This window comes from Cupressus sempervirens, chromosome 3, assembly GCF_028749045.1.
Source record: "Cupressus sempervirens isolate cs-2001-9-10 chromosome 3, ASM2874904v1, whole genome shotgun sequence".
Classification (NCBI taxonomy): domain Eukaryota; kingdom Viridiplantae; phylum Streptophyta; class Pinopsida; order Cupressales; family Cupressaceae; genus Cupressus; species Cupressus sempervirens.
This window is the reverse complement of record NC_143120.1, coordinates 54,458,449-54,530,537: the sequence shown is the minus strand read 5'-3', so window position 1 is coordinate 54,530,537 and position 72,089 is coordinate 54,458,449.

Genomic DNA, 72,089 nt, shown 5'->3' with positions numbered 1-72,089 from the left:
GTCATAAAATATAGAATGAACTTACTGACTTCTTTTAAAATGGATGTCACCCATTCCTATACCGCATCTGAGAGTAGCTTGCCCCTTTGCATTTGTTTAACCAACTACTAGTTGTCTAAGGAATTAGGATTAAAACACTGTGGGGTCTTGACCAATGGAAGGGCACCTAAATTCATTAATGAATCTATATAATTTTCCATGGTGATAACTAGTGCTTTACTCTTTCTCCTCTTTGCCATCCCTTTCTAATTGAGTCAATATATGGTACGCAAAGAATTTGAAAAAATGATTACCAGTCTCTCTGGTAATGGCTCCTAATCTATAGTGGTTACTTTAAAGCCTTTAGCATCAATTTATCTAGATTCATCCTTCTATTTTCATGTAGCCACTTCTATTGTTACCCTTCCATTCACTAGATCTTTGATTAGGCACACATCACTCTTCATCTATTTACTCTTAGAAACACAAGTTGCATACTTGGTGACAATATCTTTAAAAAGCATAGACACAGGTTGTAGGCTTTATTTCTTGCTGACTGAATTAGAAATACATGATGGAATAGTAGGAGTAGTGTTCATGCCTTGACTTCCCCTAGGAGGAGTCATGAACCTAGACTAATCCAACCTAGGAGCTTCTACTAATTGTACATCACCATCCTGAGTATCTGAGAAGCTGAGTTCTACTCCTAAACCTTGCTCTTGAGTCATCATTTTCTCCTTTTGAATCTCCTAATACATGAGTGCCTCAGATTTAGTCTTTGACCTAGTTCTATGGGCCATGCTTCATTTAGGGGACGGCATTCTTTTCTACGTATTGGGAGCCAAAGTACTAGCTACAACATGAGATGAGATTGGGATGTCAGAGGTCAATGTTTTAGAGAAAAAAATCCATTTTGGAGATTTTCCAAATTTTTTTTAATTTATAGTCTTCATGTTTCTCCTTCTCAACCAGTTATATGTGTGAGTGAGAATAAATCTGGTCCTCAAATTTATATCATCTTCTTCACCCTAACTTCAGTCTACCTCCAATTATTTTAGTTCACTTGCTTCTTCCCATCCCTATTCAACAATATCCAAACCATCCTCAACTAATCCTTCCAACTGAAACATCAATTTGAGAGAGTTAGTTTGTAGGAGTGTTAGTCTTCATATGATCCTTCTTTATCACTTCTTCATTATTACAATCTTTCCATAAATCTTCTAAATGTGGAACCCTGGGTGAGTGACCCTTTAGACCAAGTACTTTAGCTGTGAAACCTTTGCTGTCAAAATTTCTACTTCCTTGGTAGGATCCAAAATTGAAACTAAGAAAATTACTTCCAATGACTGAGGCATTAATCATGTTACTTTAGGTTAGGTGACCAAATTTAACAAGGAAAATAGATTCCTAGGCTTCCTGAGGTAGATTTTCTTTGATCACTAAAAGCAATCATCACTAAATCTCAGCTATGATAAAACTATCAAGGGTATACCAAGGTAGTTTTACTGGCTCTTCTTGAAATCCCCCTACTCTTATGTATGTGAACTTAAGAAATTGAATAAAATAACTCCCATAAGTTTGAATTAGCCTTTGGGCCTCTTGGAAGACCCTTGGTATTGGTGCCTTTCTGAGGTTCAAGTGCACACTTTTTACCAACACATCATGCATTTTCCTAAAATCCTCCAACACTCTATCCCTTTGGAGCAAAGGAAAACGTTGGTAGATAGTTATGTCTTCATTCCAAGTTTGATGAGGAAGAGTAGTAATATTGCTAACACATGTAATGCAATAGGTTAGATAGGAAGACATGTAGAAATCTTCTCTAGACACCTTGGCATGTTTTAGAACTGGCTATCAATTCTGCCCAATCGAACAGTTGTTCTACCTTTAGAATGATTTCTACATTATGGTACATCCTATCCTCAAAGAGAAAAACATCTAAAGAACCCTTAACCCAGTGCAATAATACCACGAGGTCCCTAACATGAGGCTTCATATGATCTTTGGTGATTATTTTGGGTAGTCTTGAACTAACTTTATAATTCTTCTCTGTCCACTTCCTAGACATCATGTTACGGTATTTTTTTGGAGTTTCTTGATACTCAAATAGACATTGGGTAGGGCTAAAAGCAACATAGGTACTCTCAGGTAAGTGCAAGACTGATGAAATAGTTTCCATAGAGATGGATAACATTGGTTCTCCATCGTTGTTCAAAATGCTCTTAGTCCTCAAATTGCAGTGGTCAACACATAACTGGAGTAATTCAAGGCTCAAAAGGGTGGAGAGAAAGTTGTAGCTTCAATCAAATCACTTATTAAGATTTCTAGGCAACCATTAACTTTGTCAGGTTCTTCAAAAAAAATTCCTTGCAACTTCTTAACTTTGACACCCTTGAAATTAGTATCAGAAATGACACACCTCAGACACTCTGATGGGGACACAACCCAAGCATAGAATGGACACAATAGGAAAGAGAAAAATTTATTAATTGTAAAAATATGCTAGTACACTTAGTGCCAAGAAATAGACTCCAAAACATGCCCTATGGGCTTACAATAGCATAAATCTAGAGATAAATTCTTCTCCCAATACCTTCTCTCAAACTCCACTGTGAACTGCCTTTTACAATGCCAGAAATGCTCTTAAATAGACCCTGAAGAGTTAAGGATTAGGAATACATTCTAGAAAGTGCTAGTTGGCATCCACCACCAAAATGGAAGGCTCCGTAAGTTTTATTACAAGTCGGCAAAAAGTTAGAAGAATCTAGAAATGGTAACCAAACTTTCGGGAGGCATAACTTTTGAATCGTAGCTCCGATTGATGAACCCTTTACATTTCTAGAAAGCTCTCAAAGTACTCTATAGCTCTATGGACCAGATTTGCTCATCCCCCATTTTTTGGCCCTATTCAAGGTCATTTAATGCCCCTAACCTAACTTTGAAGCATTCTTTGGAGGTCTCCAAAAACCAAAAAACTGCAATAACTTTCAAACCGTGGGGCCTTTTGTCCTGATTCTTTTTTTGGAATGCTCTAAGTTACAATTACAATCAACTGACCAATTTACACCTTCTAATTCACCAAAATTATGGCTCAATTACATACTCCTATTTTTTAGGCATTTACACATATCCCAAGGTGCTCAAATACTCTATCCTAGAACGCTGATAGTGGAACTATGAGATTTGGAACCTTTATTTTACCCAAATGGGTATCCAAAAATGAAAAAACATGAAATATAAACTAAGTCTAAGTACATTTTTTTTTTGGGTGACATAGAATTGCCCTTATACCCTTGGATACTCCTGCATCACACTCACAAATAGAAATTGATTTTAAGAAAAGGAAATATAAGCCCAACCCTACTTTGTTCTTCAAAACACACAGAGGGAAGAGCAAGAGATTTCTTTTATTCTCACCTATACTCTACTAAGAGAGAATCAAACCTCTTTTCTTCTGTTATCATTGTGTCTTAATTTGCATGCTTGGAATTGTGATAAGACACCTTCATTAAATGATCATCCTTTTGCAAGTGTCCTTGCAATAATTACAAATTTTTGATAAATAATTCAACTCCTAGATGAAATATTTTCCTTTTTGAATCATGATGGCAACAATCTTGCATCCCAAACAAAATTAAATCTGACACAATCTTCAATCATTACTTCTGACATCTCAATTAATTTCTCGAAAAGTGGTCATCATTAGAGGATCATTAATGCTTGCTCAAAATTCTTCACCAATTGAACTACTTTGAACTAATGTTCGAAGAGGTTCAAAGAGGTTCAAACAGACATCTTCATTATGCTCAATAGGTTAAACCATCAAAAAATAATTAGTATCAAATCCTTTAGTTGAACTACTTTGAACTACTTTTAATTGAGGTTCAAGACACAAGAGCTATGATGGAAATCATAGGATTAATCTATTTATGCAAGTATAGGTGATATTTGTAAGATATGAGACCCTAAAGGGCTTGTTCATTGTATGACTTTGGGCTTAAAAGAAAACCAGAGAAATTTTAAAATATAGTCACTCAAATTAAGGCTAACAAGTATCAACATACCATATTTACCATTTTGATATCACGTTTGAGTATTTGGCTACAAAAAATCAAAATATGATATTCACTAAATACTCTTTGAGTAATGGTCTCCATAATTTCGAGATGCAAGATATTCAACAAGTACTATGAGTGATGGTATCTTAAACATCGAGTTGCATGATATTCATCAAGTTCCTCATGCAATGAATTGTCTCTAGAATATTAATTTTCATTATATTCACCATGTACTTGAAATTTTTTTATAAGGTATGTGGACACACATTCTCATAAGGCTTACCATATAAACATTTACCATGTACAGTATAATATATCATGATCAACATAGATATTGTAAGATATCAATCATAACAGAGAATTAAGTTATTGTAATATTTTCACCTTGCTATAAATTTTTCAAATATAGGTGACAACTATTTGGAAGTTGCCACTTCATCATGATATACATAGGGGGTAGGCACATTGAAATCACATAGTCTTGAGAGATATATTTATGAATTAGAGTCCTCTTGACTGTGATAACTTATTGTTTACTAGAGAATTTGTGACAACATGGTTTACTCCCTTTGAATCAATATGATCAAAATCAAAAAAGATTGAATAAATCATATCCTTTATCTACTCCCTCTCTTTCAAGGTTGCTTGAAATATCACTCTTCATCTATGTTAGCCAAAATGCCTTCCCACCAATATAATCCTTTTAGACGGCTGCCTAGAGTTTTCTATGAAATAGTTTAAACATTGGCTATATTTCTTAATTCATCTTTTACTTTAGAAAGTTTCAAGTCGTGACCATATGATTTACATCATCATAGAGTATATTGGCTTAACTAGGGTCGAGATGGCAAAGGTGCACTTTACTTTGGTTCACATGGTTATATTAAAGCACTATGGTTTAAGTCGTGATAGTGTGGAAGGAGCGAATTTGCAATGCTTGAAAGACATTTTTTGCACCGTTAGATCTTTCAAATCTACGGCTAGTGCATGATCATAGTATGTTAAGAATTTACTAAGGTTTGAGTTGTGATCAAGTGTTTCCCCTTGTTTCACTTGGTCACAAGCATTAGAAGGGAACCTCATGTTATGGTGGTGATGGTGCTAATGTGGTGAGATCTTAGCCTTCATAAGGTCATGGGGGTTAATAGAGAATTCTAAGAGCAAGTTGTGAATTAACGATAACCAATGGGTCATATTTTTGCAAGTAGAAAAAAATATTGAAGGTATTGGTGAGGTTGTGATCATGAGTGGTTAAACACAAAGTATAAGTTGAATTGCTAATAGAGTGGTAGAATGGTAGGAAATGTTTGGTCTACATGGCAAGGCTTGATGGTTAATTTTAGTCGACCAAATAACATGGCTAAATTTGGAAAAATGAATGATAGCATAAGTAGTTCCTTGATGAGGAATCTAATCTTTTAGATCTCCTGCAACCACTTTCATTGTTCCCTAGATCTATTAAATGCAAAGAGGTACTCTATCACTATCGGTTGATCCATCCATTCAGTCAGATTAATGACCATCGTTGCTGACATATCAAAGCTTTGTTTGGTGAGGAAGTGATATTCTCATGTATGGATTCATGTTGTGATCAAATCTTTCCATTTTTTGGAGTGATTATTCTTTGTAGATTTGATTTTAGTGGTTGAATATTGTCTTACTATGGAAGTTATTCAAGTTATGCTTGCACTATAAAAGAAAATGTTTTACTCTTTCTTAGGGTCAAATTTTCTCTATTTCTCTTGTATTTCCTTGGCATGCTACTATAAATTCTCTCTTTGCATCTGAGTTATATGACATCCTGTCTTATCTCCTTCAGTTACTCATGTATAGTACAAGCTTTGTCTACCTCTCTTGTTGTACTATGAATATCTATAATCTACATTTTTGTATCCTAGTTGGCCCGTGAATGATAAGAAGTGAATCATTTCTTCCTTTTGTTACCATGTGGTTTTCTAATATCTATGTAGTTGATAAATTAGAGCAAGTTTAAATTTGTATATCTTTAGATTGTCATAATAATGGTACTCTACATGTATATGTAGAGATTGGTTTGAACACCCTATTTTTGTTCATCGCCTCTTTAGAATAGATTAGGTAGTTACTTTCATGTATTCCTTCTCTCTCTTTTCTCTTCAAAATAGCTTAAGTGCATCCTAATAGTAGAGGAATTTGACCTTCTATGGAGGCTCAACCTCATTGTTCAAGTCTCATAGCTTGGAGGTGTTTTCCAAGTTCCACAAGGTTGTTTGTTCTTACATAAAAACTTTGGACAAAGGTGCAAGCTTTTGCGACAATAATCTGAATCTCAATCCCCCTCTTTTTCCTACAAAATCATTCTGAAAGGAAAAGATCAAGGAAAATAGCTCTTATAGTACTTATATAAAATATAAATAAGAGATTAACTACAAAAGTAAATAAATGTAGTTCTCAAGATATAATAATAAGAAAACACTTATCACATTTAATGTCCTTGATGCAAATTGCTGCATTGACGGTCCAACACGTCTCCGTTAGAATCTAAAGAATGGATTACACAAGGATTATGAACATGATACACTATGTTCTGTTGATTGGATGTAAGTAAAAAGATCGAAAGAAGACACATTTTTGAAGCTTCTCCTGACCCAAACCACTAAAAATTTCTCTAGCGAGGGTCTTGTTGCATTGGATTCCTTTAATCCTTGCAAAATATTGAGAGGCCTAGTGAGCATAACTTATTGGCTCTTGTAATTATATTGGATTTATTATTCAATATTTTCCAACATTTTTCCAATGTATCACATAAGCATTATAAAGTATTAATCATGCCCAATTGTTGATATATACAATCTGAGTCTTCCTCGATGTCTACACCCCTTCACATTATTATATATTCAGGATAAATAGAGATTGAAGATGCCAAACCCCTTATTTTCTAATATTTTCAATTGTTGGATCATGAACCGTTTGAAGACTTTTAATACAACTCATATATATATCACTTACATTCTTTTTACACATTCTTTCATTTTTACACACTTCTCTCTATTGTTGGAATACTTAAGAATAACTTGTGGGGGGGGGGGGAAAGTGATTCAGTTATCCAAGGTTCAAATGTACAAATAAAATTTTTTAGTACTCCAACTTATCCTTATGCATGCATTGACCATTCAATACCATAAATATATTCATATGTTGTTCTTTGTCAAAATAACTTTGTAGCAATGTAAACATGCAAAAACATAAAATCAATCACACATTTTGATACAAGGATTTTATATGCAAATCCAATTTGGAAAAAATCACTAGTAACATGGTACCAATTTTTAGTCTTCTGAAGTGAACTCTGATAGGAGCCAACTTTGTTAATGGTTACAATACACAATGTTAAATGTGACCTGGTTAAAGGATTTCAATCACCCTATTAGGAGTGAGCCGTGTTATAGGACTTTAAAGCTTTTCATTATGTCACCTTTTTAAAGAATTTATAAGAGTGTTAGGTCAACTTTAATCCAAAGGATTTATCTAGACTGATACAATTATTAGAGAATAATAGTAGGACTTGATTTGATAACAATAGCAACTCACTTGACGATTACATATCTCACATTCAGTCCTCCATTCTGCTTGGCATTCATCCTCTTCATCTCTGACATCTTGATCACCCTTGAAGAATTCATCCTCTTAAGCCTTCCTTCTTTGTATACCAATTGGAGACACTTTTATTCAGCTACCATATGAAGTAATACCCTAGACTTCTTGTCTTCCTTAGGTTCTTGCATATGACAATAATTTCTTGTCACTTGCTATCTCTATAAATAGAGAATTTAAGTCTTTTACCACTTAAACACAATTGTCCATTCTTGGGTTAGTTAAGATTCAATGAATCTACCCACTTTTCCATTTTAGCCCTTCTAGAAACTTCCTTTACTATCTTCTTTGAATTTACCTCAAAATGGTTTATCTTGAATTTTGTGTCACTAGTTCATCATAATAATCTTCCACATGCTTAACACAATTCAAAAAATCAATTTTTTGGCTTAGATTTATTAAATCCTTGATCTAACACATTTTTCTAGCACTTGACAATAACAATTTGTTTTCTTGGAAAACACTGTGTTCTGATGCTTGACAAACACTGGGTTGCTCGACATCCATTGGTTGTTTATTGGTGGTTAGCACATACTAACTATCTCCACCTGACACAAACTAGATTTCTCTTGCTTAGCTCATAATAACTTTCAGTTAGAAATAATAGTCCACTAAGATAAAAAGGAGTTGGGGGAGGGGAGGGGGGTGAATCAGTTATCCAATAATTAAAACATTCATCTTCTTTAAAAAAACATAACCATTCAACCAAAGAAAACAACAACCATAATAAAATCGTCATAGAAAATTACACCAGATATGTTGACTAGGGAAATGCTTGATTAGAGGGAAAACCTTGGGGGGAATGGTGCCCAAAAGATGATGTATTAATATAAATATTCATTGTTAGATGATGGACCCTTTTAGGAGTCTATTACAACATTTAGTACAATGAGTCCCTATTAGGAGACTTTGAATCCTTGTTTGGAGATTCTAACCCTATTATGAGTTGTGGTACAATGTATGCAAGAAGAGGCCATTGCCCAAACATGCAATTTCAACTATAAGAAGAGCTCACTACTCAAACAAATAATTTATTGTTATCTTCTTCTTTCCTTTGCTCTTTCCTTTGTCCTATCAACCAGTCCAATCACTGTCAAACCTTGTAGGCCAGGTCATGAACATTGGATCTAAATACCAAACTTTGGATCACTTAGAAATTTCTTGGCAATGAAGTTTCCTTCACTTCTGCATTGCTTTGCTCAAATTTGCATTCCACACTCTCTAGTACTTAATATTAATTCATATTTCATACATTTGATCATCATGATAAAGGAAAATATCATTCCTTTATATTGAGTCCATAAAATAATTCTCTAAGTTGGTTGTTAGTCCTTCTCAATTAATTATTATAGGACCACATTAAGAACTTATTACACTTAGCGATAACATTAGTCTTCCATCTTGCAACTTGAATCACTTTTTGTACACACAATATTATGATGAGAAATCTTTGCCACATCATGCCCAATATGTCTTCTTAATGTTCTCAACCTCAATTCTCAAGATCTCAACTTTGCTAAGAGATATAACAAGTTTACCAGAACATACCTTGTAAACTCTATCTCAAAAAAAACATCACCAAAACTTACATAACTTCTTCTAGACTTATACTTTCTTTTTCTGATGTTAACGAAATATACAATATACTCAAAAGTATCTCCCATCATCTCAAGTAGTTATAATGCTCAACTAGTCATCCGTACCAACCTAGTCTTTTTGTTGTTCTTTTGTCAAATACCACATAAAACTACTTTCTTGATATCAATGACAAACTCAGTCATGAATGTAACATATCATCATAGTAGTACTCCCTCATAGGAATATTATCAGTGTTCATTCTTCCAACCAATCTTCCAAATCTTCCAACAATATCCCCCTTGGCATTGTGATGGGGACTCAACCTAAGCACAGAATGGACACAATAGGAAAGGAAAATTTTTATTAACTATGTAAATATGCTAATACATCTGGTACAGAGAAAATAGACTTCAAAACATGCCCTAAGGGCTTATAATAGCATAAATCTGGAGATAATTTCTTCTCCCAGTACCTCCTCTCAAACTCCACTTTGAACTGCCTTTTACAATGCCAAAAATATTCTTAAATAGATCTCGGAGGGTTAAGGATTAGGAATACATTCTAGAAAGTGATAGTTGGCATCCACCAACCAAATAGAAGGCTCTAGAAGTTGCATTAGAAGTCGGTACAAAATTAGAAAAATCCAGAAATGGTAACTGAACTTCCGGGAGGCATAACTTTTGAACCGTAGCTCCAATTGACGAACCATTTACATTTTTCGAAAGCACTCGAAGCGTTCTATAGATCTATGGAAAAGATTTTCTCATCTCCCATTTTTTGGCCCTATTTGAGGTCATTTAATGCCCCTAACCTGACTTTGAAGCATTCTTAGGAGGTCTCCAAAAATTGAAAAACTGAGATAACTTTCAAACCGTGGGGCCTTTTGACATGATTCTTTTTTTGGAATGCTCTAAATTACAATTACAATCATCTGACCAATTTTCAGCTTCTATTTCACCAAAATGATGGCTCAATTACATACTCTTATTTTTTTGGCATTTACACGTATCCCAAGGTGATTAAAAACTCTAACCCAAAACACTAATAGTGGAACTATGAGAGTTGGAACCTTTATTTGACCCAAATGGGTATCCAAAAATGAGAACACATGAAACAGAAACTAAGTCTAAGTACTTTTTTTGGGTGACACAGGATTGCCCTTATACCTCTAGATGCTCTTGCATCACATTGATGGGAATATAGATGAAAAACATCTATTTCCAAGAATACCAACAAAAGATTGTCCATCTTCAAATCCTCTTTATCAATCATTCTCCCCCATTGATATACCTCAATATGCTCTGTACCGACCTGTTATTACACATACTATGCTTATGCTAAACATTTTTATCAAAATAATGTTTTTCATGAAAAACTTCTCCCCCATTGACATGAATGTCAAAGGTAACCAACTCTATTGCATCAAACTCTGCAACAACTGATAGTTACTAGCTCAAGTGTCAAAGGAGACTATTCAAAACAACATCAACAAGAGTCCTAGATGACTCTATCCATCATGGATACTCTCCCATATAGGAAGCATCAATATTTAGTCTAGACAACAATGGTGCTCTATTACGCAAGACTAATGTACTATTGCATCTTGTTACTCTGATGTAGGAAGGGGCATAACCCCAAGCATACCTCACAAATACTCAAAAATCTCTTTGGGAAGAGGCTTAGTGAATATATCTACAATCTGCTCTTTAGTGCTCATATTGTAATGACCCTGCTCAAGCCTGACCTCAAAATGCTAATCGAAGGCTTAAGGAATTCTGTTAAACAATTCACATGCAAAATTCTAACTTGTTGGTCTTAGTTATCAGACTGATTGTATGCTTGATAAATGTTGAAAGGAGACTTCAAATGATCACAATTCAACACTTTAATGTCTTAACTATCATCTAGATGCATATACAACCTCCTTTTTATCATTTACAATGTACTTCAATAATTTCTATATGTAAATTATTCATCTTCAGCCACTTGACATTATGTCTAACAGTTGGCAAACTAGGGATATATGATTGTTAGCTTTGAGATGAATGCTAAATGATCTAACAATGAGCTAAGAATGAAGAGCACTTCCCTTTACAGGAGTTTCTAATGAATCAATGTATACCTATAGCCAAGCACAATTTTACAAACACTTGGCATGCAACCCAATTCTTTAATCAAAATGACCATTATGCTAGACAATAGACTTTCAACTTATCTCCCCATTTATTGACTAAGAATTTGCATCCAATAGTGACATAGATTAGCCAAGACTCTTGGCTTTGCAATGATATCTCATACAATGCCAAGATCTGAAATGAATAATAATCATCTATAGCTGCAATGCTATAAATTTTATGTGCAATATAAAATATGACTTCAATGTTCACCTACAATAGCTGAATAAAATGCACCTATGTAATCATGAAAATGCATGTAAATCACAAAGGAACCTAATATATCAAATCACCATATGCCATTGATGAAGAGACAAGCAATATCACATGAAATGATGATCTCATAAGCCCAAATTGAATTTTTGAAGTAGCCGCCCCTATTCTTGCATAGGCTGATCAACCTCCATGATTGTAGATTATGAAGGTTTGAAAATGCAATTGAATGATGCACCCATTATTGTAGCGAACACCATTCATGGGTACTATAGCAGCCAACACTAAATTTGATTTGCAATTAATAACCTTTAAACCCTTTATTTAGAAAGTACAATAATAAAACAGTTGTTGTACTCAAATATTTTTCTCAATGTAGCACAAATAGAAGACTGAAGTATCTTCCTCCGAGTTGCAATAATTCAAGTGATATTTTACACCCTCAAAATTTCTATCAATAGGAAGTTTTCATTTCCTATGACAAAGAAGTAATCTAAAAAAACCCTAGGCTCTACAAGATGAAACAACAACAACAACAACATCAAATCCGCCTATCGAGAATGAAGCCCAAGATGCCTATTTATTCTTTTTCTCCACTTTCTTGAGAAACTTCTAGAATATTATTTTATTTATTAAGTGCCTTTATAAAATATTTTATAATTCAAGTCACTTTATTAAATTAATTAAATATAAAGTTACTTTTTAATATTTATTTATTTGATAACTTTATAAATAATTAACTTAATACCACTTATTTATTTAATTAAAATAATTAATTAGTCATCCTCATAAAATATTCATTATTTTAGACAACTTAATTAATTAAATTAATTAAATTAAATTACCTCCAAAACGGGGACATTACACACAGTCCAATTTGATTTCCTTTTCTGCAACTTTTTCTCTTAACATATGATACTCAATAGAAATGTGCTTAGTCCTTGAATGCAATATTGGATTCTTAGACATATTTACTATGCTTGTGTTGTCACAATGTATAACAACAGGTTCACTGATTTCTATCCTTATATCTTTTATCATCTATTTCACCCAAATGACTTGATTGCAATTATTTGCTACTGCAAAATACTCTGCTTTTGCTATACTTTGAGTTGTATAATCATGCTTCTTGCTTGATCAAGAAACCAATCTTTATCTTAGAAAGAAGGCTCCTCCATTGGTGCTATTTTTGTTCACCATACTCCCTACCCAATCTGCATCAGTAAAAGCATTTAGAGTGAAATCATTAGATCTGTCATACCACAATCCATACTTTGATGTTCCTTTCAGATATCTAAATATCCTTTTGACTGTTGCATAATGCACTTCTCTGGGATCATCCTAGAATCTTTCAACAATTCCAATTGGATTTTCTATATCCAACCTTGTATTAGTTAGATATTGCAATCCTTCGATCATAGATCTATATTTTTTCTGTTTAACGATAGGTGTCTCTATCTTCATAGATAACTTGTGTCTAGTTACCATAGGTAATCCAATGGATTTTTATGTTTCTAAACCAAATCTTTTCAATAAATCCTTTATGTACTTAGTCTATGAAATAAAGATTCCTTCTTCATTTTGTACAATCTGCATTCCTAGGAAATATTTCATCTCTCCTATCATACTCCTTTCAAATTCTTTCACTATGTCTTCTACAAACTTCTCACTTTCATCATCATTTCCTCCAATTACAATGTCATCAAAAAATATTACCAAAATCATCAAACCATCATCAATTTCTTTCCAATATAGATTACTATGTACCATGCCTTTGTTATATCCAAGCTTTTTCAAATGCTTGTCCAACATTGCATACTAGGTTCTGAGAGCTTGCTTCAATCCACACAATTCTTTCCTAAGTCTACATACTATGTCCTTGTTATCTGTAAGAGGACATCCTTCAGGCTATTCAATTTATGCCTCTTCTTCAAGTTTTCCATTCAAAAATGTTGACTTGGCATCCATCTGATATGCTTTGAATTTCTTCTGTGCTCAATAGGCTCTGAATAATCTTACTGCTTCTATTCTAGTAACTAGAGCATAAGTCTCCTCATAAGCTATTTCTTCTTGCTGTGAGTAAATTTTACATACCAATCTTTCCTTGTTCCTTAGAACTTCTCCTTGCTCATTCATCTTGTTTCTAAATACCCATTTAGTTCCTATCACATTATTATCTTCTAGTCTAGGGACTAATTGCCATGTCTCATTCTTTCCTATCTAATCTAATTCCTCTTTCATAGCTTGCTTCCAATAGTCATCTTTACATGCTTCATCTGCATTATTAGGCTCAATTTTAGATATTAAGCATAGTTCTTCATTTACTCTACTTCTTTTCATCACAACTTTGTTTTTGCTTTCGATGATCTATTTGGATGGGTGATTCTTTATCATGTTCTTTCCTAAAGTAGGAGTTGTTATCTCAACTCTTGGCTATATTGAAGGTTCCAAGCTTTGTTCCTACCTTGACTCCCTTTCATTCTACAAATCATTGTTAGTCTCATGAAATATCTCATCATTCCTTGGCTTAGTTACAATATCATCATCTAAATTGTAATAAACTATTCTCTCTTGTATTCTAAATTTCTCATCAATTCTCACATTTGCACTTTCTATAATAGTCTTAGTTCTCTAATTATAACATCTATAAGACTTTCTTTTCAATGAATAACCAGAAAACATACCTTCATCACTTCTAGCATCAAACTTACCAATGTCATCATCTCTCTTTATGTAACACTTACTTCCAAATATTCTAAAATACTTAACTGTAGGTCAATGACCAAACCACAGTTCATAAGGTGTCTCATTTGTGTCTTCCCTGACTTGCACTCTATTCATAGTATAGATCATTATATTCATAATCCTCTCCAAAATTTCTTTGATTCATCATTCTCTACTAACATAGCTCTTGTAGGTTCAGTAACTGACTTGTTTCTTCTCTCTGCAATGCCATTCTATTCAGGGGTTCTTGAAGGTGATAGCTATCTTTTAATTCTATTTTCTTCACAAAACATGTTAAACTCATTTGAAGTAAATTCTTATATTCTATCTAATCTTAAACAATTAATCTTCATATTAGATTCATTCTCAACTCGATTCTTGAATATCTTGAATTTGTCAAATGCCGTAGATTTCTCTTTAAGAAATGCAACCCGCATCATTCTAGAAAAATCATCAACCAGAATCATAAAATACCTCTCATCACAGAATCCTTTAGTCTTTGTAGGACTGTTGAGATTTGTGTGTAAAATCTCCAACTTTTTTATAGTGGTAAACTTCTTGTTGGGAAAAGAAGTTCTCTTATGCTTTGCCAAAACACACTTCTTGCAAATTGTGTTTGTAGGTTTTACAATCTTCAGAAAATCTCTAACTGTAAACACTCTATTAGTACTCTGAATACTGTCAAAGTTCACATGACAAGATCTTTTATGCCATAACTAATTGTTATCTACCTTCACAACCAAACATGTCATTTCAGTAGGATTCAATTGAAATACATTACCTCTAGATTTGATTCCTATTCCAATTACCTTTCCATTTTTATCTTTGATCATGCATGTCTTTTTTGTGAACTTTAACTAATAACCTTTTTCTATTAGTTGTCCAACACTCAAAAGATTGTGGTTGAAACCATCAACAATGTATAATTCCTTAGTGTTAGTTTTACCATCAATAGTTATGGATCCAATACCTTTAACATAGCATGCTGCATTGTTTCCAACTCTGACAATTCCTCCATCCTGACCTTTAAAGTAAACAAAATTGTTCATATCACCAGTCATATGATGTGAACAACCACTGTCAATTATCCAATTAGATTTCTTCTCAACCTGTGATACTAAAGCTACCTTCTCTGGACTTTCTTTTTTAATTGCTACAAATCCAATTTCATCATCACTAGTAGTTAATGCTTGTTCATTAGAATCAATATCTTCATTTGCAAACAATCACTCTCTTTCTTTTCTAGGCTTATGATTTCCCTTGTATTTTTTCTTTCGTTTAGGACACTTAGATGCATAATAACCATATTCATCACATGTCCAACATTTAAAGATTTTCTTACCTCCATTTTCTCTTCTTCCCAAAAGGGTTACTCCTTTAATCTTTTTGTTTTCCTTAGATCTGCTAGTGCTAGCAAAATCTCCTCTAGTGCTTGTGCTCCCTTAGAAGTTGCATCAAATATTCAAGGCACTAAAAGTTGTCTCTTTCTAGTTAATTTTGTGTATTTTCTAAGTTCATTTTCAACTACTCCAAGTCTTCCAAGCAATGTCTCCTTTGTGAAATCTCTAGTACAAAATATTAACAATTGTATCATCTAAACTATAGATTTAAATGGTGGTGTTAGAGTCTTCAATATCTTCCATATAACCTCATCATCTTCTTTGGTTCCTGCTTGAGCTTTAATACTTGCAATAATTTCTGATATACTACCTATATATGTTCTTACAGATTCATCTTCCATCTTTTTAGCATCTGAAATCAACAAGTCCAACTTTGTAACCTCAACTTCTTAGAATGTGCATAACCTTCAAAACTATTTTCCAATGCTTTCCAAATGCAATGTGATTTTACCTGATTGTACTCAATTTTAGGAAGTGCAGTCAATAGTGTGTCCCTAGCTCTCATGTCACAAATGAAATAATCTCTTTTTGCCTTGGTGCAAATTGCCAAATCCTTTTCTTTAATGATTATCTTTGCTGATTTTGTCAATATCCAAATCCCAAATCCATACACAATAAATATGTTTTCATAATTTCCTTCCAGCTGTCATAGTTTGTTCTATCAAACTTCAGACAATCTTTCCTGAATATGTTTGTCATGGATCTCCGAAAATTGTTAAACTTTATCTTCGAGGACTTGATGGCGATAGTCCACCAAGATAACTAGGGGGGCAGGGGGGGGGGGGGGGGGGGGGGTGGGGGGGTGAATCTTTAATCTAACAATTAAAACATTTATCTTTTTAAAATAAACTTAACCATTCAACTAGAGTAAAATAACAACCATAATAAAATGCTCATAGACAATTACAGTAGATATGTTGACTAGGGTAACCTTGGATCAAAGGAAAAACCCTAGTGGGAATGATTGATGTACTAATATAAATATTTCTTCTTATAGGATGGACCCTATTAGGATTCTATTACAACATTTAGTACAATGAGTCACTGATAGGGAACTTTGAATCCTTGTTAGGGGATTCCAACCCTATTAGGAGTTGTGGTACAATGTATGCAAGAAGAGCCCACTTCCCAAATATCTAATTTCAACTACAAAAGGAGGTCATTTATCAAACAAGTAATTTATTGTTATCTTCTTCTTTCCTTTTCTCTTTCCTCTATTCCATCAATTGGACCAACCATTGTCAAACCTTGTAGGCTAGGTCAAAAACCTCAGATCCACATACCAAACCTCGTAGCACTCAACAAAACCTTTTAAAAGAAGTTTCCTTCACTTCTGCACTATTCTACTCAACTTTGCATTCCACACTCTTTGTTACTTATCATTAATTCATATTTTATACATTTGATCATCATGATAAAGAAAAATTACCAAGTCCATAAAATAATTCTTTGAGTTGGCTGTTAATTCTTCTCAATTAATTACTATATGACCACATTAAGAACATGTTACACTTAGTAATAACATTAATCTTTCCCCTTGCAACTTGAATAAATTTTTGTACACACAATATTTTGATGAGTGAGCTTAGCCATGTCATCCCCAACATGTCTTCTTCATGTCCCCAACTTCAATCCTCAAGATATCAACTCTGCCAAGAGATATAACAAGTTTACTAGAATATGCCTTTGTAAACTCTATCTCAAAATAGACATTACCAAAACTTACTTAACTTCTTCTAGTCTTATTCTTTCTTCTTCTCATGTTAACTGCATATACCAAATACATAGAAGTATCTCCCATAACCTTGGGTGGTTATAATGCTCAACTAAACATCCATACTGACTTGATCTTTTCATTGTTCTTCTATTAGATACCACATAAAACTTCTATGTTGACATAAATAACAAGCTTAGTCACAAATGTAACATATCATCATAGTAGTACTCCCAATAGGAATATCATCAGCATTCATGCTTCCAACCAATCTTCCAAATCTTTTGACACTTTCTTCATTTGGCACATAATAAAATTTCTTGCTTAGTCTCAACTATTTTCTGCTTGGCTTGCACTAACTTTGCTCGACTTTCATTGTTTTCTTGGTTATACTTGGCAAACAGTTTTCTTTACTTAGTGTTCTTTTAGTCTTTTCTCATCTATCCTTTCCTTATAGCCTTAAGTAGATAAAAAAAAAACTATATTATCAATGTCTTTCTTGGTCTTAGTGCTCGTTTTAAACACCAAATAACTCAACCTTTCTCTAGGTTCTCTTGTTATCCTTTCTTTTCAAACCCTCTTCATCAATTAAACATATGATATGATTTAGATGAAAGTAAGTAAATTTCTCACCACCAAGTAGTATGTTTGACATTTGTGAAAAAATAATGATTGTTCCATGGTAGGTTTCATCAATCTTCTTCACTACAATAATCTCATTTCAATATCTACTACTTATGTTTCATTCTCATATATCACTCTCATTTTTCTCAATTCCAATTCAACAACATCATTATATTTTTCAAACTGAAAGGACATCACTATTGAGACAATCATTTTGTCTAATTAATCTCATGATTCCTTAAGTCCTTATTTCATCATTAATAATATTAGTTTATCAAGACCAAACATATTTTTTGTTTGAAGTCCATGGGAAAAGCAAGATACCTAGGGGGGTGAATTAGGATGTGTGAAACTTTTGTACTTTGAAAGAATTATGAAACTAATCCTTATCTCAACAATATTATAAATCACATAAACATATTCTATAATAATGTATCAAATCTAATCTACTAATTACAACCATAAACATGAAAGTAAATAATCAACACATATAACAAAGATTTGGTAACCCAGAAACACTCTAAGGTGAAGGTAAAACTGGAGTGGGGATGACAACCATAAATTTTCACTATTGCAGCAATAAAGTTTGTCTATTAAGGCTACAATTTTGATCACTTCTAATTATCTACCATGTGAGGAGTCTACCCTATTAAGAGATATAAGTCTTATTAAGTCTACCTTGATTAAAGGATTTAAAACTTACAACAAAGTAAGCACTCTATTTGGAGATTTATATTGGCTTATTAAGATCACTTTGTTGAGAGATTTACCCTAATGCACTTTGCTAGAATATATTAGTACTTGATCCTTTGGTTAGTGCTCTAATTCTTGATTACAAATCTCCTCTTTTCAATTTCTTATCCTTTCTATGAACCAAAATGGTCATGCCATAGTTTTCCCACTATTTGCATTAGCAACAAGAGAAATACATATAGATTTAGAGCTCTTGAAGACATAAAAAATATATAAGTTAGGCTGCAAATTAACACTCCTAGCTATAACAACCAAATCAGGATCATTGAGGTCTCTAATAACCACATCATGTGGTAAGTGTTGGAGTTTTAAAATGCACTAAAACTACTAAGCAACAAAATGCTTAATACCAAGATGATAATACTCATACAATCTAAAAGTCAGCCAATTGTTGTTAACAATTGCATGTATAAAACATTTGGATCCAACTTCTACAAAACCAAAGGTGGTTTTCTACTCTTTTTGCTCTGCAAAATAGGGTGGGTATACCCAAGGATGATTCAAAATTGGAAAAATTTTATGAGGATTACTCTTAGTTTTAGTCTAATTCTCATTTCAAAATCCTCAAACATAAACATAATTCTTACTAGCTTGATAAACACATCCCATAAAATAGATATGGCCAAGAATTCTTCTATAGATCTGTAGATGTTCTTAACAATAGTGGCTAACTATAGCTAAAACATTCCATGCAAACAAGTGATGGCCAGCTTTGAAGATCTACAAGAAATAAAAGTAAAATTTGATTTGATGATGCATTTTGATAATCATTTATGATCTATTTCTCCTTGTGCTAAATCAATTTGATCAGTGCCTAATCCATTGGGGTTCAAAGTCTATAGCAAGTTCTCAGATCTAGTTTGTTGCCTTCCAACAAATTCTATCAGCAATTCTTATCAGAATTCATCATTCAAAACCCTTTCCACTACTAAAGAAACCTTACCACATTTACCAAAGCTTTTATTTAATCCATTGAATTAACAGCAATGATAAACAGATATACAACCTAACTGGATTGCATTCAATTGCACAAGCCTTTACTTATACAATATAAAGATAACCCAGTAATAAAAAGGAGACAAGATTCAGGAAAGAATAATATGGGGACAGTTCACAATTTGTATTTATTTTCTTTGAAAACTTTATACCATTTACAATAGACTCAGAATGACCTTCAAAAAGAAATGCAGTTCACTCTATATTCATGTATCCTCAGAGAATTGACAGAGAAAATACATCATAAACTTGCTTCCAAAATTTGGACCAAAAACAGACTAAGCATATTACTTAGAAAAATAGAATTTGAACCCTTCTTTTAGCCTTGGAATCTCACTTAAATAATGTGAGATGCAACAAGCTTCAGGCTAAGAGAAAAGGATAGGTGTCCTCTTACAAAATGAGCACATTCTTCCTTTTTAAAAGGAACCAGACACCTTAACTCAGAAAAGGAACCGATAAAAACAAATAGCAGTGACAACTGGAGCATAAGATCTTTAACTTTGTCCTTTTCTCTAAGTACTCCCTGTTGGTAGTGCTTTGATTTCTGTGATTTCTTCCTAGACAAATATTTCTCTTTTGGTGGGCCATTCACATTCCTTAATTGTTGTTAGTTCATCCACAGTTTTCTACCACTTGGCATCAGTAATTTTCCTTCCTTCTATGGTAAACCTATTCACTTCAGTTTCAATCTTGAAAAGGGTATCAATTAGTTTATTGAAAAGACATTCATCAATACCATCTTGGAGAATGGATACCACTTGTGGCAAGTCTATAATGCGATCAAAAGAAATAGACCACTCATTAAAATCTTTTAACTTATCATTAGAATCAATAACAGAAGGAATTAAAGAATTGAAACCATTTGTTAGCACTTTCAATTTACTTTGAATTATTGCCAGCTTCCCTATGAAGATTTGCAATAATTATTTCACTTTGTCTATACCCTCCTTCACAATAATAACTTTATATGGGAGGTTTGGCTTCTTGGCTAACAAGGGTATCAACCTATCAAAAAATTGCATATATGGCCCCCACTGTTGAAAAATAGGCTCAAGCCATCTAACTACATCCATCCATACCTGTTCTACAGATTGTAGAGTGATGAATGTATTATAAGCATCTTGAGATATTCTTTTCAGAATGCCTATTCTATGATTTAATACATTCATCAAAGAACTCTTCTTGGTATTACTATCAGCTTGGGAAACTTTTGTTTCCACACTAATCATAGGTACTAGCACTGTTACTCCTATAGGTATTCCTTCTATTTGGGCCTCTGCTTCTACCATGTGCCTTCTTTCTTCCTCTTGCCTTGGTGCATGTTTTGCCTCTGCTGCTACCTTGAGTTGTTCTTTGAGGGATTTTGTTTCTGTTTCCAGAATTTTAATTTTTTCCTCTAACTCTTCTATTATTTGTTTCTGTACATGGCTCATTTTGAGCTCTTCTTCATATGTTCTTCTAATATCAAGGCATTCACTAAATTTTGTAGCTAACTTATCCTCAATTTCATCAACCTTTTCTTCATTCATGAGAGCAAAATTTTTTACCAAGCTAGAGATCTCCTTTCCAGTAGTGCTCTCCAATGTCCACACAATCATATTTCCCTGAGCAGTTTCTTCTATATCCATCATCTTAGGCTTCTTAGTGTCAGGGGCCACACTCCATACTGCTAGGGTTTTAGTGTCCATATTAAAACCTAACCCACTTTTAAAGCCTTCACTGCTAGTGGCTTCATAACTGATCACCTTATCTTGTCTTCTCATTTGGTCTAACACAAAGGCTTTCTCAATGTCCCAATGTGGTATTAGAATCATACCACTCCTAAGTACCAATTCTCTGGCTTCTGCAGCAGTCATTGTTTCACTTTTAGGGTCATAAGCCAATAATCTTTTAACTATCTCTTTATTTTTCTTTGGATCTTCTCCTAGCATGAGACTCAATGTGAGTTCATTTTGTTTGCTCTTATAGATAAAATTTTTAAACTCTGATGATTTAATAAAATCATCATCTTCCATGAACTTTTCAAATTGAATGATGATGCAGAGCCCTCTGTATTTATCTTTAAGGAATCTTAGTTCAACTCAAGGATTCACAATAGGCTGGTACACCCTCAAGGAACCAATAAAATCTCAAAGATTACAACAAAGAACCCTGACATTATACACCAATAAAGACAAAATCTTCACTCACACAATTAGATTGCTATGTCTGATTCCATTGTTCATAACTTCTGTTCTAAACATCTTCTTGAAAAACCTTTTGGACTAATTTTTCCAAATTAGTAATTCTAAAAGATATCCAAATCTGAGACCAATCCAATAAGCAGATTATAAATTATGTACTCTGAACCAAGACTCATATTTTCTATCATAAACCAGAAACAAAACCGGTAACCCTGCCTAGGGCATCAGATATCTTCCTCAAAATAAATCTAAATTAAACCAAACCAATTCCATATTATCCATTCTTGAGTCTAGTTTCCAAATATGTAATCCATTCATTTTTCACATTCATATATAAATTTTCAAGCACAAATCACTGTCTGTAACTCCAATGAAAATTGTTAAAAACCAGTTTTCACTCAAATGCCCATAACTTTCACAAATCTAAATAAAAATGATTAAAACCAGTTGAAAATGAAAGTTAGTTCACATATCTTTCCAATTAATATCATTAGAAATCTTGAGTCTCCAAAATGTGTCCGAATCAAACGCTGCAACATGACTGTATTCAGCGAATCTCAAATCTGCAAACATCCACTTTTACTAAAATACCCATAACTTATTCATTTCTTCATAAAATTGAACCAAACCAAAAGCATGAGAAGAAAGATTCATCATAATATATATCCAATACTATATTACATGGTTTCCAGGCTGTACATGGCTGTAAAAGGCCTGGAAACTACTCTAAAACTAAAAAAACAATCAAAACCACAACAATAAAATGCACCAAAAATGTATCAAAATATTTTCTCTTTTCCAAAATTGATTTGGTTTGACCATACAATGGTTTTTATATCCATGTGATAGTTATAAACCTTCCTAACTACCCCCAATACCAACCATAAACCTTTTTACATCATTTTTCTATTATTAACAACTTTCTCAAAGTTGCATTTTACAACTTTTTACGCAACTTTTACATTTTTGACAAAAATGGCTCCATAGCCTTTACAACTTGACCCAAATACAATATTAATGACTCAAATGTATTTAATATCACAAATAATGAATCTTAAATTTTCCATGTTCTTGTATTTAATGTGCTCCTGCACCATACTCCCAAACTTGAAAAGTTTCCAAGTCCCTTGGAAACATGGAATCAATAACCTGCAAGAAAAAATATTAGATCAAAATCCTCATCTTTTCCTTTGAATCTTCACCATCATCACTGGATCTCTGCCTCCTCCACTTTCCTATCTCTTTCACTAATGACTCCCATCAATGGAGTTATGCTGGTTGCCTCTATGGTGCTTCTCATTCCTTAGTCCACTCCTCCATGCTGCATCACAACCTCTTGTCCCTCACCACCAGTCTATTGGCAACACACAAAGGACCATCCTCTCTAGCCCTGGATCATCTCCTATGATCCTTTGGTAGACCTCTCTTTTCCACCCATCTGCAGTGAGTGAACTAGCACCTGCAACCACAAAAACTTCACTAACAAAAATCATATACCCAACTTTGCCTGGTGTAGGTTACCTTCTACACACTCAGAATCTTCTGAGCTCTGATACCAATCTGATGCAGAGCCCTCTATATTTATCTTCAAGAAATCTTAATTCAACTCAAGGATTCACAATAGGCTGGTACACCCTCAAGGAACCAATAACATCTCAAAGATTACAACAAAGAACCCTGACATTATACACCAATAAAGACAAAATCTTCACTCACACAATTAGATTGCTATGTCTGATTCCATTGTTCATAACTTCTATTCTAAACATCTTCTTGAAAAAAATTTTGGACTAATTGTTCCAAATTAGTAATTCTAAAAGATATCCAAATCTGAGACCAATCCAATAAGCAGATTATAAATTATGTACTCTGAACCAAGACTCATATTTTCTATCATAAACCAGAAACAAAACCGGTAACCCTGCCTAGGGCATCAGATATCTTCCTCAAAATAAATATAAATTAAACCAAACCAATTCCATATTATCCATTCTTGAGTCTAGTTTCCAAATATGTAATCCATTCATTTTTCACATTCATATATAAATTTTCAAGCACAAATCATTGTCTGTAACTCCAATGAAAATTGTTAAAAACCAGTTTTCACTCAAATGCCCATAACTTTCACAAATCTAAATAAAAATGATTAAAACCAGTTGAAAATGAAAGTTAGTTCACATATCTTTCCAATTAATATCATTAGAAATCTTGAGTCTCCAAAATGTGTCCGCATCAAACGCTGCAACATGACTGTATTCAGCGAATCTCAAATCTGCAAACATCCACTTTTACTAAAATACCCATAACTTATTCATTTCTTCATAAAATTGAACCAAACAAAAAGCATGAGAAGAAGGATTCATCATAATATATATCCAATACTATATTACATGGTTTCCAGTCTGTACATGGCTGTACAAGGCCTGGAAACTACTCTAAAACTAAAAAAACAATCAAAACCACAACAATAAAATGCACCAAAAATGTATCAAAATATTTTCTCTTTTCCAAAATTGATTTGGTTTAACCATACAATGGTTTTTATATCCATGTGATAGTTATAAACCTTCCTAACTACCCCCAATACCAACCATAAACCTTTTTACATCATTTTTCTATTATTAACAACTTTCTCAAAGTTGCATTTTACAACTTTTTACGCAACTTTTACATTTTTGACAAAAATGGCTCCATAGCCTTTACAACTTGACCCAAATAAAATATTAATGACTCAAATGTATTTAATATCACAAATAATGAATCTTAAATTTTCCATGTTCTTGTATTTAATGTGCTCCTGCACCAAATGAGCCTGTCATCCAATCTTGATGCTGCAATTTGTAAATTAGTAGAAGCTTTTCCTACTTCAGTAGCCCTTTGGTGAAAATAATTTTTCCTAATATCAAATAAATACTCACTATTTCTAGACATGACTTGTATAGCTCTTCTTACCACCTTTTCAGGGATGTGCATTATCATTTGTCTTTTATTTCCTTGTGGCACCCAGGCTAAAGTTGATGGTTGCTCTTCTTCTAACTCAATTTCCAATTGTGTATCTGGCTCAGGGGATTCTCTATTTACAATGGCTTCCTCTCCCTCTAGCTAATGAGGCATTTGTAACATAATATGGTCAAAATTTTCAACCATCTTCCTCAGATTATTAGGATATGGAAATTCTGTATAGAAACCCTTAAAATCAGGGTTGGTCCTCTTCAAAGAATTCTCCACTTTCCTTATTTCCTCATATTTCCTTAATAACTCATCTGCCTCCCTTGTTGCTACTAAGTTGGCAATTAGGTCCTCTATAGGGATAGGCTTGGTTGGAGGCAGAATAAAACCCCTAATGGCCTTGACCTCATTTGCAATATAACTGTCAGGGTCATACATCCTATAGGGCCCAGTAGCAAATTTATATTGATCGAAATAGTCACTTAATTCCTCAAATGCATTCGTGCTTATTTCAAAATCTCCTACTTTAAAGGTTCTACAAACAAAGGTAGGCTTATGCAAAGAAGGAGGTATCATTTCTTTATTCATCAATAATAACTACCAAAAGAATTCAATAATAGCCATTCTAGGAGGTAAATATTTTGGTAGTAGATGAGGAGGCTGTGGGCATGCAAAAACTCTAATTAAAGTACATTCTTTAAACAAAAATATACTTCCCCAGTTATGATCTATTTTTTTTTTTTCATCTAAGAAAGAGTGCCTAAGAAGATTCTTCAAAAAATTGGGTGCCCTAAAGAAAGTATGATTTAGTTGCCTCATAATAACAGAACTGAACAAATTAAAAAATACTAGGGCATTTGAATAAAAGAAATCCTTATGCCAAATATGAGTCCAGAGTTGCATAGGTAACTCACCAAATTCATCAAAAGTTTGATCAATGAAGTCTCCACTGATGTACCCAATGTTGCTATATAGGATAAGGTGCATCAATAATGAATAATGGTGGAACTTGAAGTCTTTCATCTCTCCTTTCTTAGCATCACAAATCTGCATGTGCATACTGTCAATGATAAAGGCCACATAGTCATACTCCTTATGATGAAAAGGATCCTGTATGTCACATGCCATCAGAAAAAGAGAACCATATACACAATCCTCTGCACCATCACTCCCCAATACTTTGTGCAACCCATACACTATGTTTTTGAAGTAATTTTAAAACCTACTCAAAGGTAAAAAGTCTCCCACCTTTCTTGGAACTAACCCTTCCTCCTTAACTCTGTAAGGATTATGTGGCAGCATGATATTGTTTACAAAATAGGTTTTATTCCTGGCGAATTTTCCTTGTAAATCCGCAATGTCAATAGGTACATCCATTTCTCCCATCAATCCAAAAGCCTAAACAAAAGAAGTTTTGTCCAATGTACATAATACACTCCCATTATGCCTGTGGAAAGTCCTAGTTACTAGATTGTATAAATTTATTAGGGCCTTCAATAGATCAACATCAATGAACACTTCTGGGAATATTAATTTTTCCATATTTCTATTCCATGGGTTACATACTAGTACATTCTCTATTCTATTCTGATAAAAGTACATGAAAAGATTGTAACCAGTCATTCTAGGGAATTCAACATCTTGAACAAAAATATAAGGGTATCTGAATATATGATCATTTGCAAAAATTGCGTTTAAGAACCCTGGAAGGAGTTTTAGCCAGTCTTCTGCATGCTTGTTTGGTTTTCTGACCCTTGTCTTCTTTTTTGTCTTAATAGAAGATTTCTTTCTTTTTCCTTCTGGTGTGACTTCTACAACATCATCACTCTCATCCTCGACTTTGAATTCTTCTTCGTGTATCTCTTCAACTTCTTGGTCAGCCATGTTTTCTTCAAACTATACTTTGAATTCTTTTGCAATTGCGGAGGATGCATAGAGCTCTGTAACTTTCAAATTTCAGAACAAAATAGAAACAAGCTTCTTGATGCTGACAATTCAATCAAATCCTTGATGTTCTAATTACATATCTACCAGCCTTTTTTTAATAAATTTAGCATGCACGAGCTTTAAAAATTATGATCGCAAGTTGCCATCAGTGTATATCAGCCGCAAAATTTGATTCTGATGTACTCTTCAAAGCTTTATTTTGCTTGGCTATAGTAATTTTGTCCTTTTTGCTTATCTATTGTGACACATCAGATTTTTTTTTTTTTCAGTTGTCTTCCGTTCTTACGCTGAGTCAAACCTTCAATCTTCATAATGCCGGAGGTGCCCTTGATGGATCTCTATGTTCACTTAGAGAGGCTTCGAAATGCCCTAATCATAAGAATGTAATGGTGCCTTGAAATTGTTTTGCAAATCCCTTTTACGTTCTTATGATGCCTTTTACCTCATAGGATCTCAAGCCTTTTTACTGCATACTTTTGCTTGTACGATTTAAGCTTCTTTTGTATAAGCGTAAAAATCCTTATCTTAGCCTTCTCACCTTTTATGCTCATATGTAACCCTTCACACCGAAGCATCAAAAACCTTTCTACTAACATCTTTGTTCTTATGATTCAACCATTCCTCGTATGAGCGTAAAACCTTTGCTCAAGCTTTCCTTCTATCCTTAATGCTCATACGTGCACGTATCTACGGAGACCTTGGAAATTCCTTCTACGTTGCTCCGCTTACTTCATTTCTCGGGACACTATAAGGCTTCAAAACTTACCTTTCACTTTTACAATTTCTCTTCATTCGTAGCATCAGAGAGCCTTCTCAACTGATATTGCATTCTTATGTTTAACCTTTATCGTATAAGCGTAAAGCCCTTTATCTTTATCTTCCTTTATTCACCACTTTACGCTTACACACTGAGACTAAACTCGTAACCATGGAGAAAGGAGAAAACAACCCTTCATTCATATGCTTAACTTACAAGCATAAGGGCGTAATGACAAAAATTGCCCTTCTTAGATATCAACGACTCAAATTTGATCACAAAAAATTTAAAAATAATGTCGCCATTGATTTTGTGCGCATGCAAAAATCATACCTCAAGTCATGTGCCACGTAGGATGGGCCCATCTGACATAGATGTCGTGCCTCCACATGATTCGCTGCAATTGGGCCCTTCTAACACTTCAACAGGTCCCACTTGATGCCTTTACTGCTAAAAGAAGGCTTTACGGTCATCCGCACACTCATGAGCGTAGGCACGTAAACACCATTGAACCTTGCCTTTGCTCTTATGGAATTCTTTTACTCGTAACACTGTAAAACCTTCGTGCACCCTTTAGATCAAGCTTTATGCCTTGTCAAGGTATTACGCCTTTACGCTACCAATTGAAATGTATATGCGTAGATCACCATCCAATACCTCTCCACTCTTTCAGTCAAGATGCTTACTTGTAAGCCCGTAACACAAGAATTTTTAAAGCATGATAGACCTTTACACTTCTTCACTATGTTACAAAACGTGGCCACAGAAGCCAAGAGCAAAAGGAATTCTGCTCTTATGTGAAACCTCACATTGTAAGACCATAAAGGATGAACTTAAAGCATTTTACAACTCCTCCTCAGAAATTCAAAAGGGAAGCAAGGATTTTCAAACTTGAGACAAATTCATGGCTGTGTTAAGAGACCAACCTTGAGAAGTTAATAGAATTTGACAACACATGAAATAGGGCAAAACTAGGGCAACCTAAAAACTTCCAGAATCTCATGAAATAAAAACCCCAGTCTATAGTATTTAAAAACTCAAATGATTTTTCACCAAAAATTTTCAAATTTTCTACAAATGTGAAAATCAGACCAACAGTGGCTTTTTCTGGGGATGATAGGCTACTTGGGTGTATGCAAGAATTCAAAATCTATGGGAGAGAAAACCACATACTTGGAGAAAAAATGACAACTTCTTCAAAGAGCACACAACAACACACAGAAATAAGCAACCAGACTGCACATGGATGTTTACAAGGATTTATAGAATATACAGAATTTACAAAACACTAGGAAACCCTAAAACTACTATTCATGGAGAAAATAAGTATCTTTCAAGAAAAATACCTCTTCAAGAACTGTCCATGAACTGGCAGTTCAAGAATATTGTCCAATAAATCTTTGAGTATATAGGAATCCTCACCCCAAGTAGTTTCAATCAAATAAGAGCCTAACCAGATAGGATCAAATTTTCCATGTTTCCCTTTATCTTCAATTCTGGCATTCCACATTAAGACTATATGTCCATCTTCAAAATTTTTGCTTACAGTTCTTTTATCATAGAGTTTCTTAACTTGCAGTTGCAACTTTTGGTTCTTTAGAGATGCTTCTCTTCTAGTTTCTGTCAATCCCACCAGCTCATCCATCCTCTCTTGCATTTCATCTATAGTGTCTTCATCATACAACTAAATGTAATTGTAAAGTCCTACCAAGTTATTCTGAGGCATTCTGGCTTGAATTCCATACACTATATCAAATGGAGCTACACCAATGGCTTTCTTTATAGTTACTCTGTCAGCCAATATTGCCAACTGTAACTTGGAATCCCATGTTTTTTTATTATCATCCAAGGTTCTTTTAATGACCTTCAACAGGCTCTTATTTGTGGACTCAGCTTATCCATTCCCTTGTGGATGATATGGAGAAGATGATAACCTTGTTATTCCATATTTATCACAAAACTTAATGAATTCCTCAGACCTGAAGCACATAGCATTGTCTGTTACAATTTTTTGTGGATAGCCAAATCTAAAAATAATATTATTTAGTAGGAAATTATTGACAACTTTACCTGTTGCATTTCTTGTGGGGATAGCCTCTACCCACCTTGTAATATAGTTAGTAGCCACCAGAATCCAAGAATAGCCACTGCTAGACATGGGGAAAATATCTCCTATGAAATCCAGACCCCATTGTTGAAAAGGTGCTTGAATTTCCACTGGCTTCAATGGAGTATTTCCTAAGAATTTTAGTTTTCCAGCAAACCTCTGACAAGGGTCACACTTCCTAACCATAACTTGGGCATCCTTGAAAAGGAAAGGCCACCAAAATCTAGCCCTCATTATCTTATGTGCAGTAGTTTTGGCCATAGAGTGTCCCCCACACACTCCAACATGCATTTCTTTCAAGACCTCTTTTGCCTTTTCTTTATCAACACATTTCAATAATAATCCCTCAAAATTTCTCCACCATAGGTTTCTTTGGACAATTACATACCTGATGGCTTGCAATTAAGTATTCCTCTTTTCATTTTTAGGCAAATGGGGAGGAGCTTCCATGTGTTGCAAGTAATATATGACATTGGTGTACCAATCACACTGGTCCATGCCACATAAGTCGGCTCTGAGATCATCATTTACCAGATTTATTTGATTAGCCTCTAGATTTGCTTCAGCCATGAGTTTGGTGAAACCTTGACTCCTTACTAACTTTGTTATCTATATATCAATGTTGAATTCTTGGATTCTATTGATCCATCTACACCTCCTACCTGATACTTCCTGTTGAGAAAATATATCCTTGACTGCAGCACTAGGTACAAAAGCGATAATAGTAGCACCTACCGGGTAACATCTGAAAGCTTTTACAGCCTTTACTAAAGCATATGCTTACTTTTCATTTATTTCATACTTTAGTTCAGCAGGTTGTAGTGACTTACTAAAAAAGGAAATAGGCTGCTCATATCCTTCTTGATTTTTCTGCAATAAGACTGCAGCCACAGTGTGGAAGGATGCAAAAGAAAAAATATGCATGAGTTTTGAATAATCTGGGGTTCTCAGTACTAGAGCATTTTTTATTGCAATTTTAATATCTTGGAATGCTTGTGAAGGCTCACTATTCCAATCTATAGTGGCTCCCTTTTTGAGCATCTTTGAGATAGGTCTACTGATCTCAGCAAAATTTGTAACAAATCTTCTAAGGAAATTAACTTGGCCAAAGAAAGATTGAATTTATTTTACATTTTTTGGCTTGGGGACTTTGTCAATAGCCGCCACTCTCTCAGGGTCTATTTTCACCCCATCTTTAGACACTATATGTCCTAGTAATTTTCCTTCTGTGACCTCGAATGTGCATTTCTTTGGGTTTAAAGAAACTCCATATTCCAGAGCTTGGATAAAGATTTTTTTCAAATGCTTGCAGTGATCCTCAGCCTTATTAGAATACACTATAAGATCATCCTAGTACACAACCATAAATTTATCAATATAATCATGAAATGCTACATCCATGGCTCTTTGGAAGGTAGCTCCTGCATTAATCAGGCCAAAAGGCATCCTCACATATACATATGTTCCCCATAGGGTTGTGAAGGCTATCTTGAACTATTCAATTTCCTTTACTAGAACTTGATTATATCTAGAGAAACCATCCATCATTGACATTAAGTCATAGCTAGTCACTTGCTGCAACATGGCTTCCATATTTGGTAACCCATAATTGTCTTTTAGAGATGCAATGTTTAAATTTCTAAAATCCACGCATAGCCTAATATCTCCATTCTTCTTCCTGATAGGAACCAAGTTTGAAACCCAAGTGGAATGCCTGATTGGTTTGATTATCCCACCATCCCTTAGTTTCATCAGCTCTTCTTGCATTTTTGGGGCCAGGGTAGGATTCACTGGTCTTTGTTTTTTCTTGAAAGGTTTTACATTGTCTTTTAATGGTATGACATTCTGGAATAGATCCTCCTTATAAGCCTTAAGGTCATCATATGACCAAGCAAAAAAATGTATGTATTTTCTAAGTAGGTCAATCAGTGTTTTCTTGATTTTAATAGGCAGATTTTGGCCAATATAAACCTTTTTGGGAACTTCATCAGTACCCAAGTTTATCTCTTCTAACTCCTAAGGTTTGGGGTCGTTAACTCCTAATTTTACTCTGTCCTGGTTATCAAAAATATTTTCCAAGACTACTAACCCCTTCGGCACCTTATTTGTTTTCAATTACATAATCTCTTGACCAAAAATGGTTTCCTTTTCATTTATGGTTTCAATTAGTTCATTGCAATCCATTTCTAGACTGTGGTACTTGTCTTCATTTAACAAAAAATTTGTAATATCCTTGTCATCCTCAAAGACCTTCCAATTTTCAATGTTATCAGGTATGGAAGGTCTATTTTGTACCTCAATTTGAGAGATTCCTGCAAATGATATCTCTTTTGGCTTGATTTCTACATTCGCTAACAAATCAGCCATCTTATTTTGAGTCCTATCTCTCCATGAGATCCCAAATGCATTAAAGAATTCGATCTGATCCCAAACTGCATTTCTATACTGCTTCAATCTCTTATTCTTGGATGAGTAGGTTCCTTTGATCTGAGAGATAATTAGTTTAGAATCCCCTATGACACATAGTTTCTTAATTCTATGATGTGTGGCAACTTTCAGTCTTGGCAACAATGCTTCATATTCTGCAATATTATTTGTGCGGGTAAACTTCAAAGTGAATGAATACCTAAAAGTGTTATTTTCAGGAGACACAAAAACTACACCTACCCCTACACCCTCTTTAGAACTAGCCCCATCAAAGAACATTGTCCATAATTGTGGTGAGTTCATGCAACATTCAACCTCATGTTCAATGATAGCAGGTAAATTTTTAACTTCCTCAATAATTAATTCAGCCCTGAAAGCATTGATCCTAGTATCTAAGAAACAAGTGGCATCTTTGTCAATTTCTCCCCCTAAAATGTGATTAACCCTTGGCTCTCTATTTACCCTGACAACTTTGTCCCCTATGTGGAAAGTGGCATAAGTCAAATCACATTGCAGGCTTCCCCCCATGGCAGCACTCCATTTCTTGGAGAGTAACATTCCATAGTGTGGAGGTATATCTACCACAAGGACAGACATGGTTAATTCTACTTTAGGATATGCAACCAATTTGAATGGTAAGGCATTTATGGTACCTATGACTGGGACTTCCCTAGCATCCATTCCGCTACATCTGCCCTGCTTGGTATCCACCTTTAAACCTAAGGCTTCCATTACTTTGAAAGGCATTGTAGTGTTGGAAGCTCCTGAGTCTATCATGCAATTTTTTAAGGTCTTCCTTTTTATGATTAGATTGAGGAAAAAAGGATCAATATCTTCTATAAATGCCACTGAGGAATCATCTAAAAACATTTGAGGAATCTGGGATATGATACCACTATCCTCTATTACTAATGGGGTTTGTTGGGACACAGTTTGATCTACAACAATATTATTGTTTCCTATTCCACCCAACCATGACAAAACCTTATTCTTATGCTCTTCAATTCTAAGAAGTTTAGATAAGGGCACTTTTATAGTAATTTGAGATAACATAGATATCATATCAACAGGTTCATCAATAGTGGGTTTTACAAGAGTACCTAGAGTTGGAATCTTTTGAGTAGCAGGCACCACTATTTGCTTGATAACATCAGGTTTTGATTTCTTTGGTTGCACCCCTAGTTTTGTTGCTTCACTTATCTGAAATTGAACCTTCTTCTTTGGTTCCCATTTCTTACCTTTATTTTCCTTGATCTTAAGCACATCTACATTGACTTTCTTGTTTTGATCATTCATTGTATGAGTGATCTCTTTGATGAATACACTGGATGGCTTTCATGCATCATTATTTACTGCTCTATTTCTCAAATTTTAGTTACTATGGACTTGTGAAATCATTTCTACTGTAATTCTATCAATCTCCTCTTTGGAGGGCATTCTTAAGCTTGTGAGACCTACATCAGAAAATGTACTGCATACCTTATCTGTATCATACCCTTCATCATTTGAAAGCACTTGCTGATGGTGTAGATGGTAAGAAATTCTTTGACTGGTAATATAATTTTCAGGCTCTTCTGAATCAGAATCTATCACACATGCTTACCATATTGCAACTTATATAATCATGGCTTTTCTCTTCGGTTTCTTCTTCAGGTTGTACCCCTTGAACTTGGGCAAATGACTGAGCAACAACACAATAATCAACAGAATGAGGTGATTGACATATGATGCACCATGGGAACTGGTTGGGAACTGGCTTACCATCTTTCCACTGAGTGGTGTAAGGGAAATTTTGCATTCTAGGCTACCTATTGAAACTATTGTTATTCACAGGGGGTCTTTCAACAACATTTGGCTTATTGAAATTAGTGGGATTCATCTTTTTGAGCAATTCCAAAACCTGGCCTATAGTAGGTTCTTCTATATTTTTTCCTATAGGAGTTTTATCACCCTCCCTTTTATTATTATTTTTAGGGTTAAAAAGCTTTGGATCATCCCTCCTACCTAGTTTACCAAATGCCTTCCTATTATTCTCTATATTTACTGCAATTTTATAGGCATCCCTTAAAGTCTTAGGATCCTTATCCCTCAATTGATAAGCCATTTTGCTATCAAAAGCATTGAAATATGTTGTGAGATAGACATCTTCATTCAACCTCATAACTTGAAATAATCTGTACATACCTTTCTGGAATCTTACATTGAAATCAAATGTGGATTCATTTGGATTCTTCTTGATGTTGTTGAAATCATTCAACATGAATCCTGCATTAGTGTTGTCTCCGTATTGCTCTTTGAACAATTTCTCCAAATCATTCCATGAGGTAATACTGTCATCAGGCAACCTCCTAAACCAATCTCTTGCATCCTCAGTTAGTGAATGCACAAACAATTTCATTACCATATCTTCATGTTCAACTTCATAATCATTCAACATATCAATGAAAATTCTCAAATGTTCTTCACCAGTAACAACATTATTCCCAAAGAACTTAACCACTTTGTCTCTTAGATCAAATGATATTTGTCTATACTTTTCTAGGTATACAGGTTTCTTCTAGAAACTAGGAACATTTGAAGTACTTGCTATGTTAGCTTGACTTAGAGGAGTTGATTGGGATTGTTGAGGTGGGACAAATGGAATTTGGGTGCCAATAGTGGATGATGAGGCAGGAGCAGATTGGGATGTTCCCTGAGTTGAGATTATTAGACCATTGACTGGTACAGGAGTTCCAAATGGGGTAGATAAATTAGGCCATGAAGCCAATGCAGAATTAGATTTTATGAATTGGATCTTTCTCCTAGTGTCTGCAGCATGAGCTTCATTCTCAACCTTCTCAAGCTCTTTTGCAAGATCTTCCCTCTCTTTTTGAGCCCTCTCTAGATCTAGATCTAATTTTGACATGGAGGGTTGTATAGGTTTGCTTGGTATAGCTTGAGGCTCATTTATTTGGATTCTTGTATCCTTGCCTTTCCCTTTAACTAGAGCTTTTACAGTGGGCTCTATAGGATCCACTTGAATAGGTTTATAGGCTTGGACTCGAGCAATAACTAGTTCTTGCCTTTGATTTAGGCATTTCTCTTGTTCTTGAACTTTAGCTCTCAGATTGTCTACATCTCCAAATACATCAGTATGGAGAGTTGTGGTATTTTCTTCTAACTTTTTATTCTGCTCCTTCAAAGTAGCCATCCTCCTTAGCAAAGCATCCCTTTCTATTATGGCATCCAAAGTAGCTTGCTCCTTTTCTTTTTCAAGACGAATGCATTTAGCTTCTTCCTCAGTAATCTATTTCTTCAAAAATCCTATTTCAGAGTGCACTTCTTTAGGATCTGCAGAAGTTGCCTCTAAATCAGCAGGGTCATCCAGATCTATAAGATTTGGCTCTACATATGGGGCTGCTCTCGGATTAAAAGGATTATCAAATGAACTCCTAAATCCTAGCCTATAGTTCATATCTACTATAGGATCTAGCCTTGATGAAGCAACTCCTATCGTAGACATGTCTTTGTCTTGAAAGACTCTCTCATCTGGTAATGGGGTACTGAAAATGCCTCCTAAGAGTCTTGTAGTTTCAGATTCAGAACTAAGCGAAGAAGACTCTCTTCCTACTACTAGTTGATAATGGGAATTGACAGATGCATTACCTCTGGGTTTCCAAGTGGGATTTGGATCTGTCTTCTTCTTATTTTGGTTCTTCCTACCACCTTGGGGTAGATCAGTACACATTGATACATCAGGATTGGCTCTTATGTAAGCTCTTGTGTTCTTTCTCTTGTTAGCCATATTCACCTTTTGTAACAATAAGCACTAGCTTCAAAAGCTTGACTGAGTCGCCACCCTATCTCAGGAAAATATGTAATGACACTTATTGCTAACTCAAGGAAAACAATACACAAGTAGAAACAAAATTATCTAGCATAGACAAACCAATTACTGATGTCATAAGACTGCAAATCTTGCTTGTTAGATAAGACATTTGGATAAGCTGGATACGTCAGTGTGTAGCTATGGTACTTGGGCTCTATCTTCTTTAAAATCTAAAGGTTTGTCACTAAAAGATTCCCTTATAACCATAGGAAAAACATAGATAACATGACACACACGTATACAGCAGGACCAAAGAAACTGTAGTACTTTCTCACAGATGTGTTGGACAACTCCCCAGCAGAGTCGCCATTTTGTTGGAGTTTTAAAATGCACTAAAACTACTAAGCAAAAAAATGCTTAGTACCAAGATGATAATACTCATACAATCTAAAATTCAGCCAATCCTTGTTAACAATTGCATGTATGAAACATTTGGATCCAACTTCTACAAAACCAAAGGTGGTTTTCTACTCTTTTGGCTCTGCAAAACCAGGTTGGTGTACCTAGGGATGATTCAAAATTGGAACAACTGTATGAGGATTACTCTTAGTTTTATTCTGATTCTCATTTCAAAATCCTCAAAAATATACATAATTCTTACTAACTTGATAAACACATCCCATGAAATAGATATGGCCAAGAATTCTTCTATAGATCTGCAGATGTTCTTAACAATAGTGGCTAATTGTAGCTAAAACATTCCATGCAAACAAGTGATGGCCAGCTTTGAAGATCTACAAGAAATAAAAGTAAAATTTGATTTGATACTGCATTTTGATAATCATTTATGATCGATTTCTCCTTCAACTAAATCAATTTGATCAGTGCCTAATCCATTGGGGTTCAGAGTCTATAACAAGTTCTCAGATCTAGTTTTTTGCCTTACAACAAATTCTATCATCAATTCTTATCAGAATTCATCATTCAAAACCCTTTCCGCTACTAAAGAAACCTTACCACATTTACCAAGGCTTTTATTTAATCCATTGAATTAACAACAATGATAAACTGATATACAACCTAACTAGATTGCATTCAATTGCACAAGCCTTTACTTATACAATATCAAGATAATCCAGTAATAAAAAGGATAAAAGATTCAGGAAAGAATAATATGGGGACAGTTCACAATTTGTATTTATTTTCTTTGAAAACTTTATAACATTTACAATAGACTAAGAATGACCTTCAAAAAGAACACAGTTCACTCTATATTCATGTATCCTCAGAGAATTGACAGAGAAAATACATCATAAACTTGCTTTCAAAATTTGGACCAAAAACAGACTAAGCATATTACTTAGAAAAATAGAATTTGGACCCTTCTTTTAACCTTGGAATCTCACTTAAATAATGTGAGATGCAACAAGCTTCTGGCTAAGAGAAAAGGATAGGTGTCCTCTTAAAAAATGAGTACATTCTTCCTTTTTAAAAGGAACTAGACACCTTAACTCAGAAAAGCAACCAATAAAAACAAATAGCAGTGACAGCTGGAGCATAAGATCTTTAACTTTGTCCTTTTCTCTAACTGCTCCCTATTGGTAGTGCTTTGATTTTTTTGATTACTTCCCAGACAAATATTTCTCTTTTGGTAGGCCATTCACATTCCCTAACTGTTGTTAGTTCATCCATAGTTTTCTGCCACCTGGCATTAGTAACACCCTTCCTTCTATGGTAAACCTATTCACTTCAGTTTCAATCTTGAAAAGGGTATCAATTAGTTTATTGAAAGGACATTCATCAATACCATCTTGGAGAATGGATACAACTTGTGGCAAGTCTATAATGCGATCAAAAGAACTAGACCACTCATTAAAATCTTTAACTTATCATCAGAATCAATAACAGAAGGAATTAAAGAATTGAAACCATTTGTTAGCACTTTCAATTTACTCTGAATTACTGCCAGCTTCCATGTGAAGATTTGCAATAATTCTTTCACTTTTTCCATACCCTCCTTCATAGTAATAAATTTTTCTGGGAGGTCTGGCTTCTTGGCTAACAAGGGTATCAACCTATCAAAAAATTGCATATATGGCCCCCATTCTTGAAAAGTAGGCTCAAGCCATCTAACTGCATCCATGCATACCTGTTCTACAGATTGTAGACTAATGAATTTATTATAAGAATCTTGAGATATTCTTTTCATAATGCTTATTCTATGATTTAATACATTCATCAAAGCACTATTCTTGGTATTACTATCAGCTTGGGAAACTTCTATTTCCACACTAATCACAGGCAGTGGCACTATTACTCCTATAGGTATTCCTTCTGTTTAGGCCTCTGCTTCTACCATGTGCCTTCTTTCTTCCTCTTGCCTTGGTGCATGTTCTGCCTCTATTGCTACCTTGAGTTGTTCTTTGAGGGATTTTGTTTCTGTTTCCAGAATTTTAATTTTTTCCTCTAACTCTTCTATTCTTTGTTTCTGTACATGGCTCATTTTGAGCTCTTCTTCATATGTTCTTCTAATATCAAGGCATTCATTGAACATTGCAACTAACTTATCCTCAATTTCATCAACCTTTTCTTCATTCATGAGAGCAAAATGTTTTACCAAGCTGGAGATCTCCTTCCCAGTAGTGCTCTCCAATGTCCACACAATCATATTGCCTTGAGCAGTTTCTTTTATATCCATCATCTTAGGATTCTTAGTGTTAGGGGCCACACTCCATACTGCTAGGGTTTTAGTGTCCACATTAAAACCTAACCCTCTTTTAAAGCCTTCACTGCTAGTGGCTTCATAACTGATGTCCTTATCTTTTCTTCTCATTTGGTCCAACACAAAGGCTTTCTCAATATCCCAATGTGGTATTAGAATCATACCACTCCTATGTACCAATTCTCTGGCTTCTGCAGCAGTCATTGTTTCACTTTCAGCGTCATAAGCCAATAATTTTTCAACTAACTCTTTATTTTTCTCTGGATCTTATCCAGGCATGAGACTCAATGTGAGATCATTTTGTTTGATCTTATAGAGAAAAATTTTAAACTCTGATGATTTAATAAAATCATCATCTTCCATGAACTTTTCAGATTGAATGTGCCTGTCATCCAATCTTGATGCTGCAATTTGTAAATTAGTAGAAGCTTTTCCTGCTTCAATAGCCCTTTGGTGAAAATAATTGTTCCTAATATCAGAAAAATACTCACTATTTCCAAACATGACTTGTATAGCTCTACTTACCACCTTTTCAGGGATGTGCATTGTCTTTTGTCTTTTATTTCCTTGTGGCACCCAGGCTGAATTTGATGGTTTCTCTTCTTCTAACTCAATATCCAATTTTGTGTCTAGCTCAGGGGAGTCTCTATTAAAAATGGCATCCTCTCCCTCTAGCTCATGAGGCATTTGTAACATAATATGGTCAAAATTTTCAACCATCTTCCTCAGATTATTAGGATATGGAAATTCTGTATAGAAACCCTTAAAATCAGGGTTGGTCCTCTTCAAAGAATTCTCCACTTTCCTTATTTCCTCATACTTAATAACTCATCTACCTTCCCTATTGCTGCTATGTTGGCAATTAGGTCCTTTATAGGGATAGGCTTGCTTGGAGGCAGAATAAAACCCCTAATGGCCTTGACCTCATTTGCAATATAACTGTTAGGGTCATACATCCTATAGGGCCTAGTGGCAAATTTATATTGACCTAAATAGTCACTTAATTCCTCAAATGCATTCTTTCCTATTTCAAAATCTCCTACTTTAAAGGTTCTACAAACAAAGGTAGGCTTATGCAAAGAAGGAGGTATCATTTATTTATTCATCAATAAGAATTGCCAAAAGAATTCAATAATAGCTAGTTTGGGAGGTAAATATTTTGGCAGTAGATGAGGAGGCTATGGGCATGAAAAAACTCTAATTAAAGTACATTCTTTAAACAAAAAATATACTTCCCCAGTTATGATCTAATTTTGTTTTTTCATCTAAGAAAGAGGGCCTAAGAAGAGTCTTCAAAACATTGGGTGCCCTAAAGAAAGTATGATCTAGTTGCCTCATAATAATAAAACTGAACAAATTAAAAAATACTAGGGCATTTGAATAAAAGAAATCCTTATGCCAAATATGAGTCCAGAGTTGCACAGGTAACTCACCAAATTCATCAGAAGTTTGATCAATGAAGTCTCTATTGATGTACCCAATAATGCTATATAAGATAAGGTGCATTAGTAATGAATAATGGTTGAACTTGAAGTCTTTCATCTCTCCTTTCTTAGCATCACAAATCTGCATGTGCATACTGTCAATGATAAAGGCCACATAATCATACTCCTTATGATAAAAAGGATTACATGGGTTGCATACTTATTTCTCCTTATTTCTGTTCCATGGGTTACATACTCGTACATTCTCTATTCTATTCTAATAAAAGTACATGAAAAGATCATAACTAGTCATTCTAGGGCATTCAGCATCTCAAAAAAAAATATAAGGGTCTCTGAATATATGATCATTTGCAAAAAAAAATTTGACGACCCTGGAAGGAGTTTTAGCCAGTCGTCTGCATGCTTGTTCTGTTTTCTGACCCTTGTCCTCTTTTCTATCTTAATATCAGATTTCTTTCTTTTTCCTTCTTGTTCGACTTCTACAACATCATCACCCTCGTCCTCGACTTCAAATTCTTCTTCGTGCATCTCTTCAACTTCTTGGTCAACCATGTTTTCTTCAAACTATACTTTGAATTCTTTTGCAATTGCACAGGATACACAGAGCTTTGTAACTTTCAAATTTTAGAACAGAACAGAAACAAGGTTCTTGATGTTGACAATTCAATCAAATCCTTGATGTTTTAATTACATATTTGCCAGCCTTTTTTTAATAAATTTAGCATGCATGAGCTTTAAAAATTGTGATCACAAGTTGCCATCAGGGTATATTAGCCACCAAATTTGATTCTGATGTACTCTTCAAAGCTTTATTTTGCTTGGCTATAGTAATTTTGTCCTTTTTCCTTATCTATCATGACACATCAGATTTTTTTTTTCAACTATCTTTCGTTCTTACGCTGAGTCAAACCTTCAATCTTCGTAATTCCAGAGGTACCCTCGATGGATCTCTACATTCACTCAGAGAGGCTTCGAAATGCCCTAATCGTAAGAATGTAATGGTGCCTTGACACTATTTTCCAAATCCCTTTTACATTCTTACGACGCCTTTTACCACGTAGGATCTCAAGCCTTTTTACTGCATACTTTCACTTTTACGATTTAAGCTTCTTCCGTATAAGCGTAAAAATCCTTATCTCAGACTTCTCACCTTTTATACTCATACGTAACCCTTCACACTGGAGCATTGGAAACCTTTCCACTAACATCTTTGTTCTTACGATTCAACCATTCCTTGTATGAGTGTAAAACATTTGCTCAATCTTTCCTTCTATCCTTTACGCTCATACGTGCACTTATCTGTGGAGACCTTGGAAATTCCTTGTACATTGCTCCACTTACTTCATTTCTTGGGACACCGTAAGGCTTCAAAACTTACCTTTCACTTTTACGATTTATCTTCATTTGTAGCATCGAAGAGCATTCTCAACTGATATTGCGTTCTTACATTTACCCTTTATCATATAAGTGTAAATCCCTTTATCTTTATCTTCCTTTATTCACTACTTTACGCTTACATGCTGAGACTGAACTCGTAACCATGGAGAAAGGAAAAAACAACCCTTCGTTCATATGCTTAACTTACAAGCGTAAGGGCGTAATGACAAAAATTACCATTCTCAGATATCAACGACTTAGATTTGATATCAAAAAATTTAAAAATAACGTCGCCATTGATTTTGTGCACATGCAAAAATCATACCTCAAGTCATGTGCCATGCAGGATGGGCCCATCTGACATAGATGTCGTGCCTCCACCTAATTTTTTGTAACTGGGCCCTGCTGACACTTCAAAAAGTCCCACTTGATGCCTTTACTACTAAAACAAGGCTTTACGATTGCCCACAAACTCAAGAACGTAGGCACGTAAACACCATTGAACATTGCCTTTGCATTTATGGAATTCTTTTACTCGTAACACCGTAAAACCTTCGTGCACCCTTTTGATCAAGCTTTACACCTTGTCAAGGTATTACGCCTTTACGCTACCAATTGAAATGTATATGCATAGATCACCACCCAATACCTCTCTGGTCCTTCGCTCAAGCTGCTTACTCATAAGCCTATAGCACGAGAATTTTTAAAGCGTGATAGACCTTTACACTTCTTTTCTGTGTTACAAAACGTGGCCATGGAAGCCAAGAGCAAAAGGCATTCCACTCTTATGTGAAACCTCACACCGTAAGACCATAAAGGACAAACTTAAAGCATTTTACAACTCCTTCTCTGAAATTCAAAAGGGAAGCAAGGGTTTTCAGACTCGGGGCAATTTCATGGCTGTGTTAAGAGACCAATCATGAGAAGTTAATAGAATCTGACAACACATGAAATAGGGAAAAACTAGGGCAACCTAAAAACTTCCAGAATCTCTTGAAATTAAAACCCCAGTTTGCAGTATTTAAAAACTCAAATGATTTTTCACCAAAAAATTTCAAATTTTTTGCAAATGTGAGAATTAGACCAACAGTAAGAACTCAACGATCTTGCCAGAGCAAGAATGAAAAATATAATAGACAAGAAAGAGGTTCTTAGAAATAGTCAAAATAAATAAAATATCCTATAGGGAACCACCCTCCCAAAAGATAGTGTTAGAACCTAAAACTAAAAGTTGTGTGAAGTCATCAAGTACAATCTATGTAGTAACACTCCAAGAAAGTGAGGTACCCAAATAAGGTGATTATTTCATATGGTGTGAAGTACCCAAATCAATCATCCAAGGAGTAGTAGAAGAAAAAGATCATGTAGAAATAGTGTGTCCTTCTTGAAGGAGGAGGTGGTGGCTTCGAAGAAGCAATATTGTGCTACTCCATGACCTCCTCTAACACCTCAAGACATTTCTTCACATCTAATAATCCCTTGGATCACTTACTGACATTTTCCAAACACTCTGCTCTTGCTAACACCTACTTGATCACTTTGCAAACTCCATTCGTAATTACAAACAAGGAAAATACTTTCCTTTATACTAAGTCCTCAAAAAAATTCCTTGATACTTTGCCTGGATATAATTTATGCTATGTTGTATTTCAATACATTAAAAACACTTGGAAACATACAATAGTGTAAGAATTTGCCTTAGAGAAAAATTCACCCAAGAACTAAGAACTCAAACACAAGCACAACTATAGACCAAAAATGGATATGATCAATTAATAAAAGTATGTCCTAATACATTGGTATGTTAAGTATATACAAACACACTAGGAGGGCCTATATATAAAGGCCTCTTAGGAAGCACCTAGAATGTCTTTAGAAGGAACTAGGAGATAAGATAAGCATCATGACAACTAAGCACATGCCTTATCCATCACTCTAGATGAGTGGATAAGAATGACAAGGTTGTAGAGACCATGTTCTTAATTAGTGTTATAACTTGTGTGTTGTAGATACCATGTACATAAAAGAGGTTTGGACTCCTATGTTGTCAACATGACAAATCACAAGAGTGCACATACTTCTAGGTGGATAAATAAATAAATATTAAAAATATGTGTTAAAGTAAGTAAACTTAAGTAAGGGTAAATTGTGTATAATTATTTACACCAACACCCCCCCTTAAGTGCAACTTAGGGGAATGCCCTTAAGCTTATGAAAAGTAGGATAAAGATGCATAATGGGTCTCGACTACTAGGCCATGTTAGGTACCCATGTAGATAATGATATGCAAATCTCTCATAAAGCAGAGAAAGAGGGAAAAACTCATGGGAAAAACCCTCCAATAAGGGAGATGAAAAGGGATGCATGGATGAATGGAGTAATCAAAACCCCATCATTATGATATACATCCAGTATATACAAGAAAAAAATGGAGGACAAAACCCCCCAAGAGGATAAAGTCCCCCTCAAAAACAAGAAGAAGGAGACAAGGTAGTCCCCCCCATTAAAAGTAGAGTGTCAATTAGTGAGAAATGCTCCAATGTAGAAGCTAATCCATGACCTCTGAATGATGTTCTCACCCTTTGGAAGAAACAAATGCAAGGGTAGAAAGGAGATGTGTCCTCTGTATGGAGAAGGAATCTCTATGATGACCAATGTCGCTGAAACCTGTTCAAGTGTCCCCATGTCGATGCTAATGATGGCTTCCTCCAAAACTGTTGAGAAGTGTAGATTGAACAAGGAGTGATGTAGAACCTATTTCAAAAAACCAACAGTTTTCTCAAATGACAAAGAGACCTCCTACAAATGTTGTACATAAGTATCCACAATCATATTAGCCTAAAAAGATTGATCATGTAGAGAATGGACATGAGGGTAAGAATGGGCCCTCACAAAACTGTAGAAGGATCATCTTGAGAAAAGAGAAGTGGTAGATCTGTTGGTTTTTGAAAATGTTACTCATTTCCAATTATCCCCATGAGAACCTAACATATCTAGGGGCAGCTAACTCCCATTTTAAACATATCATTTCAAACACAGGGCCAACTATAAGGCATGACCTTCTTCTTCTTCAGGCTCTGCAAAACCTAGGCGGGTGGACCTACAGATTCTTTATATGGTACCAGTTGTCAAAGCATACACTAAATCTATTAAGAAGAAAATAAAACCCTTATTTTTCCTAATAACTCATGAAATAACATCAATCTACAGTAGCTAAATGCAGATCTAGGAATCTCAGAAGCTGAGTGAGGGCATTCTATTATAGCTCTTCAACATGAAAGGGAAATTCATTTGATTAAAGATGTTGATTCAACAAAACCTCAAAAATGCAACAGTATAACCAGTGATCCTATAACTGATCAGTGCCTAATCCATTGGGCAATTCCATGAATTTAAAACATACATCTGTGACATCAGGACTTATCTCATATACCCAGACATTAGATCTATCCAACCACCTTGTGATTTAGACATCAGTGCTCATTCAGGTCTCATTCTCACAAAATATCCTTCTCAAATAACCAGTAACCTTGTTTAAACATATCAAGCATTTACTTGGCCCTTTGGTCCAATAGCAAAATACATCAAACATACAACCTGAAAGGGATGCAAATGGGTCTCAAATCTTTGTTCCAAAACCACATAAGACTTACAGATTGATGAGACAGGAGACAAGAACCAAAACAAAACTAGTGAAATTGTTGCTCATATGTATTCATTTCCTTGAAAATATACATTCAGATGCATAAAATTAAAACATGAAACAACCTAATATCTCAGAACTATCTATATTATCTCTACAATTTTGTTCACATGAGAGTTCTGCTGAAGAAAAATGGTGTCATAGTCATGGAAACATGTCAAAATACTGGAACCAATGGTCTCACAGTGTAAAAATTGGAATCCCTAATGGTATCACAACAATGAACTTTTTCTTCCCAAAAACTCAAACCTACTGGTTTCTCAGTAACAAAAAATGGAACCTACAAATGACAGAAAGAAAGAATGATATAGAAGAGAAAGAATTTTCAGATCTGATCTTTACTTGACAAGTGTCCACTTGAAATTCAATCTTCTAGCAACTGAAAACTTCGTCCTTCCTTCTCCATCTTGATCTGATTTGATTTCATCATTGCCTTGTAACTGATTTGCAAAATATCCCCTTCTGAATGATGAAATCCCTTATTTACTAAATATCTAATTTGCATCAAAATGATGATAAAACCTGCTTTAACTGACTCAGAGATGCCCCCAACTGAATTCTCCTTATCTTTTACGCATAGTCAAACTATTAACTTGCCAAAAATCACAACTGAACTTCCTGGTCTGAAAATGGTTGCAATTTAGGTACCTAATAGAAAACCTCCTATAGCTTGAACCAACTACTACCTATGCAAAAATTGACTTTGGAATCAGATAGTTCGTCTTCTCCCGATTCCAGCGATATATAACATCACCTATTTGGCCTATTGAAAACCCCCTGAAAGTCATTTCAAAAATGACTCCCCTCCTAGGAACATCAAGTCTGCACATCCTTTAGATTTTTTCAAAATTTAAAACAATCTCTAAAGTTAGAACCTTTAAATTTAAAAAGAATTTGCACGTCCAATTTGAAAGATAATAATAAAAATAATATTTTTTATTATTTTTCTTTTTTGAATTTCTTTTCCCTCCTCTGATTTTGGGGTCAACCAGATTTGACCAGTTTTTGCCATGTGGCAGCCTCTGATATCCCAACCACTAATCTTAGATGCCACATCAGCACCACCGGGACCCAGTGCCACATAGCACTCAGGTGCATCCCTGCTTTTTTTAACCTCTGCACAACTCTTTTTGCGGGGAAGCGCCGTTCGTCAATTTTTGACACGTGGCGGCATCTGGAGCATTCTGAATTTTGGTGCCATGTCAGCCTCGATGCATTTTCATTTAAAATATTGTGAGGGCTTCAAATTTGATGTCTCCTATATGACCACGGGCCCCACTCTCCAACCAGACGCTTCTCAAATGTCTCTACCTTCGATTCACAATGCATTTGAAGTGAACGTGTATTTAAACTTATTTAAAATGCTGCACACGGGCAATATGGGACTAAATCATTTTGTTTTAGCCGTGGTTTTTTATGCATAGGCAGCCCTTCAGTATTCGCTTCATGCCACATATATCTCCAGCGGGTAAGTATGTTGAGCAGACTGAATTTGTCAAAACATAAATGCTTCAAATAAGTAAAGCATGCATTTTGCATTTCATGGCGGAAGCCAATCTCTTGAATGAATAGAATCGATTTGGGTGCTTCTTCAATCGATTGAATGGATATCTATTCTTTCAATGTCCTCCATCAATGGTAGCCGCACCTCTGATAGGCTCGCAGATTAAGATGCAGAACCCAAATCCGAATTCTCCTTGAATCCATTCCTCGCTTTACCTTTTTGCATAAGCTTCCTTCATAATGCATGAAACTTCTTTATTGTTGTGTGAGATGCCTCTGATTTTTCTGAAGCGGCTCCTTTTTTGGCGGATTTACTTCACTTCTACCTATGTTCCTTTTGACTTGTTTCTGAACTGATGTTCTAGCTTTTATTGCATGAGGTCTTCTTAGTCCAGTGCAAGGTATGGGCCTTTTATTGGCTGCATTAGAGCTTTAATGGAGTGCATTTTTTTTCCCTTTCTGCTTCAAAAACGTGGCTCTCTAGAGCCTGGGCATCTTCCTCTTCTTTGACCATTGCCCTTTATAATCCTGGATTCCTCTTTTCTTGCAGCGATACTTCTGTAGCTTCCTCGATGGATTTACTGTGCACGGGCGTTTCTTCATTGTTATTGTGCAAGCTTGGACTATATCCTGTAGCCTTGCACATGAAAAACCTCTTTCTCATGGCGACTTCTTGATGGCACTCCTTTTCTCTACTTGCGTTGACTGTTTTTGTTTAATCATTGATTTTCTTTGAAAACGTGAGGGTGCCTTTTTAATGGCATGATCTTGTTCTTTTATGTTTTTCCTAGACTCCCTGCACATGCTGATTCTTCCTCTTCACATGCATGAAGTGACTACATTATTTATAAGACGCCTTGCCACTGGCCTGTGTGGGGATCTACTCCATGTGTGGACTTCCTTGCAGGATGTGGGCTTTCTGATCTTCAACATGGAGTTTGTAACATGGAGTTCTCTGATATATGTTGTGTTCTTTATGCATGGAGAGGGTTCTTTATATAATGTAGACCTCTATCTTTAACCCACAGATTAGTCTCTTAACCATGCATTGATTGCCCTTTATTCTCCATGTGTGGTTGCAACCAATCTTCCAAGCTCCAAGTTTCCATGGGCTCTATAACTAATAAAAATTGCTCCCTATCATTGAATTCCATGCTTTTGTATTTCTTTCCAATGCTTTCTCAAACACCTTGCAAACATACATAAAATGCCTACATTTTGCAAACATATTTACAAGACCAAATAGAAATGGCTCTACCTTTCATATCTTGAAGAGGACCCTCTCCCTCATATTTGTATTTGGGTAGTGGCATAACTTGATCAGTTGGAAGTGGTGTTTGTGATTTAGTGATAAAATATCAGAGCAAAGATTCTATAATTGTCCCACATGTTATTGGGTAAGAGAACAGATATATATAAGAAAAAAAGAACTGAGCAAACTTTTACTTGTGAGTATTCCACATTTCTGATTGGAATGGACGCGTCAGTGCATTGTAGACCTTCAGACAACTTTGCAAACTGCATACTAGCCTGGCTCCATGTCTCTCTTTATTTGCAAACTGTGAAAACTTTGTCAGGAGGCCTGTTGCCTGGCTTTAAAAACTATCATAAACACCTGACTGGGCTTTGAAACTCTGGATCTTTGTTCTCTATGTCATGTTTAACAAGCCTACAAAAACTCATTGCATGGAGACATCAGGGTCAAAATATATTGACCTCTGAAGTTGCCTCCTTAAAATTACCTATAGAGAAACATGTCAGAAAGCTACAAAGTGCATTTGGAAATGGCCTGGGAAACTAGGCAAATGAGCACGTGGGGAAATGAAAATTGGGGCGTTAAAATTCTGTCATGAGGAAATTATGATCCTGCAATTTGGGCTCATGATGAATAACAGGGCGCAAATGGCAAGCGTTCGAAGTAAGCTACCTAGATTTTGCAACTAGGAACACTTATTGACAAGCGATTTTTAGAAATGGAAAGACCCTGGAAAAGTATACAAACGGATTTGTCAAGATTTGAAAACTGGCACACTTGGAGTATTTTCAGTATAGAACATAGGGAAACAAACCATTTGATCACACCTATCACAGATTAGGAGATATGATGTCCCAAACAGGGGTTACAATCAATCTGCAATTACTGACACCAGTTAAAACTTATAAATTTCATTTCAAATCACACTTGAAAACTGACCAAATGGATTCGTCATAAGCTAAAACTTGGAACATAACAAGTCTCTAATGTCTAAAATATAACGCAAAAGGAATTTTCTCATTTGGGTCAACTGGTCAAAAGTTATTGCACGTCAAATAGGACTTCCTAGAATTAGGTGCAAAATGCAAAAGCATGGAAACAGTAACTGACCAACTTTGAGGGATTCAAAACCTACTCAAATGGACTCAAAATGACTCAAAATTTAAAACATAGGTTCTCAGGTATGGATATTAGATACTCTCAAAGTGGAAAGTCACAAAACCTTTCTGGGTGCGAGATATTCAAATGTAAACACAGCCTCCTATCGCTGTTTGACACTTTGGTGAAAAAGCAAGATTGACAATTGTTCAAAATAGGACTTCGCCGAAAAGCTCAGAATGATGATTTGACCATATGGAACAAGTAGACAAGCTGAATGGAAGGTGTTAGAACATTAAACACCTCTTAGGCCCCATACTGACAACCGGGTACATAGGCATATAAAAGCATTTATAGGGCTCAAATTTTTTATGGTGCTCAAAATCAGGGCTGCGATTTTGAGCGCCAACAGTGGCTCTATCTGGGGATGCATGCCCCTTGTGGGCATGGCAAGATTTTAGATCTCTGGAAGAAGCAAACCACTCCAAAACTTCAAAACTCTCCTAAACAACAAAACTTTCGAACATCTTTATTGAAAATAGGGAAACTACTCTACTATGTACACATGATGACCCGAGCAATCGAAAAGTTTTAGAACTCCTTACCTCTGTCATATACTTGATTTTCATTCATATCTTCATAAGGTAAACTGTAATTCTCATTATCATTTGTTTCACCAATTAGATCAACATACTGAAAAAAATAACTTGGCAAAACAAAACAACTTCCTTCATTCTCATAGCGCATATAAAATTCAAAGACCATTTCATCTTCATGCTCACTATGAGAAAAAACATCAGCATGGTCATGACTACACAAACTGAATTGAGAATCAAAATCCAATGATGATTCATGCATGCTGATCAGAAACACAAAAACTTCAAAATCTACATCATTCACCAAGTTGCAAAGACCAAAAACTTGCAACTCACCTTGTGTCTCTGGCTGCAAAGAGTGTTTGGAATCTGATTGTTGCCTACTTGCAGTCGTATCATTCACTAAATCAGATTCATCCTTCACTGAAACTTCTTCATACTCAAAACATTGATTAGTCACCATACATGAAAATTCATTCTGAAAGTGTTGATCTAAACTACACTGATCACTATCATTTTCTTCATCAAATTGAATGTCGGAATACACCTTGAACTCATCTTTACAAGACTTATCAACACATGAAGAAAATCTATAATCTGATTGACAACCTTTACTATTTTCCACTTAATCATATGAAACATCAAAACAATGTTCAGCAAGATCAACATGAAAAGAATTTGAAACAACATTAAACTTCCCTTCATCAACATTCTCTACATCCAACAAATCGTCATGTGCAAAAACATTTGAGGTTCTGTTATATACACCTCCAAAGTCTAACAAAGATTGTTTGGATTCTACCTCTTTTTTCTCATAAAACTTTGGGGAATTGATTTGACTGAATGAGAAAGTATTATGAGAGGACATATGAAGATCCTTAGAGATACTTACGTGCTTTTCAAACTCACAAGCCAGCAAAATAGAGATTTCATCAGAACTCAAGAAGACTGCCTAACAAATCTTCTCATGGCTGTGATTGTCATCTGGACAACATGAAGAACTTACAACATGAGGATCATTAGTGTAACAATCTAGAAAATCAGAATTATTACAACATTCTTTTGTATCATGGCAATCACTAGATCTACTATTGTTACAACTTTCTTCAACTTCATATGTATTGTAACTTAATTTTTCTTTTCTTTTATATCCATCCTTTTCATGTTGATTGCTATTACTTGATTCATTAACATTTGAATCCACCTCTTCACAATTAGAAGATAGATTATCTTGCTCTATGGACTCATTATATTCATTTCTACCTTGGCTTTTAGCACATTCATTATCATTAGGAGATATTTCATGAAATCTATAATCACCACTTTCCATCTCCTCAATGAATTTTTTAGTTTGCAAAATTATTTGTAACCTTATAGGTGTTGGCCAATCGACTGAATCGGGTACTAGAACATCAAGGAGAATATTTGGCAAGGAAGATTCCTTAGGTCTACAATGAAAAGGCATCTTACTGATTACTAACTTAAGCCTTAAATAACATTGTTCGATACTTAGACCTTGAGTACCGCCTACCTCAATTCTTATAAGATTTACAATCCTTTTGTAAACCATTGTATTTAACATAGTAATGTTATTATTCACTATTTTCAAACTCTCAGAATTTGGTGAACTAATATCAAATCTGAGATCTAATTCCATCATAAAACAAACTTTCTACCTCTTCTTTCTAGTGCTGAAAATCACTAAATAGAGGCAACTTCTTTAAACAGGTGACTTCCATGAAAAGAAAACATGAAAATGAAAATACCTCCAATGCTGATACTGAACTTGGATATGCTAATTTGGCACAGGTGCAAGACTAAAAATCCTTCACACCACTGATCAAACATTGTAGAGTCGCCACCTCCTTTCAAGAGGATAAAGAAATCACTGCTATGATCTACTTTTTACATTTCAATTTCTTTATAACAATAGATTTCAAATAGCACTTCAAAACTTATCAAGAATTTAGAATTCCTTTCCAAGAAACTACCAACATTTTCAGATCTGCCCATGCAACTGAAAATCCTTCAAGATTTTGCAATGAAATCAACTAGGAACAACTGGTATAGAGATTTGAGAGTCGCCACTCACACTTTGTGAGAAATAAAACACAATTAGTCACTTGACAAATCTGAACCAGAATTTCAATGTAGGAAAAACTTGCAGATCATTATTATCTTGGAAAGAAAATATACTTTATAAATGAATTCTTGACTCTAAAACTTTCTCAACAGTATTTACAAACTAGACTGATTGAAGATAGACCTATGACAGTCATTGAACACAATTTTAATCTAGTTTTACAACATACTGCAGATAATGAATAAAGCTTAACTGGGGAACATGAAACTTCAGAAAGGAAAAGGAACACATCTTGCTATTGATATGATATATCTAATCTGTTTCACATCAAAGGCTCCTGTTCTTTTAAGAAAATGGATTTCCATCTTATCTCCCCAGCAGAGTCGCCATTTTGTTGGTGTTTGAAAATGTTACCTATTTCCAATTATCCCCATGAGAACTTGACATATCTAGGGGCAGCTAACTCCCATTTTAAACATATCATTTCAAACACAGGGCCAACTATAAGGCATGACCCTTCTTCTTCTTCAGGCTCTGCAAAACCTAGGCGGGTGGACCTACAAATTCTTTATATGGTACCAGTTGTCAAAGCATACACTGAATCTATTAAGAAGTAGATAAAACCCTTATTTCTCCTGATAACTCATGAAATAACATCAATCTACAATAGCTAAATGTAGATATAGGAATCTCAGAAGCTGAGTGAGGGCATTCTATTATAGCTCTTCAACATGAAAGGGAAATTCATTTGATTAAAGATGTTGATTCAACAAAACCTCAAAAATGCAACAGTATAACTAGTGATCCTATAACTGATCAGTGCCTAATCCATTGGGCAATTCCATGAATTCAAAACATACATCTATGACATCAGGACATATCTCATATACCCAGACATTAGATCTATCCAACCACCTTGTGATTCAGACATCAGTGCTCATTCAGGTCTCATTCTCACAAAATATCCTTCTCAAATAACCAGTAACCTTGTTTAAACATATCAAGCATTTACTTGGCCCTTTGGTCCAACAGAAAAATACATCAAACATAAAACCTGAAAGGGATGCAAATGGGTCTCAAATCTTTGTTCCAAAACCACATAAGACTTATATATTACTGAGACAGGAGACAAGAACCATAACAAAACTAGTGAAATTGTTGCTCATATGTATTCATTTTCTTGAAACTATACATTCAGATGCATAAAATTAAAACATGAAACAACCTAATATCTCAGAACTATCTATATTATCTCTACAATGCTATTCACATGAGAGTTCTACTGAAGAAAAATGTTGTCACAGTCATGGAAACATGTCAAAATACTAGAACCAATGGTCTCACAGTGTAAAAATTGGAATCCCTAATGGTATCACAGCAATGAACTTTTTCTTCCCAAAAAATGGAACCTACTAGTTTCTCAGTAACAAAAACTAGAACCTGCAAATGACAGAAAGAAAGAATGATATAGAAGAGAAAGAATTTCCAGATTTGATCTTTACTTGACAATTGTCCACTTGAAATTCAATCTTCTGGCAATTGAAAACTTTGTCCTTCCTTCTCCATCTTGATCTGATTTGATTTCATCACTGCCTTGTAACTAATTTGCAAAATATCCCCTTCTGAATGATGAAATCCTTTATTTGCTAAATATCTGAGTTGCATCAAAATGCTGATAAAACTTGCTTTAACTGACTCAAAGATGCCCCCAACTGAATTCTCCTTATCTTTTACGCATATTCAAACTATTAACTTGCCAAAAATCACAACTAAACTTCCTGGTCTGAAAACGGTTGCAATTTAGGTACCTGATAGAAAACCTCCTATAGCTTGACCCAACTACTACCTGTGCAAAAACTGACTTCAGAATCGGATAGTTCGCCTTCTCCTGATTCTGATGATATATAACATCACCTGTATAGCCTATCGAAAACGGCCTGAAAGTCATTTCAAAAATGACTCCCCTCCTAGGAACATCAGGTCTGCACATCCTTTAGATATTTTCAAAATTTAAAACAATCTCTAAAGTCAGAACCTTTAAATTTAAAGACTTTTAAATTTAAAAAGACTTTGCATGTCCAATTTGAAAGATAATAATAAAAATAATATTTTTTATTATTTTTCTTTTTTGAATTTCTTTTCCCTCCTCTGATTTCAGGGTCAACCGGGTTTGACCAGCTTTTTGCCATGTGGCAGCCTTTGATTGGCCGACCACTGCTCTTAGACACCATGTCAGCACCACTAAGACCCAATGCCATGTGGCGCTCAGGCGCATCCCCGCTTTTTTTAACCTCTGTGCAACTCTTTTTGCGGGGAAGCGTCGTTTGTCGATTTTTGACACGTGGTGGCATCTGGAGCGTTCTGAATTTTGGTGCCATGTCAGCTTCAATGCACTTTCATTTAAAATATTGTGAGGGCTTCAAATTTGACGTCTTCTATATGACCACGGGCCCCACTCTCCAACCAGATGCTTCTCAAATGCCTCTACCTTCGATTCACAATGCATTTGAAGTGAACGTGTACTTAAACTTATTTAAAATGCTGCACATGGGCAATATGGGACTAAATCCTTTTGTTTTAGCCATGGTTTTTTATGCATAGGCGCCCCTTCAGTATTCGCTTCATGCCACGTATATCTCCAATGGGGAAGTGTGTTGAGCAGACTGAATTTGTCAAAACTTAAATTCTTCAAATAAGTAAAGCATGCATTTTGCATTTCATGGCGGAAGCCAATCTCTTGAATTAATAGACCCGATTTGGGTGCCTCTTCAATCGGTTCAATGGATATCTGTTCTTTCAATGTCCTCCATCAATGGTAGCCGCACCTCTGATAGGCTCGTAGATTAAATCAAAGAACCCAAATCTGAATTATCCTTGAATTCATTCCTCGCTTTACCTTTTTGCATAAGCTTCCTTCATAATGCGTGAAACTTCTTTATTGTTGTGTGAGACACCTCTGATTTTTCTGAAGCGGCTCCTTTTTTGGCAAATTTCCTTCACTTTTGCCTATGTTCCTTTTGACGTGTTTTTGAACCGATGTTCTAGCTTTTATTGCATGAGGTCTTCTTAGTCCAGCACAAGTTATGGGGCTTTTATTGGTTGCGTTAGAGCTTTGATGGAGTGCGTTGTTTTTCCCTTTCTGCTACAAAAATGTGGCTCTCTCCAGCCTGGGCGTCTTCCTCCACTTTGACCATTGCCCTTTATAAGTCTGGATTCCTCTTTTCCTACAGCGATACTTCTACAGCTTCCTCGATGGATTTACTGTGCACGGGTGTTTCTTCATTGTTATTGTGCAAGCTTGGACTATATCCTGCAGCCTTGCACATGAAAAACCTCTTTCTCATGGCGACTTCTTGATGGCACTCCTTTTCTCTACTTGTGTTGACTATTTTTGTTTAATCATTGATTTTCTTTGAAAACGTGAGGGTGCCTTTTTAATGGCATGATCTTGTTCTTTTATGTTTTTCCTAGACTCCCTGCACATGCTGATTCTTCCTCTTCATGTGCACGAAGTGACTGCATTATTTATAAGACGCCTTGCCACTGGCCTGTGTGGGGATCTACTCCATGTGTGGACTTCCTTGCAGGATGTGGGCTTTCTAATCTTCAACATGGAGTTCTCTGATATATGTTGTGTTCTTTATGCATGGAGAGATTTCTTTATATTGTGTAGACCTCTATCTTTAACCCGCGGATTAGTCCCTTAACCATGCATTGATTGCCCTTTATTCTCCACGTGTGGTTGCAACCAATTTTCCAAGCTTCGAGTTTCCATGGGCTCTATAACTGATAAGAATTGCTCCCTATCATTGAATTCCATGCTTTTATATTTCTTTCCAATACTTTCTTAAACACCTTGCAAACATACTCAAAATGCCTACATTTTGCAAACATATTTACAAGACCAAATAGAATGGCTCTACCTTTCATATCTTGAAGAGGACCCTCTCCCTCATATTTGTATTCGGGTAGTGACTTAACTTGATTAGCTGGAAGTGGTGTTTGTGATTTAGTGATAAAATATCACAAAGCAAAGATTCTATAATTGTGCCACACGTTATTGGGTAAGAGAACAGATATATAAAAAAAAAAAAGAACTAAGCAAACTTTGACTTGTGAGTATTCCACATTGCTGATTGAAATGGACACATCAATGCATTATAGACCCTCAGACAACTTTGCAAATTGCATACTAGCCTGGCTCCATGTCTCTCTTTATTTGCAAACTATGAAAACTTTGTCAGGAGGCCTGTTGCCTGGCTTTAAAAACTATCATAAACACCTGACTGGGCTCTAAAATTTTGGATCTCTATTCTCTCTATCATGTTTAACAATCCTAAAAAAACTTGTTGCATGGTGACGTCAGGGTCAAAAGATATTGACCTCTGAAGTTGCCTTCTTAAAATTACCTGCAGAGAAACATGTCAGAAAGCTAGAAAGTGCATTTGGAAATGGCCTGGGAAACTAGGCAAATGAGCACATGGGGAAATGAAAATTGGGGTGTTAAAATTTTTTCATGAGGACATTATGATCTTACAATTTGGGCTCATGAAAAATAATAGGGCACAAATGGCGAGCGTTCGAAGTAAGCTACGTGGATTTTGCAACTAGGAACACTGATTGACAAGCGATTTTTAGAAATGGAAAGACCTTGGAAAAGTATACAAACGGATTCGTCAAGATTTGAAAACTGGCATACTTGGAGTATTTTCAATATAGAACATATGGAAATAAACCATTTGATCACACCTATCATAGATCAGGAGATATGACGTCCCGAACAGGGGTTACAATCAATCTGCAATTACTGACACCAGTTAAAACTTATAAATTTTGTTTGGAATCACGCTTGAAAAATGACCAAACAGATTTTTCATAAGCTAAAACTTTGAACATAACAAGTCTCTAATGTCTAAAATACAAAATGAAAGGAATTTTCTCATTTGGGTCAACTGGTCAAAAGTTATTGCATGTCAAACAGGGCTTCCCAGAATTAGGTGCAAAATGCAAAAGCATGCAAACAGTAACTGACCAACTTTGAGGCATTCAAAACCTACTCAAATTGACTTGAAATGACTCAAAATCTGAAACATAGGTTCTCAGGTATGGATATTAGATACTCTCAAAGTGGAAAGTCACAAAACCTTTCTGGGTGCAAGATATTCAGATGCAAACACAGCCTCCTGTCACTGTTTGACACTTAGGTGAAAAAACAAGATTGACAATTGTTCAAAATAAGACTTCGTCGAAAAGCTCAGAATGATGATTTGACCATATGGAACAAGTAGAAAAGCTGAATGGAAGGTGTTAGAACATTAAACACCTCTTAGGCCCCATACTGACAATCGGGTATATAGGCATATAAAAGCGTTTATAGGGCTCAAATTTTCTATGGTGCTCAAAATCAGGGTTGTGATTTTGAGTGCCAACAAGATCATCAAAGAAGTTTTCCAAATCACCTATGTGTGACTCCAAGAACAGAGCTGAAATTTCTGGGAAGAAGTCATCACCTGAGGCTAGAAGATCATGTGTACCCTACTATGCTAAAGTACATGAATCTATCACTATGGAAAGGAATGAAATATTTTCCTCAAAGAGAAGACAAATATCATCAATAGTGTCTCTCACATCTTCAATGTGAGACTCCATGAATAGGCCTGCAAGGGTAGAGAGGAAGTCGCCGCATGAAGGTAGAGTAGGAAGACATAAAGGGTCCTGTTGCACTAAATCCAAAGCATTTGTAGCTAGAATAGGATCAGTTAGAGCAATAGGAGTATCTGGAGGTGTAATCTCATTTGAAGAGGAGTCGGCTACAACTAGAGGTATGAGATCTTTTGGGAATGGAAGATTTTTTGGTTCTCCATACATCTCCCAAAGATAAATCCAATTATCATATGGATCAAATGACTTAATGTTAGACATTGTATCCAAAATGTCGACATCCATAAATAGAAAGAGAGTACGCCAAATGATGTCAATGTGGTCAATATCATATTGAAGGTCTCTAGAATAGGGCAGTGCATTGTGCTAACTGATAAATTTGATAACAAGTTGACTCCATTCATGATAGTTGTCAGGGATTAAGTAAATCAAATCTTCCTCTTCCATGATGGACTAATCAATGTAACCTCCAAAGAATCAAAGAACCCCTCGAAAAAGATGCTTTGGCATTTTATAAGTAGTGTGTGTACAATGGGTCACTTGTCAAAAATGAAAAAAGTGGACTTTCTGATTTTACCTATTAGAACTACTTTTTGAGGACTAAATCTAGAACTTAGCACTGTAGCCGAGATAGACAACAATTCTGAAAAGAAATGAAAGCAATACAATGCAAAAAAATCCTAGTTTTGAAAGCAAAAATTTTGTCCACGCAACCCTAGAATTTGACTATAGATCTAGATAGTGGACCAAAAATAACGCACTTTCAAAAAAAAAGAACCTAAAAAGGTGATCAGATGAGCTTGTACAGATTGTTTTAAGTTGCAAAATGTAGGATTCTACATACAGTAAAAAAAAAATGCATTTTCTAAAAAATTCTTGCACCAAAAGTAGGAAAGAACCCCACTATTGGAAAATTCAGGAAATTCTTCACAATTTAAAAAAATCACACCTGAATCGGAGTCCATATATGCAAGTTATGGGCTTGCAAAGTCATGCTGCCAAATTGCAAAAGCTATCTAGAGAGCGGTCTAGCAGGAAAACTGTGTGTTTAAATTTGATGGTGAAATGGTCATCGCAACAGTTATAAGTGGCCTGGAAATGACTGTCAAATTTAACCTTGTGCTTGGATGACGTTAGTGAAAGAAACAATAGCTCAGATGATGTGGCAAGGAAGCTGATGTGGTCATTTCTAGGCTGACACGAGTCAATAGTATGGTATAGGTGTTAGTCGTATAGTCCACTCTATCTATTGATTGGGAAAATGACATGTGTTGACGTGGAAAATAAATAATAAAAATATGCATTAACCTAAGTAAACTTAAGTGTAAATAGTGAATAATTATTTACACTAAGAAATAGAAAAGGTGATTCCTTCATTCATGTAAAAATATTTCAAATCGTGTATAGTGATTTTTAAAATTATCATTGGCTTATGGCCAATCTATTTTCTAGTACATTTAGATAAGGCTTTCTTGATTTTCTGATTTGCCTCTTATTCTATTAATTATTTTCAAATATTTGGCTAATGTATTTAGTAAAAAAATAAAAAATAAAATAGGCTCTTAGATTTCTTTGATTGGCTTGATTTTTTAAGTAAAGTGTTAATGAAAAAGTAATTTATTTTATTGGTAGGTTTAAAAATCTGCAACACGAATATCTTATCCAATAGAAGATATGAATGTTCAAAGAATTTTCATTTCTATGATGTTATTGTTAGAGTAAATAATTAATAATTAATTATTTATTCTATTACTTAAGCTTACTTAGGTTAATGCATATTTAGTATTTAATGCATGTAGTGGTTGTTGTTGACAACTCGGGAGTTTTCTCCCTTTTTAGCATATTCCACTTTTTGAGGATATGTGCTGAGTTGTCATTTTTGTCCTCTACCTCCTTCCAGCTTGTTCTACAAGCTTCCATGAGGCCTTTTTAAACGGTCTCTCTCTCATTGTAAATTATTCCATTCACATAGCAATTTCATTTTCCTATTGTGAAATATTTGCTCTTGCTCTTTCGGTTTCTCTTCAGCAAGCTATTTGCATGTAGGTGATCTTGGCGACTGCAGAGTTGGATTTCATCAACTCCTACATGGTATCAGAGCCTCCCTACTGCTTCTTGTTTGAAGGATTTTTGAAGCCGTGATTTGAAGTCACAAACCCTAGTTTGTTTGTGCATTTTTTCTTCAAATCAGGGCTAGAGCGAATTTTTGGAGCACTTTCAGCCCAAACGGACATCACCATTGGATCCGGAAGGCCATTTACAGTCAAAATTCATATAAAACTTTCCGTTTTTGGAGACAGAGCTCCGGAAGGCAAAATTTTTTTTACATCAGAAGCTGCCGTACGGACTGTACGGACGATTTGCGATTTTAAAATTAAAAAAAAAAGCTTCTTTAAGGCGCTCCGCCAGGGCACCACCGGCGGGCCAACCCGACGCCGCTAGCGCTCCGCCACCAGCGGAGCATCCGCTGTCATCCACCTGTTTTCGGCCGCCGCAGCGCCTCCGACAGGCCGCTCCGCCAGCGGCTCCTGCCGCGGTGCCACCCCAAACACCCGCCGCCCGGGCGCAGCTACCTCCACCACCGCAGGCAGCGACGCCGCCAGGTTTTCCTCCCGGGCACCACCGCCACCGGCGGTTTTCGCTGCTCCACCGCCCTGCGGCCTCTCCAACCACCGACTGCCACGTGGCTGCTAACAGATGTGCTGACGTCATATTGCGGTGTGCTGACGTCACTTTCTCGGCATGTGACATCACCTTGCCGTGACGGTTTTTTTTTCGGCGACAGGTTTGTGACGGGCATACGGCCGTCAAATTTATGCCATTGTCTGTAATTTTCTAGCAAGTGTATTTTTTTGAGCAGCAGTCGGTTTTTTGGCTATAACTTGAGCATACGGAGGTCTTTTTCTGATCCGAAAGAAGCGTCGGAAAGCTGACTTAGAGACGGACACATTGGTGTTAGTTTTGCACGATTTTGAGTTCATTTGAGCTTCCATTTTTGGTGTCAAAGTAGAGGCTTTTGTTTCCTATTCTGCATCAACAAATCTAGGTTCCTTTCAAGTTTTTTGCTTTCCTTAGTTGTTTTTTTGTGGTATTTGGGAGATATTTTTGTACGTTTGTGGGGGGGTGTCTTTCTTTTCTGTAATTTACTTCAGTTAAGACCCTTCTACTTCCGTCTTCTTCTTTCTCTCAATGGTGGATCCATCTATATCCCGTCTCACACCACACAACTACCACACATGGAAGGCACAAATGACTAGACTTCTAATGTCAAGAGGTCTATGGTCTTGTTTGGATGAGCATCAGCCTAATCTCCAATGACCTTATGAGATTCTACAACATAGGAACAAGATGGATGAAGCCATGGGGCTTATTGCACTCAACATTTCAGACAGCTTGTTGTTTCACCTGGATGGTTTGACTACTCCACGGGCTTATTGGCTAAGATTTCAGACTTTGTTTGGACAAGTGAATGAGTTTCGGGCACTTCAGCTAGATGCAGAATTGACTTCTTTGACACCTGATCACTTTCCCACCATTGAGGACTTCTTAATGAAGTTCAAATCTCTACGTACACTTTTGCAGGGATGTGGGAAGAACAAAATAGATGATGAGTGTATCTTTTTGGTACTCTCAAAGTTAAAGGGACAGTATCAAATCCTCTCTTCCACTTTCTACTCCACTATGGATGCCTTGGGTGATAGACATAGGATGCCTTCATTTGAGATATTTTGTAATCGGTTAACCCGTGAACAGTCGAAGATTACTCAAATGGATTCACTTTCAAGTTCTCAGTCACAGGCATTGCTTTCCAAGGTTACACAGGAACAGAAGTTGAAGCAGCTATCAGATCCCTCTTCTACTAGTTCATCATCTTCTAACAAGAAGGAGAAAAAGAAGACCGCAACTCCTACCTGTTCCTATTGTGGGAAAGGATCTCATGATGAGGCACGTTGCTTTCAGAAGAGATGTGATGGCTATGAGAAACAAATTGCTGATTTGCACGCTCTCCTTCAGAAGAGCACTATTTCCTCTCCATCCTCTTCTACCTCACAAGGGTCTTCTTTTCAGGCTTCTTCCACCTCTTCAACATCTACATCAGATCTTGGAAAGGGTCATGCATTACAGGCTTCTATTGCATCTTCTTCACAGGTTCCTTGGATACTGGATTCAGGTGCTTCTCACCATATGACATCTTCTCAAGGTGTCTTCTCCACTCTTGAGGCTTCTCCTATTCCTCACATTCTCATGGGGAGTAACACTACATTACCAGTCTGTGGGAAAGGTTCAGTTCACATCCAAGATGGTATATTCAATGATGTATTGTATGTTCCATCTTTGTCTGCCAACCTTCTCTCAATTTCTCAGATTACACGCAGTGGATCAGGGAAGACAGTTGAGTTCACTACTGATTCAGTCTTCATTCGAGATTGTGCTACAGGAGATCTTATTGCTACAGGGGCAGTTGATCCTTCCACTCATCTCTATACCTTCTCACACTTTGGTCCACCATCTCCTTCGCAGGAGCATCGTGTGGTGCAGTCAGGACACTTGAACCTTTGTATTGTTCCTGAGATCCCTATTTTGACTGCCACACCACAACCAGATGAGGGCTTTTCCTCTCTACAAGATTCTCCTTCCGCTCTACCTGATCTTCCAGCTTCATTTATTGAGACTCCAGGTACACTTGTTGCAGATACTTCAGTGGACATTCATGACAATGTCATCACACCTGCCTTGGGGATTCCCTTTTTGGTTCCTCATACATTCTCTTCTGGACATCAGCTAGGCTTTCCAATTGCTCCTCTCACACAGGGATTTCCTTGTTTCGTGCCTTTGTTCCTTCCGAATTGGAGTTTCATTGGTTCGATCATTTCTACAGGGGCTCCATCATTATGGGGGGGGCTTGGTGTCTATTCTCTTGGGGGGGCTGGTTGTACTTATAGTTTTGAGAGAGTCTCTTGAAACATTTCTGGCGGAAGTTGTCCTTGGGGGGATTGGTTGAGGCCTTCCTTCCTTCACTTCATGTTTTTTTAGCATGTTGTTTTTACCTCTTTTCTGGAGGAGGGTTTTTCCCACAGGGTTTTCCCTCTTTCTCCATTTTATAGAGGTTGCATTGTACATGGGTACCTAACATGGCCTCGTTGCTGGGACCCATTATGCATTTCATCTTAGTTTTAGGAGCTTAAGGCATTTCCCTAAGTTGCACTTAAGGGGGGGTGTTAGAGTAAATAATTAATAATTAATTATTTATTCTATTACTTAAGCTTACTTAGGTTAATGCATATTTAGTATTTAATGCATGTAGTGGTTGTTGTTGACAACTCGGGAGTTTTCTCCCTTTTTAGCATATTCCACTTTTTGAGGATATGTGTTGAGTTGTCATTTTTGTCCTCTACCTCCTTCCAGCTTGTTCTACAAGCTTCCATGAGGCCTTTTTAAACAGTCTCTCTCTCATTGTAAATTATTCCATTCACATAGCAATTTCATTTTCCTATTGTGAAATATTTGCTCTTGCTCTTTCGGTTTCTCTTCAGCAAGCTATTTGCATGTAGGTGATCTTGGCGACTGCGGAGTTGGATTTCATCAACTCCTACAGTTATTATAGATAGAGATAATTTATTATTTTCTATGTTTACTTATATTTGACAACTATGTGTGATTTTATTATTATCGACTTTAATTGAGCCACTTTGAGTAATGGATTTAAGAGGCTTCAATCAATAAGAATGACATGTTAGAATATATAGCCCACAAATATAACTCAGAGGGGGGATGTGAATCAGTTAACCAACTATTATCATAATTATCAGCCTTAATAAATCTTAACTAGATGAACAATATAATTAGAAACCACAACAAGATACTCATACACAATAACACTAGATATGTTAACTAGGGAACCCATTGATAAGAGGGAAAACCCCGATGGGGATGTTACCCACAAGATGATGTACTAATATAAATATTCCTTGTTATAGGATGGACTATATTAAGAGTCTATAAAAACACTTAGTACATATCAGTCTTTTTTGGAGACTTTGAATCATTGTTATGAGATTCCAACCCTATTAGGAGTTGTGGAAGGCAGATGGACCCACTATTGAAACAACTCCAGGTGAAAGACCAATAAATCCACTGTCCAAATGATCTTTTCTATTATTCCTTATAGAATAATAGAGTTGAACTATACTATTCATGTTTTTCTGTCCTGTCAACCAAACTTCTACTCCTTCTGATCTGAATACTAGATCACATACTACACACTAATCATCGCTTGGATTGCTTACTCGCATTTATCAAACATACTACCCTTGTTGACACTTGGTAGATCACTTTGCAAAATTCATTCATAATTACAAACAAGGAAAACACTTTTCTTTATACTAAGTCCTCAAAACAACTACTTGAGTAAGATTTGGAGCTTTCCAAATTAATCATAATAGGACTACAATAAGATAATTAATAATTTCACAATCATGATAGCACTATCAACTCTCAGTCTATACAACTCTTCACATGTGTGACTTCAAGAGTTGTGCACTTAATAATGTCATGATTACATTTTCCTCTACGACTCTGTAACTTTACATCTCAGGATTATATTGTTGGGAATCAAAATTACATCAACATTTTGAGTACCATTCCAAAATTTTGAGTCAATTGAGCCCCTATAATTGCTTTTCTTGCATGTGTACCCACCTGTCACTTTGATACCTATAAGGTGTTTTATGTTTCTAACACTTTTCATTTAGCATATACATGCATCCCATGATGTTAAATTTTCATTATGAATCACTTTGTGAAGTGTCATTTTGAGCATTGTTCAGATCTGCATTTTCTCTTAGTGTCACATAGTGACAGGAAGCCTAGTTTGTGTTTGAATATCTTGCACCAAGTTATGTGTCAAGACTTGCCACTTTGTAAGTTGTTATTATGCATACCAAAGAACCTATGTTTTAGTTTTCAAGTGATTTTGATATATTTTTACTAAGTTTTGAATCCCTAAAAGTTGGTTATCTATTGTTGTCATGATGATGCATATTTCTTAGAATTCTAGGAAGCCTTGTTTGACTAGTTATATCTTTGACCTAGTTGACCAAAATGAAGAATTTATTTTGTCATTTCATTCTAGGGGTCAAAGACTTGCTATGTTCTAGATTTGAGTCTATGAAGAATCTGTTTGCCTAGTTTTTGAATGTGATTCCAAATGTAATTTGTGGTTTTTACTAGTGTCTAGAAGTGTAGATTGATTGGTAGTCTAGTTTGGGATGTCATAACTCTGAATCTATGATAGACAAGACCAAATAGATTGTAGCACTATATTCTACTCTGAGAATTCTTCATGTGTGCCAATTTTCAAGTCTTAACAAATCCGTTTGCACACTTTCCTAGGTCCTTTCCATTTGTGAAAATCATTGTTTTTCCAATCTTCCCAATTCTGTAAATCCAAGTACCCAACTTCATAGGCTTTCCAAATTCACCTAGTTATTGATTATGAGCCCAAATCATAGACTTATACTCTTCCTATGATGATAAATTGATGACCCACTTTTTGTTGTCCTAAGTGCCCATTTGACTTGTTTTCAAAGCCAAAACAAAACACATTTTATTATTGTCTAACATGTTTGTTTGTATGCACTTTAGAGATGACAACTTTGATGGTCAATAAATTGTGACCCAGATGTTGTCATGAGACAAAATCTGAAAATGTACAAGAATGTGGAATAGAGAATCAATATGTTAGATCTCAGGGCCCGGTTGTTCGCTTTTGTTAGTTTTCAAGGCTAGTTTTAGAGGCTTCCAGGCAGAAAGTCACAATTTGTAGAAAGTATCAAAATAAGTTTTAAAGCTTTTGAGCATTAATGGATTTTGAATCAAATCAGTATGATGAGTTAACTAATCAGTCTAAAGTGTTAGGTGTTTTAGTTTGAATTTTTTTTAGCCAAACCCACTTTGGGGCCCGATTAATTTCAACAGATTAATAAGATATTGGTGTTCAAAGTTGTTCAAAAGGTGTTAAAATGATTATAATCATTAAATATTTGGTGCGTGGACATCATCATTTTAGTCTCAAAAGGGCAGTGTTCATCAAAAGGGTATGTGGAGCTATGCATATAGAGTAGACAATAAAGATGGGAGTAGAACTGACTAAGGAGATTTGATGCTTTGAAATCATTATTTAGGATCAATTCACAAATAATCCTCTTTTGACATTATGGTCTAAAATCTATTTCTCATGAGATAGTATACGACAAGCCTTATTATACCATCAAGTTGTATGAAGTGGCTAAATCATGAATAGGATTGAATGACATCCTAGTGAGGCCTATTATTAACTTGAGTGAAGTAGGAAGACTAAATATTTATAGAGGATTGGTGTACTTTTGGAAGGGAGACAACGAACAATTTCCCAAACACTCATAATTTGAAAAAATCTAGCATCTTTTAGTTATGTTGGTAGAAAATAGGAAATGAAGGAGCACAAACCAATAAAGCCACCCAGTCCTGATGGAAGTGATGAATGATGCTCACTCAATATTTTGCATTTATTCTCTTTACAATGTTGAGGGCCACCATGACCATGTCTTCTCAAATGAATATTGTGGCTAGAGCCTAAGAGAGTTCTATGTGAGGTAATCATAAGGAAATAAATGGATATTTAAACTATCCTCCACAATTTTTAGAACAATGTTGATCATCTATTGGAGATTGTATTTAAAAATATTGTGCATTATATACATAAAATGCATCATCTTTATCATAGTTGCAATGTAAATCTTTCTTGGAAGACCTTTGTGCTTTCCCTCATGGCCCTAGGATTTTTTCACTGAGGGTGTATGAGATGTTATGCATGAACTTGAGGCTCATTTTGAAGCCTTTTAGCAACATCTTGACATCTCAACAAGACAAATAGAGGAGCCATTTTTTTGGAGGGCTAGATGCTTGCAAACTATGGTAGAAGTGAAGGGTAGAAGCAAACATATCTTAAGAAAGGTAGAAAAGTGATGCTCCTCTTACACATATACTATTAAAATCTGATTGAAAAGATCATTGTTAAAAGAGATTGTTGAAGAAGACTATGTGTTTCAATCATTGTTTTGTCACTGATTTCAAACCTGCTATTTGCTTGTAAGACAACTACTTATAAGATTCAAGTACTATCACTTAGTTGATTGATGAAAAGTATTTGATTAATAAGAAGTAACAATAGCACCTAGAGGAAAGGTTGAGTTATGATTATGTAATGAAGTACACAGATTAGTTAAGATAGTTATGATGTGATGTATTGGTAATCTACTTAAGGTTACTTAAGGTTACAAGATAGTGATGACATGATGACAAGTTATAGAAAGTTTGTCTGCCAAGCCTAACCAAGTGGATAGTAGGTGTTCAACAACATTAATGAAAGCCAAGTAGAAAGTTGGTCGAAGCCGAGTGAAAGAAAATTCTAGTGGATACTGAGCAAGATAGTTTATGTTGAGTAAAGTTTAGTTGATGCCAAGCATTAGTAAGCTTTAGTTAATGCCAAGTGATTTTATAGTTGATACCGAGCAACACAATATGTATTGAGCATTAGAAGGTTGATAATGTCAAGTTGTTGTATTACATTAAAGATCAAAGATTCGCTGATTCTAAGCTGACAATTTTGCTTTCTTAAGACTTGTGAACTAGGAGGAAGATAAGGTTGATGAGTTTGTGGCACAAAATTTCATGTAAACCATTTTTAGGTGAATTATAATGGATTCTAGGAGATGTTTCTAAAAAACATAAGATATGTGCTAAATAAATTGTATCCTACCTAATCCATCCAAAATCCTAAAATGGACAATGGAAAATGAGTAGGAAAATATTCTAATTTCTTATTTATAGGAATGCCTAGTCATGAAGCAAAAAGTTGTCATGTGTGAAAACCTAAGGATGTGGAGTTTAATGTTTTGCTTTATCAAGCGACCTAGAAGAAGAGTTTGCAATGGCATGTTAAGCAAGAAGGCTTAAGGAGATGAATGCTTGAAGGGTGAACAAGCTATCAGAGTTGTACAGTATGATGGCCAAGCAGAATTGAGGACTACTATTGCTCTCTAACAAGAGAAGTTGTAAATTGTATTAGATCAAAGCTCTACTGTTGCTCTCTAACAATTATATCAATCTAAGGTAAATCCTTTGGATTAAGGTTGACCTAACAGTCATTTGTAAATATTTTAACTAGGTGACATTCCAAGTGAATGGCCCAAAGTCCTATAACAAGGCTCACTTCTAACAGGGTGATTGAGATCTCTTAACTGGGTCACATTTAACAGTGTGTATTGTAACCTTTAACATAGTTGGCCTTTCATAGGGCATCACTTTAGAAGAGTGAAAAGGAGTAACATGTTAGTGGTGGTTTTTCTCAAATTGGATTTTCACATAGATCATTGTGTCAAGTGTGTTGATGAATTTTTTGTGTTTTAAGCTTTACATTTCTACAAATTTATTTGATAGTAACATACATTTTTTGGTAATTACTTAATGGATGCATGCATGGGTATGAATGTTTTATGTGTTTACTAAGTTGTGAAAAATTTTATTTATACATTTGGGCATTGGATAACTGATTCACCCCTGCCCCACTCTTAGTTATTCTAAAGTATTCCAACAATTGGTATCAAAGCCATCTGTTTAAGAGGACTAGTTTCAAAGTACTAGAGACACAAAGATCAATATGTCTAAAAGAGAAGTACCTAAACTCAATAGAAATAACTTTCCTGCATGAAAATGTTTGATGAGGCTACACCTTGGAGGACTTGGAGATTGTGCACAATCTACCATTGCAATGGAACATGTTGATCTAATTAGAGCCTTAATTGTTGAAGATATGAAAAAAAATTAGAGGCATTTGAGAAATTAAGATATTCAAGAAAAAAGTAGACAATGAATCTAGAGTTAAAATCAAGAGCTTAGGATCTGATAGAGGAGGAGAATTCATTTCTAAAAATTTCAATATCTATTGTGAAGAACATGGAATCATGAGACAACTAGCTTCACCTCATTCACCTGAGTAGAATGGGATTGCTAAAGCAGCAAGAGCTGTATTATTTGAGAATGGTGTACAAGAGACTTTTTGGAGAGAAGTAGTCAATACAGTAGTATACACACTAAACAGAGTATAGATTAGAAAAAGGTATGGAGAAAACACCTTATGAGTTTAGATTTGGTTACTCACCATTTGTCAAATATTTTAGAATATTTGGAAGCAAATGCTACATCAAAAGAGATGATGATATTGGTAAGTTTGATCCAAGGAGCAATGAAGGTATGTTTTTGGACCATTCATTAAAATGTAAAACTTACAGATGTTTCAACTATAGAACAAAAACTATAGTAGAGTGAGAATAAATCAATATTTTGGCTCTAAAGAGAAGATGATGGATTATAACTCTGTGAAGATAATTATTCTCGGATGACCAATAGATGTAATGAATTATTTCTCAGGACTAACAATGACTTGCAGAATAATGCGCAAACTAAAGAAGTGAAGAATAGAGCATAGTACCTGAAATAAGAGTTGAAGCAGAAACTCTTACCCTAATAAGAATGTGATAAGAAATCATCCTATTGATAAGATAATAGGAAGTAAAGAAAAAGGAGTAATGACAAGAAGAAGAATCAATGAAGAACTATGCCTAATATCTCAAGTAGAACCAAAAAGCGTAGCTGAAGCAATCAAGGGTGATTATTGGATAAAAGAAATGGAGGAAAAACTTCAGCATATAGTAAAAAATGACACATGGGAATTAGTTCCTAGACCTAAGGACAAAAATGGGATTGGCACAAAATGGGTATTCAAAAATAAAATGAATAAATAACGAGAAGTAATAAGAAACAAAGCAAGACTAGTATGCAAAGGCTACTCTCAACAAGGAGGAATTGACTATGAGGAAACATATGCACCTGTAGCAAGAATGGAAGTAGATACAATGTTCTTGCAATATGCAGAAAATAAAAATTTCAAGATATATCAAATGGATGTTAAGTTAGCATTCTTGACTAAAGAACTTGAAGAAGTTTACATTGAGCAACTAGAAGGTTTTCTTTTGATAGTAGAGAAGGATATGGTTTGTAGATTAAGTAAAGCCTTGTATGGATTAAAGCAAGCACCTACAACTTAGTATGCAAGGTTGGATAAATACCTAGCAAAAGATGGATTTGCTAAAAGAAGAATAGGTAGCAACTTATACTTGAAGGAAATAGAAAATGGTTTGTTGATAATCATTGTATTTGTTGATGATATCATTTTTGGAGGAAATGATGAAACCAGTAACAAATTCTCATAAGATATGAAGAATGAATTTGAGATGAGCATGATAGGAGAAATGAGATTTTTCTTAGGATTGCAAATTGTTCAAAAAAAAGAAGGAATCTTTATTTCTTAGACCAAGTATTTGAAATATTTGGACTAGAAAATTGTAAACCTATTGCAACTCCTATGGTAATTGGTCACAAGTTATCAAGCACAGATGAGACACCTACTATTGAACAAAAGTACAAATCTATGATTAGAGGATTGCAGTATCTGACTTATAGACTAGATATAGCTAATGTGGATTGGAATTGTGGCAAGATTTTAGCCTGATCCTAAAGAATATCACTACACAATTATAAAAAGGACATTCAAACATCTAAAAGGGACATTTGATTATGGTATTTGGTATGACAGAAGTAATGATTTTACCCTTTGCACTTATATTGATGTTGATTCGGCTAGAGATATGGATGATAGAAAAAACATCAGTGGAGGAGCATTCCTTCTTGGTGGAAGACTAGTTTCTTAGCTCAGCAAGAAATAGGATTGCACTTCACAAAGTACTATAGAGGTAGATTATGTTGCAATAACAAACAATTTTAATGAAGTTATATAGATGAAGCAAATGATGATGGACATTAAAATTACATTCAAAGAACCTATTATTATTTAATATGATAAGACAAGTATAATAAGCATGTCTAAGAATTTTGTTTTGCATTCTAAGACTAAGCACATCTCTATAGAGTATCATGTATTGAGAGAGAAAGTTTTAGAGAAGGATATCAGATCGTAATATATTAATATTAAGGAATAGATTGTAGACATTTTCACAAAGGCCTTACCAAAGGAAACATTTGAGTATCTAAGAGGTATGCTTGGGGTTACGCCCTTGCCTACTTCTGAATAGAAGATGCAAAAAATACATCAATCCAGGGTACATAGCACCATTGTTAGACTAGACTGAATGTTGATGCTTCCTAAATGGGGGGTATCTGTGATGAATTATTTTCAACAAAGGACTCTTGATAATTGGTAATTGTTATGCAATAGTGTCTTTAGACACTTAAGTTGTTCATAGATTTATATTCAAAATTTGTAAAGCAATAGATTGGCTTTTGGTCATGCTCATAAATTATTGTATGTTTAAGAAACTAAACCATTTGTGTATTATCTTTGACATTGATGTCAATGGGGGAGAAAGTGACATGAAAAACATTCTATGTAGTTCAATTGAGAAGAAAGCAGAACATGATGGTATTTTTGGAACTTAGATGTTTTTCATCTATGTTGCCATCAATTCTAAAGGGGGAGACTATTAGCATGAATGCTGATGCTATGGGGGAGCATTGCAGAACATTGATATGATGAATTTATAACTATGTTTTTCATTGATGACAACATAGTAATAAGTTTGTAAAACTAACACAGTAGGAGACTGTGATTTCTATATTGAGAACATTATATTACTTATCTGATAATGTGCAGTTACTAGCACATACTATATTGTATATTTGTTACAAGAGCAAGTGCATAGAAGCTAATGTGACAATGTATGGAAGCTATCATTGATCTACAAAAAACCATATGGAAATACAATATTAGAAAAAAAGTTCCTATTGTATGATTGGTACAGTTCATTACAATTGTAGTTAAGGGTTGCATAGTGAACTAGAGATAGTATACCTACCATTGATGATGTTAGAGAGTGTGTATGTATGGAAGTCACACATGTGCAAGTTTGTGTATAACTATGAGCCGACAACATTAATTAAATGTGAATTTTATTTAATTAATGTGTGGAAAGTTGACTCAAGGATTTATTATTCAGCATGGTATAAAGGAAAGATTTTTTTCATTTTTTACACATAGAGAGAAGAGTAGACTTGCAAATTACTGAGCAACAAAGAAATACAAAAGTATAATGACCTACCTATGCATATAAGTGACCTTAAGGGTTATTGTTATTGAGTTTAGAGTTCCAGATCTAATTGCATGATTTGAAGGTGGAGTCTAACGTACTAGACATAGGAAGAAGTGAAAGCTTGTTATACATCTATTATTCTTAAAGGAATAGTACCAAGGTTAATTGGATAGTTGGTTCATTCATCTTATCTGGAAGCAGTTTGGATAGTGGGTATAGCTACCTTCTACAATTCCTAATAGGGTTGGAATATCCTAATAAGGATTCAAAGTCTCTTAACATAGACTCTTTGTATTAAATGTTGTTATAGATTCCTAATAGGGTCCATCCTCTAACAATGAATATTCATATTAGTACATCAATTTGTGGGCATCATTCTCACTAGCATTTTCCCTCTGATCAAGGGTTTCCCTAG